Here is a 72,089-nt window from a genome sequence, read left to right as displayed (position 1 = left end):
TGTATGGTGTGTCGATTGAAGAAAGCAATTTATGGCTTGAAACAATCACCTCGGGCATAGTTTGATAAGTTCAGCTTTGTTGTGATTGGTTATGGTTTTTAGTGTTCTTCTTCTGATCACTCGGTGTTTATTCGTCAATCTTCTACTGGTACTATTGTTCTTGTTATTTATGTTGGTGATATTATTATTACTGGTGATGACTCTAGTGGCATTACAAATTTGAAGTCTTATTTAGCTCGACATTTTCATACAAAAGATTTAGGACTTCTTCGATATTTTCTTGGGATTGAAGTTGCTCGATCCCATAATGGTATTTATTTGTCACAGCGGAAATATGTGACAGATTTGCTTTCAGAGACTGGCATGCTTGCTTCCCGACCAGTTGGTAATCCTATGGATTCTGATAAAACGATAAAATTGAATATAACTCTACTTACGAATAAACGATGAAGTCTCAAAATGCAAGTAATGGTGGGATTATACTACGATGTGAATTCTAAGAACAAGATACTAACTATAATGATTCAACTACGAAATGCTACGGAATACTAAGGTTTGAATCTAGAATAAGAATTAGGGGGGAATTGAATCCACCTTGAATCCAACTTAATAAACTAGCATAGATTGTTGTAATCCAATTCTTACGTTCTTACGGTAAGAATTGGTCGTTCTAATCCCTAATTATACATGGCATCTCTACCAATTCATAAATAGCATGTGAGGAAGTCCAACCCATTCTCATGGTGAATCAACGACCATCTAGAGTGGAATAGACTCTTACAATGATTCTACACTACACAATCAAGTTTTCATCAAGGCTTCATCAAACCCCTCTAATGGAGGTTTAGCCTTGATTCATCAAACTATCATTTCCATATGAAATTGAATAAGACATAATATAAAGATTCTAACTTTATTAAATTCAACTAAATAATAATTGAAATCTAAATTAACAACTAAGAAATCATTAACAAACAAGAATTGAAATTAGATCTAAGCAATTTTAAATAACAAAATCGAAATTATCAAGAACTAACTATTTATTTATCTAATGAATGATAAACAATAATTCCAATAACTAATCTACAACAAGATATGAAAAAACTAATAAATTAACTAATAAAAATTCTCAAAACTAGATCTAAAATATTCTCTAATGGCTACTTTCTATCCTAAACTAATTAATACTTAAGAGCTAAGTCTTGTGTGTGGAAATGGAGGACACCAGATCCACATTTTCGTGCATGGGCTGAGGGTCAATGTTTTGGGCCGAAAAATCGAGCCCAAAGCCCAATTTCTTCAGTCCACACATGGCCCTTTTCAGCTGGCTTTGACTTCAACAGGCTTTTCGTCCACTTTTGCTTCTCTGATTAGGTCAAGATTTGGACCATTGGAAAGCTCTTTCCGAGTCGGTCGTTTTGACATAAGATATGCCCAATTCTGAGGCCTGAGTCCAAAGATACGGTCTTCGAAAGTTCTACTGACTTTTATGTACTGTTTCTGCCCGCATTGACTTTAACTTTTCAGCTTTTGACCGGGATTTACAAAGGCTTTTTCTCCTTGAATCTTGGCCTTTAATCACAGAATTTCTTAGCAACCAACCCTTGCTCCTTTATATCGCCAAAGTGGCACATTTTTGCACATAATTAACTTCAATGCCTTAAATACATAAAAGCACGTAATTAGCATTAACTCTTATTTATTACTCGCATAATTGGTCTAAAAGTATTATTGTTAAGGGGTTAAAACTACAGTTTTGGGCTCTTATCAAACCACCCCCAAACAGCATTTTGCTTGTCCTCAAGCAAATATGAGAAATTAGCACAAGTGACCAAAAATGGAGTTCTAACTAATCTCGTTTCATCAAGTGCGATTGCATTGACCATATGCAACAAGGCCTTAAACCACTAGGAATTCCCTAGTGGACGAGTTATAGCCTCGTGAGAGTTTTCCAGTGAAGGTACTCATAAACTTCATCTATACTACAATGACTCAGAAATAAAACTATTGTTTCCTTATTTATGTCTCAATTATCTATACATCTCACTAGCAACGAATACAGAATAATCAAGTCGAAACCTAAGCTAATATATACATAATAATCAATCATCTACGAATAAATATATATACAATGAGTAATACTATGAGTTGAACTAGCAGGTCCGTTTCTGAAAACTCATAATAGCGTCCTTAAGTAGGTCCTCACATAAATATCAAGACAAAAACCACTCTGATTTTTCCGCTTAAGTTTCGCTACTCCAGTGTGCAGTTGGCACACTTTACCATACAAACTCAATGACAAACAAGGAAGCCAGAGTCGATCAAACACATCTGCCACTTACTATCATACTAACCTATTCCTAATTAAGCTAGAGGTCTTTATTAGGTGTTGCGGGGATTAGGAGATGATTTAAGAAGGAAGGAAATGGATATTCAAAAAGGACAAGTCTGAGATAATAGATGCTTCATATTATGTAACTTGAGAAACCCTTGTTCTTTACTTTTGCTTCTACACTTTGTTTCCATCCTTAGCCATATTTTTTTCTTTTTCTTTGGCTTTTGACTCCTTGATTCTATTTTTGGAGTTCTAACTCTTTATTTTCTTTTATTTTTTTATTTGGATGGAAACTTACTTTTCTCATCTGAAACGACTAACAAATTCTTGATTTCAAAGGTTCTTCTCTTTTCTATTCTTCATCTCTATTCTCAGACTTATTCAAAGAATTGGGTAGGTTGATTTTTTTTTTATTATTTTGTTTTGTTTTGTAACAGGGTAAAGGATTTGCGGTTAATGAAAGGCTAAAGAAAGGCTCAGAGGGGCGACTAGTGGAAAATAATTCATAGGTTTGAATTTCTGGCTATATCGATCCAAAGAGGGCCTAAATTCTCGCTTAGGATTTGGTATAGTAATCAAGCAAGTGGACGTCTGATTTTTCTATCCGGATTTTACTTCTCCCTTGTGTCATTTCTCAAATGTTCACTCATATAAGGCTTTAGGCTATATTCTCACAGGATTTGTAGAATAAGTACTCTAGCCTAGATTTCAAAAACTTACTGCCAACAATCATAGATACTCATGTAACATATTTATAGATAGATGCAAGGATTATTACCTACATATTAGCCTAAGTTTCTAAAAACTATTCTAATGCAAAAACTACGTGAGATTTCTAGATTATCAAGGGCCTAGAGAAGGAAAACAATACTAATATTCCTAAGTGTATAGCATACTTTTTATTTATATTTTTAAAATTTTTGAATTTTTTTTTAACTAGAAAACAAGTGCATATTATACATATCTATATCCTAACAGATGCCTTATTTACACATATTTCTATTCCCCCCCCCCCCCCCTCCCAAACAAGAAGCGTGCTTTGTCCTCAAAGTATTTAAATAAATAGGGTAGAGAAATACCATGGAAACACGTAAAATTTTGGGACATCTGCAAAACAAGGTTAAAACATACTAATATAGAAAATAAAAACTAACGCAACTCGATATAAGTTCCACCCGTTATGGGGTTAACAAGAAACAAATTGTTTGGGACATAAGCAGACACTAACTGAAATAAAAACTAACCTTAACTCCCGTTTAATCATCATCCTCATTTCCCTCTCCAAAGAGAGGGGGCTCCTTCACATCCTGCCATGCCATGATAACTTGTCAAGCCCGCCGCCATGTGTCGTCAACTTGTGCTAACCTGTCTAGTGTTACTATGTCTAATGGGGTGTAAGGAGCAACCAAATGAGGTTGCACCTGCCATCCCGACCAAGTCATTACTCGAAATGAGCAAACCACCCAATTGGTGGTTCTCATGACTTCAACCCTTTTCCAATCCATGAACTGGGTACAGAATTTAGGTAGACAACTGAGCATGATGCGACAAACCAAAATAGGCATAAGAAAATACTTATGCCGCATGCTTTGGGCTCTCTTAAGACTAGCCACTAATACTCGGGGAATGTCATATCGGCGACGTCCCTCAGCTAAAGCAAGAAAAACGTCACCAGCGGTACTATTTGCAGAGGTAAACTGCCAATCCCCTAAAATATTAATCAGGATGAATAACATAGTGGTGCCTACATTTGGGGACAGACTACCAAGGGCTATGTTGTAACGCCCTTGGTCCATTATACGAAATACCCCTCCCCTATAATACTCATGGAAATATGTATAGTCATAGAGGTATGCATTATCGGTCATATATCCCCACATGTGAATAGGATCAGGTATTGGTATTCCCGAAACTAATGTTACCACATACTTATTGAATTCTAGTGGTGTGTCATCAACCGTGACGGAGAATTCTTGTTCTCCATCCTGGTTACAATAGAACTTAACATTATTGTAAAAAAATTCAGTAAGCTTAGGTGAATACGAGTTGTCTTCACTTACCAGAAGATGCCTCCATCAGAACTGCATGATCCTTTCGCAGAACCAATATCTATAAGTCTCGCTCCCCAACAAGTGTTCGAAAGACTGCTCCGGTATTACTATAGAAGAAGTCATCACAAAACTACTCTCTAGAATAGCTTCAACGATCCTGGAACAACCCACAAAAAATTGGAATTTTTCTTGCGCACGGGGTTCTGGGCACAAGGTGCGCTCAACCTATGCTCGGGTAGCGCTGGGTGCTTTTGGTGATTTTGAGTTCCAGGCACTTGAAGCGCGGGGCGCATCATTTTTGCAGGATGGGTGCGGGTTGCTTTCGGGATGAAAAACTGGAATTCCAGTTGTGGGCGCAGTCTTCTCGGGATGAAAACTGGAATTCGGTGTTGTGGGCGCAAGTCGCTTCATTTCTGATTGGATTGGTAAAGCTGGTCGAATTGCGCTCGATGAAATTATGGTGGCCGATTGCCTAGGGTGCGGGTAGCACTCTCTTCTTGAACAAAGGCCTAAGCTCAAAGTTTCTTGAGTTGCTAAAATGGAGAAGAAAAATGGGAAACGTGGGAGTGAAAGGTGAGAGATGAAAGTGAGGTGTAGTGTGGGTTGTGATTGTAGAATGAATGAAGTTTTTATAGGTTTTAAGTTGCTAAACCGAATCGGAAAGTTGCCAAAAAGCTTTAAGGCAATTGCCGAAAACAAAAAAATTCCAAAACCGAAAACGGAAACAACTCATATTCTTGATTCTAAAACAACCTTAATATCTTTTAGATTGAATTTAGGATAGAAACTGCCTAACTCATCGAGATTTCATCCTACCACAATATCTATTCATAACCATACCCATATCGGCAATATTCTCAACCCTCACTCCAAAACAAATTCTAAACTGGAGGATCATATCACAAATCATGCTAGAGTAAATAATACCACCCCCAAACAATTCGGGAAAGTGGGATTAACGATAAAAACACTGTACAATTTGAAAAGAACCATATTATATTAAAATTGAAATTCAAACAACATTTAACAACCAAATTCAAATTTAACTACGAAATTCATAAATTAACATCCGAACTAAATAAAAAGCAAATACAAAACAACATCAACTCATAATATTCTTAAACCACTCGCTGCTGGTAGTGGAAGGCACATGGGAAGGTGATGGCTCCTGAGCTCCTGATGGGCCAGAGCCATCCGTCCTGCGGCGACGATGCTCGTGCCTCACAGACTATTCCTCATAAGAAGAACCCGCCTAGGGTGGAAAGAGTGCAAGCATATCGTCTCGAAACTTGCGTTGAGCTTCCATCTCGGCCCTCATATGTTCCCAACGCTCATCCTCGCGCTGGGCACGAGTCTCGAAGTTATGATGCATGGTAGCCTGCTGAGTCCGGAGGTCTTCGCAAATAGTATTGAGAGAACGCATGCCATGATGAATCACAGTCATGCGTTCTACATCCGACCTACACCTCTCCAAGGCATCGGCATCAAAACATGTCATGTCCTCCTTATCTTCCGAGTCATCCTCTTCAACTACCCTCTCTTCAGGCAACCTCCAAACTTTTTGGATACACTCTATATAAATATGAGGATTTCGGTGCTCTTTCAGGCAAATCCTATCAGACGTCGGAGTCGCTCTCAAGGTCATCATGATCTTCGTTATCAAAACAGGGAGACGTGCAATACTCTTCCCAACTCCCCTAATCATGTTACTCAAAAACTCTAAAATACAGAATTCATACTTCTGCTCATGGAGTATCCATAGAACATGAAGGCATTTCAGACCGATGTCGCTGACTTTCTCCTTCCCTATGACATTCCTACCAATTCACTGAGCTACAGCTAGCTGGTTGGTTCTGAGAGACGACTGGCGAACACAATGCGAGCTCACATTGTAGTTCCCTTTCAAAACAGTCGTGTTCATCAAAGGCTCAACCCCAATAAATTGGGAATCCTATAATGTGGCATCGAGATGGCGTCTAGGCGGAATGCCTAAAATCTCAGCCAACAACCCAGTAGATACTTCTTTCCTCCTCCCAGCCACCTTAACAAAAATTTTATTCCCATCCAACTCCCTCGTCCTATAAAACTGTCAGACCAAATCTTCGTGGTAAAAATCATTTGTCGAGTACCACAAACCACTCCAATCTCTCCTAACCATCTCGTCACCGTAAAACGGCACGAAGTGGTCGGCAGTAAACGCGTGTTCCGGTAAAATCCGACGTCTTTGAGCCATTGATATTTTAGAACGATTTGGGGGTTTAAATGGAATGTGGGGATGGAGTTTGAGACTCCCTCACTAACAAAACAATGGTGGTGGTGTGGTGGTGGCGCGGCAGTTCCAAATTCTTTGAGTTTTGGGTGGTTTTCGGTGGTGGAAATTGTTGGGATTGGTGGAGGAATGTTTTGGAGAAGATTTGAAGTTGGAATTGTATTGTGGGTGTGGGTGTATTGAGGTTTCTTTTTATTTTTATTTTTTATGTTAGGGTTTGAAAGTTGTTAATGGTAGAAGTGGGAAGATGAAGAAGAAGAACGTGATGCGTTCTTGGGTTGTATTGTGGGCTTGGGCCCAAGCCCAATTCGATCCCAAAAAAATTTGATTTGTAGTGCAACTTCAAACTAAAATTGCCGCTTCGTTATCGGTCCTATTTTTGCGAATGAGATATGGAAATGATCAGGAGAGAATTTCCAATCCAATGAACCATAAAACACTCTATTTCGACTATGGATGACATATAAAAAGATGGAAAATACCTCGAAGTGCGTTCATGACGTAAATTATGCGAACGAATGAACTCTAATTTCATAGATAATATCAACCTGAATTGAAATACAATTAAACGGCCTAAATAACACAACTGGAAAGTTGAACAATCCAGGACGGAAATGAACACTCCACTCCCAAACAAATTTTAGACACAGAGTTTAGAAAATTTGTTTTAAAAGTGGGTCTTTTAAAGTCAGATTCCCGAGACTTCCTAAATTACTATGTTTATGATTTTAACAATTTTTATTTTTTTATGAAAAAGATTTAGTATAAGAAAAGCAAGAAAGTAATAAAAGCATAATTCACACCATAGAGGAACATGACTCAAAATCCGAGAAAACATGCAAGAGTGGAAAACGTGAATTATGTTTAACGTGGACTTAGGATTCGGTACTTACAGCCACACACTCCGTAGGGAGGGCCCGATTACCTGAGTGGTGCACTTACCAATATATGGAATTGTAAGGAAGTACACCAAACAACAAAATGAGTTGTTTATAGTCAGAAACTCGAGACTTTAACAAATAACTGGATATATATATATATATATATATATATATATATATTCTGCAATTTTCCATATATCAAAAACTTAAAGAGTTGTAGGTCTTCCCATAAATAAATAACATGGAATGCACCCCCCCCCCCCCAAAACAGAATCAAACACCAAGATTTTCTACGACGCAACTTAGTGAAATAGAAACAAAGTCTGATAGATCTAGAACGTAACCGCGCATGCACCTTCTTTTTCATCTTTGAACGAGAGGGTGTCCAAGTGAATGATCGTGAGAAAATGGATATTTGTGGAAGATATGGTGGATATGGATGAATTTTAGACGTAAGGAATGGAAGAAATGAAAATGTGGGTTTGGCACAAAACTCATTCATGGTGTAGGTGGGAACTGTCTCAATTCTGAAAATGAAGGTGTCAAGTGCCTTTCCCTTGGGAATTATTTCTGTATTAAGAAAATTTAGAAAATTATTAAGTACAGAAGAAACAAAAGGGTCAAACGCAAACTCTAGGTTCCTTTGAAAAGGTGGAAGGTGGGGAAAATTGGTGATGGAAGATGAATGAGTGTCAGCTAGAGCTCTCAGGTCTAGATCATTAGAAGCCCTGAGATATGCCAGACATTCCTCAATAGGTGCACTACACCAAAACAACAAATTTGTGACGGCTATTTGGTGTCACAATTATTTTTTGTGACGCCATTTTGGCGTCTCAATTTGTGTCACTTTTTTTTGTGACGGCATTGTGGCGTCACAAATATTTGTGATGCCATTTTGGTGTCAGTAATTTGTGACAGCACTATGGTGTCACTTTTTTTTTGTGACGGCATTTTGGCGTCACAAATATTTGTGACGGCTTGTTGGCATCAGTTATTTTTGACAGCCCTTTGCAATTAGTGACGCCTGACAGGCGTCACAAAATATCATTTAATTGAAAAAAAATAACTTTCGTTTTTGGTTGCCATTCTATTTTTCTTTTTTCTCCCCTTTAAATCACCTACATAAATACAACCACAAAAACCCCAAACATCAAAAGTTGACAAAGCATGTATCACAAAATGATTAACACAAAAAATATATCAAAAAATCTACCAACATACCATTTCAATTAATGTAATCACTTGACTACAACTCAAGATCACATATTAAGTATTCAAGTTCGTCTATGAGCAAAAAATAATACAAAAAAAATCATCATACATTTGTTTTATATTCTGCAAACTAGTGAACATATAGCGCCAATTGGCTCGGTCAAGGAATTGTGGCTAATATTCTTGTGCACAACAATAGAAAAAATGCTCGAAGGTTGACATATGCACCCAGATGCTGCCAACCAGTTCCTCTATCAATACTTGCACATTGCACAGGCCTCGTCAATTCAAAATTTTCTTGGAAAAAGAAAAGATGGTCAAGCACTAAACTCTAGGACTTGTATCTAACCTGAAAGAGTTCCTTGTAGGCTATTCATAATAACTTAGATACAAACTAAAACAACCATTGCTATGACATAATCTGCCACCTCCTCCTCATTATTGTACATGTATACCATAATGCATTGACTCAAGAAAAGAGACAGATGACAGCATTGTACATATAATTCCCAAGCTTTTGGTATTGTTGCGCCACATAAGCTTCACCGCATAGTGTTGAGAGTGAACTCATCTGCGTTGGAGGAGTTGATTGACAACACCAATAAAAAGAAAATAAGGTTAAAGTCTAGGGGTTGTTAAGGAGGTTGAACGTTTCTTGAAAGTTTTAAAAAACACAAAGATTTGGAATGTCACCTTTTCAAGAATGCGCTGAGTATGCTCCATCTCTTTCTTGGCATAGTCAGAACCTTTCTCCAAACTGCTCTTGGATGCTTTCTAGTAGATCTTGCCATACCTAGAAATAGGACCTAAGATAATATGATGAATTCATAATTTAGTATACAACAACCTAAGATAGTTAATAATTCAACCAATAAAAATGTTACTTAAACCAAGGAAATCTAATTCAACAAAGTATCTCAAGAGCGCATAAAAATGAATGAAATAATTACTACTACAAATCTACAAGACAAGGAAGAATGGGACTAATGAGTAGAGGAGATTTGCCTGAGATTTACAGCAAGAAAAGATATATTATAGCATCCAAAAGCTCCAAAACTCGTCCTATCCTAAAACTGGTCCTATCTTAATACTGACGGGGTTATCACATGGTTTTCACCCCCTAAATGAACTGAAATGGGTCTATCTTCTAGAAGAAGAAGATAGATAATGAGATGGGTCTAGGGGTTTCTTACCTTATCCGTTTTGTATTCCGGATTGGGTTCGAAAGATCAAGTTAATCCCAATAGTTAGGTTGTCCATCACTCAACATTCTATGCTAATGGGGGTCTTTAAACTAAAACCAACTTAAGGCCCCTCAAAGCCTATAAGATGTTTACTTCCTAATCTAAATATATGGGGTTCTACATTTGGAGTTTACGCAAAGTGGAGCACACACTCTCGAAAGAGAACAAAATAGATTAAAGGGGTCAAGAATATAATAGGCCTAGAGAAACACATAATTTGTTCAACAGTCATAATCAAATAAGTTTTTAGACATACCCCTATCCTATATCTTACAAACTCTATATAAATTAATCATATACTCAGCCAATTAATAAGTCCTTCAATTCTAATTAAAAGAACATACTTGTGCCACTAAACTTACACATTGTTCCTACGAATTGTGCGGTGTCATTAATAAAGGCAAATAGAAGTTACATAGACAAAAAAAAGTTGTACAAGAGTGCTTCAAGACTCCACATGCCCAACCAAGAGATTGTTTGTTACTTCATAGTTGCATGGACCAAACAACCTGCATGCTCAAGGAAATGGCAAATGAATAACTGAACATGGCCAAAGGGCCACTTAAAACAACAAGATTACCTTACAGAAAGATGAGTTAATCCACTATAAACAACAAAAGGAGCAAGACTCAACATCAAGATGCTACTCGTGCAAAGCTTAATGTTAAAACTACCTATCCATCTTCGTCCATTAGCCTATCTAGAAAAAGAGGTAGCTATGCCTAGGACTAATGATGTATGTATCACCAGTACCAATGAAAAAGCTATTGATTCCCAATTACCCAAGTGGTGGTGGGGGGTGGGGGTGGGGAGGGGGAGCATATGCATACCTTTTGACAAACAAGCTAAACTAAAAGTTATGCAATTGATAGTAAAAACCAACTGCAAGTACAATGATTCGAAAAATTACTCACCATTGTAGCCAAGAGGACGAAAAATTAATTACTTACCATTCAAAAAATTACTTACAATTGATAGTGGTAGTATATTGCTCCTTTATTAGCAAGTGGTGTGTTCTTTACATCTTCTGGTCTTTTGTGGTGTTCCATGTTCAATGAAGCAGCTCAAATGTCAAGTAATAATATCAAAGCACCCAGCTAGCAACCTACACCAAATATCCAACCATCCAACCATGTAAGAAAACAACACAGAGAGCAATATTTGCTTGGAAAGGATAATAAGCGGTCACATAATTTTCTATTTTTAGAACCACTAAAAGCATTATCGACACATTTTTTCAAATATAAAAAGTTATACAAGAATGCAGCTAGTGCTGCTACTTTGAAAAAAGGATTACAAGAACAGGTCAAAAGCACATACTCACCTTGAGGTATTTTTAAAAGCAATTATACTTGTTTTGAATACGTCATAGAAAGTTGAGACAATACAAAATGCTGTAGTGAAGTATTTATTCAAGTGCATTCTTTTATAGAATAAGAGTCTATTGTCATAACGAAAACTGGGGAAATCATGAACAAAGTTTCTTTTACACAGTAATGCTTGCAATACATAATTCTTTGTTGATAGTAAACAAGAGCCTAAGCGTAGTGTGTGGGTAGACTATCAAGACTGAGAAACACCCCCACACAATTGCAAATAAAACACAATGCCAATTGTCTAGCATATACCCAATAAACATCAGTGAGTCATATTCTACGGGATCCGTAGCCCACATAAACATTAGTGACATGTAAAGATTGTTTATTATTTTTTTTTCCCACAGTCAAATAGCTAAAACTACCTAGTGGGTGTGGCACACGGAATTGTGGCAAGAAACATTATCATTATTATATGACACTTGGGGCTGAGTAGAAATGGGATCACCAATTGATGAATTAAAGAAAGATTAGTAAGAAGAGTTCAGTAAAGGCTCCCCTCGCTGAACCCCATTTTGGATTTTCAATTCTAACTGAAGCTAGAAACCCAAAATTCCACAAGTAACAACAAACAACTCTTTGTCTACAAGGGAGTAAAGGAATACACAGAATAACATTTGGAATTGATGCAAAAGACATTATAAATGAATAAAAGACACTTAAAACATCTCCCATTAATATAGACTAATACCATTCTTCAAAAAACAAATGAATGAGCTTGGTAATATAATATCCTTATATTTCTTAATCAACACTTCATAATCAAAATTTGCATATGAAAACCCAATATCCAAAAGAGTATCAAACAGACGAGCTAAACACACATTAGTAGAGATTAATAAAAGAATTTCTTTTTGTCAGACCTTCAACGTTTCAGAACATACCCCCGTCAAACAGAGCTCACTTCGTTTTCTCATTATTTTTTGCAGGCATGTTATGCTAGGATGATAGTCAATTACAATTCATCGAAATGATGTTTTAAAGAAAAAAAAAATCAAATTTACCTGCTAAGCGAAGCTCCACATCGGGTGAAACCCGAACCTGAGAAGAAACGCCCAAATCAGTGAATGGCGAAACCCCAGATCAAATTATAAGAATCTTTAACTAGAAAAATAACCAGATTGAACGACCCTGATTTCAATTATCAAATAGATTAAGGGTTTTGAGAGAGAGAGAGCGAGAGCATACCAAATCTCCTTTTGTGGATGTGAGTGTGAATCCTTACAAATGGAGATACAGTGGTGCGCCGGTGTTGATGGAAGATGAAGAAGAAGTGTGATAGAGAAAGATGGTCATCTGCTGTTGATGGGAGATGAGATGAGGCCCGATAAAACTTGGAGTTTGTTTCTTTTTTTCTAAACGACCTGATGCCAATTAGCATCACTATGTTTTAAAATAAAGGCCAGAATTAAAATCGTGTAAATTTTATATTTTTATGACAGTTTCTGACGGCAAAATCTCGTCACAAAATTTCTGATGCCAATTTGCCGTCACAATTCTTAAAATGCCAGTGTCACAAATTTGATGTTTTGGTGTAGTGGTGGTGCAAAAGAATCACTGGGATAGAGGGTGAAAAATTCATCTTCCGTCATAGCGTCAAGGGATAAATGGATGTTGGCAGGGTGGGACTCACGAGGTGGCAGGGAAGAGTTGCAAAAGAGTTGAAGGAAATCTTTCTTAATTTCCTCTATGTCCAAGGAGTATTTGTCGAAGTTGGAACTTCCAAAGGAAAGGAATTTGTCCATCAGGAATTTGTCCATCTGGTCATTCGGAAACGTGGTTTTGAAATAATCATGAGCTAAGCTCTCGATCATGCTAGCCTCTCCATCGATATTCATATCAGGAAACTGTTTGATTGTTTTAAAAACATTGATCTCAACGGAAAGATGGCCAAAGGACAAGGACATCAACCCATCGCGGCAGTTTATAAGCGCGTTAGCAGTTGCCAAGAAAGGGCGCCCTAAAATGATCGAAACAGAATCGTTAGCGACTTCTGTATAGAGGATAACAAAATCCGCAGGATAGTAGAAATCCTGAACCTTAACTAGCATGTTTTCCACTACACCCTTAGGATACTTGATAGACCTATCAGCTAATTGCAACGTCATTGCTGTAGGTTGCATTTCCTGTAGACCTATTTGTTTATATAAATAATAAGGGAGTAAGTTAACACTCGCCCTGAGGTCTAACAAAACAGTGGTCATGTGAGTATCCCCTAAGGTGCATTGTACAGTAGGACGACCAGGGTCCTTGTACTTAAAGATTCCATTTTGTTCCGTTAAAGTTGGAAACTGTTCAGTTAAAAAGGCGTCTTTAGGAATCTTTGTCTTACGCCTAGTAGTGCACAACTCTTTAAGAAACTTAGCGTTGTCCTCTTCACCAGATTTTCCTGCAACTTGACAGGTTAGTTAGAATAAAACTTTAATATGCTCATTTGCTTTCATAAACACTTTTCCTTTTATCTGTTTATCCTTAATATCGCTTCTGGTCCTCTTCTCAAATTAAGACTGTTAGGGTTAGGGTTTGAACTTGAACGTTTTATCTGTACAACCACTATACTAACTAGATTTTTGAATTATATATTTTGATTTGTTTCAGTATAGCTAGGAGAAAAACTTGTGCTAATTTTAGGCGAACCATCTCGAAACGATCCTGACTTTGACGTCAAGAACGTATGCTTTTGAGACAAACATTATCACCTTAAAACCCGTCATTGTCACCACGAAATCTCAATACGTGTATAATAAATAATATAATATATAATTGTACTAAGTATAACGATAGTAGTATCGATGAAGGATATAATTCTAATAAAAAATTTATTGTTTCTAGTGATACCGATATGTCAAGTGAAGGTATCGAGTCTGAAGATAGAAATAGTTCTTCTTCATCAGCCTCGACATCACAAAGGACTGATACCGATGAACCAGCATGGCGCCCAACGTATCTTGTTGATGGCCTAGGATGCCACCCTTTTGAGACTGTGACCTCAGAATCGGAGCGTGAAATTATGGAAGATAACAGTATATAAAGTGGTGGTTTGAATCCTGACTTTCCAAAAAGACCCAACTTATAAGTAGTTATAGTTGCATACCAGATACTGTTACTCTTCGACACTATGCTGGATGTAGGAAATGGACCAGATGCCAAAGTGGTGATGCCCAGTCAATCATCATCACTATTGGGCAACTAGCTGCTGGTTTGCGACTTCCTTTGATTGACCTCGATCGAGAGGTACTGAACCATTTGACCATCTCTCCTGGCCAAGGCACGGGCAATTTTTGGAGATTGATGTACATTTGTAACTACTATAATGTGCATCTTGAACCCGATATGCGGAGATCCCAAAAATCCAGCTTGTCAATATTCTGACCCATTATACCTTTATCGAACGTACTGAAAAACCCAAAAATAGTCCAGCTGAGCCTAGTAGCTATTTCTATCCCAAGAAACGAAGTAACCGACAGGGCATCATAAGAGTGAATTGAGATAGTGACTTTAGATGGCCACTCTATCCTCTCATCATATCTTGTCAATAGGAGTCGTCCACATCTATCATTGTTCCTTCCTTGGTGCATCATGTGTTTAATCTTGGAGGTACGTTAACTATGACCCCATTTTTTAAAAAGTTTTCAACACTCCATCTCGGACCATTTATCTGATTGGCCTATACTTGTGCCATTGTTCCAGTACTAAAACCTGCCACTTCGAGAGGTCGTGGAGAGTCTACTAGAGTAATAGAGCTTCTGAAAGCCACTGACGAAGAAATAACTGCTAGAACTGGTGCTGATAAATATGGAAATCCACTCTCGAATGTCGTCTTACAAGATGTCGACAATTATGTTGCTCCTTTATATACCTTAAAGAGTAATGTGCTTAGAGGTCAAGATCCTTCACCTCTCCAAACTGTTGTACCTTCCCAAGCAACTCCACGTTAATTATGACATTGTTATTATGAAAAAGGATTTAGAAAACTTTTGATTCTTCTAAATTGCCTGATAACACTCCTCGATGTTATTTTGATTATATAATTAATGGCTTTATTATGACTTAAGATATTTTTCCCAAAATCAAACAAGAAGTTCTAGACTTCTATAATTATCCCCTTTTTCAAGATGTGTTTGATCACAACTGCTTATTGTACACAGATATGGCATCTCGCAACCCTCGTGGACAAGATAAATCAACAAGCAAGTTTCTAACCTCGAAAAAATCCACAGGAGGTAATTCCTCCCAGGCTCCCAAGGCTCCCACTTCTTCGAAAGAAAAACATGTCTATACTCGCCCTCATCAAAAGAAAAGAAAAGAACCTTCAACTATTAAAGTGTTACACACTGCGGAGGTGTCCAAGATTGTGAAAACTTCAAACTCTGCTGCACCTGCCTCTGTGCCTTTTAAATCTTTAGCTGCCCCAGCCACTCTTCATGCCACTGCTCCATCAACTGTGCATGCTTCTTCTTGTTCATCTGAAGTTTTTGTGCCAGATCTTGTCCTTCGCAATAAAAGAGAGTTCTAAAATCTTCTTCTTTATTTGTCGATCCTCCGATACCTGGACTCGGTGAGGCTCTTGTACTGAATACCATTCTTCCTCGAGATCGAACAACAATGGCTGAAATTGTGATCTCTTATTGATTTCAAATTTTGTGTAACTCGCTTGAAAAGGTACGTATATATCTTTTGCCTTGATTTTATAACTGTTTGACCATTATTTATAATGCATTTCTCTTCTGCAATCTTGCTTGCAGGCTAAAGTTGCTGTTGTTAGTCAGTTCGAGACCGACATGTCTACCTTCCGCCATTACAAAGAAGAAAATTAAAGATTGAAGAAGGACATTGAACATCTCCAATGTTAACACTCTTTTGACGATGAAAAAAGAAACCATGCTCTCACCATCACAAATCTAGGTGTTTCCAAAACAGCTCGACAAACTGCTAATGCTGAACTGAAGACTTTTGTTGATGAGAATACCGTATTGATTGATGGAATGAAACGCTCTTATGCAAAGATGGAGGCAAAACTTGAGAAAGAAAGCACTGATTTTGAGAAAGACAAAACTGAGCTCGTGGCCCAAATAACCCAGGCCGATACCGAACTGGCTGAAGCTGATGAAAATATGAATTATTGTGTCTCTACCATGAAGAGCTTCAAGCAATATCTTCCTCCAGATGTTATTGATCAATATCACCTTAATTCTGATGATGAGAATGTTATTCCCTCTGAATTGCTGTTAATACTGATAAGAAAGCTGTCGGGGCTGATACCGAGGCTATCAAGACTGACAAAGAAAGTAGCGATGATGACGTGGAGACAATTAATCCTGCCAATATCACGACTACCCCACCTTTCAACCCTGACTCCTTCATTCTTACACCCAGCTGTTTGGAGGGAGTAAATATGCACGCCGATATCGATACAATTCTTGAAGCCAGATGCAGTGATCTAAACCAGACCGAAGACTCATCCCAGCTCTAATCTTTTCTCTCTGATTTGTTCGAGATTGTAATATTGATACAATGACTTGTCTGTTTTGTCTTATTCTCTTAAACTTCCTTTGAATCTTGAAATATATCCCTTTTGCTCCTTTTGGTTTGCTTATATCTACAATATATATGTTAGTAGCCTCTGACACTTAAAAATATATCTGAAAAGAAAATTAGAATTTCGATACCACTCCGCTAAAAGGTAATATCGATTGATACTTAGTTTACTTTTGAAAAGAAATTTAAATTTTCGATACCACTCCAATTAAAAGCAATATCGATGGATACTTAGTTTACTTTTGAAAAGAAATTTACATTTTCGATACCACTCCAATTAAAAGCAGTATCGATGGATACTCAGTTTACTTTTGAAAAGAAAATTAGATTTTCGATACCACTCCAATTAAAAGCAATATCGATTGATACTTAGTAAGATTTTGAAAAGAAAATTAGATTTTTGATACTACTCTAATTAAAAGCAGCATTGATTGATATTTAGTAAGATTTTGAAAAGAAAATTAGATTTTCGATACCACTCCAATTAAAAGCAGGATTCGAACTCGTAACCTTACTTTTGAAGACAAATTTGGTAATGAAACTTGTAACATTTACTCAATATAAAAACTCTTATTCTCAATAATAAATAAATTCAACCAACTGGCTCAAAACCCAACATACCATTAAGTATATTGAATTATCATTTAATCCTTAAACCGTCCCGCGCACAGATAACCAAGAATTAATTTTTCATTAAATTTTCTCGTTTTCTTGTTAATCACCATTAACTTTCCTCATTTTCTTGCTAATTGATAGAATGAAAATTAGACTTTTACTCCTACTTAGCTAATTATACTAGGACCAAGTAAACTATAATTTGCATGTCTTTTTATATCAAAGTCCTACTCTCAATTATCATGTAATAAAACTAGAGTAAGAATTCATTCCACTCATAATTTCTTAGATAATAACTAATTCCACTAATGATGAACAATTAAATAGCATGAGAGTAATGATTTAAAATAGAACTAATATGGTGAGAACTAATGTTGAATATATTCTAAATTAAACTAGGGCAATTAAATATTAAGATGTGAATATAAATAGGAAATTAGAGAGATTTGAAATCTACTTTGATTAATCCCTAACATGCTAGTATAGAGTTTGTTGCAATCCTAATCTTTATGTTTTCACACAAGGTTCAACATAAAGGTTAGGTCTTTTTATCCCTAATTATTCATGGTATCTCTAGCCAACTAATAATTATCATGAGAGGAAGTTGAAACCCATTCTCATGGTGAATGAACTACCCTCTAGCTTAGGTTTGTTTTACTTATTGCTAAATAGAAAACCCTAGACTTGAAGCTATTAAATACAACTATTCTATACTAACACATTAAGTTTTCATCAAAGCTTCAATTAAACCCCTCTAATGGAGGTTTAGCTATGGTTCATTAAACTAGCATGGAATAAATAATGAGAAGAAGAAGACATAATTAAAAGAATATTTGTATTAAAAATAACTTGAATTGTATTAATGGTGGCTAGGCTAATAAAACATAAACTAGATTAAACTAAAGAGAAGAGGTAGGTGAGAGTTATGGTTTTGCCTTAGTCCTCTTTATATAGGAGAAGGCTAGGTTTACATTTCGTGCATAGGCTTTGGAGCTATGTTTTGGGCCACTAAATCAAGCTCAAAACCTAAGTACTTAAGTCCAAAAAGGGTTTCTCTAAACTGTCTATCTAATATATATATAAACTGTTACCATATATTAACAACCAAAATAGTTGTGGATCTTTTGATAAAGGTAAAAACGATAGGTTTACCCACTCTTAACTAATTAAACTCAAGAATAAGTAAACCTAAATTTATCAATTCTACTAGATCATAAAAGATTCTACTCTCGTTATCAATGTAATATTTGGAGTAGAGGATTCGTTCCACTCCTAGTTCGTTTAGATGTAAAGATTTCCTAGTTCATTAATTCTAATAAAATTGTGAGAGTAATGGATTTGAAATTTAACTAAGATGGCGAATTAACTAATCAAGATATAATAAATGAAATGACGGCAATTCAATACTAAGACGATAATATGAGAAGAAATCAGGGGAATTTGATTTCACCTTGATACGACTTAATAAACTAGAATAGAATAGTTGTAATCCGAATCGTAACGTTTTCACATAACAATTGGGTCTTTCTAATCCCTAATTGTTCATGGAAATCTCTACCAACTAACAATTAGCATGTGAAGCAATTAAATTCATTCTCATGGTGAACTAATTACTTTTTAGAGTGGAATAGATCATCACAACTACATCTATACTAACACAATCAAGTTTTTATCAAGGCTTCCTCAAACCCATAATGGAGGTTTTAGCCTTGATTCATTAAACTATCATTTATAAAATAAGAACAATAAGAATAAGACATTATTGAAAGAATAACAATCACTTTATTAATCTAATTGAAAGAGAGTCTAATGATTCAAAACTAAATTAAAACTGAATTAAAACTAATTTAGAACTAAGTTTATGAATAACTAACTATAAAAATTAAGACTAATTGAGTATTGAATTATAAAACTAAGTTAACTTAAGAGTTAAGCCTTAGTCCTCTTTATAGAAGAGGCTAGATCAACAATTTCGTGCATGGGCTTAGGAGCCATGTTTTGGGCCGGAAAATCGAGCCCAAAACATTATTACTTCAGTCCACAAAGGGGTTTTCAGTTGGAAATAACTTCAACAGTCTTTTTGTCCACTTTTGCTCCTCTGATTGGGTCAAGGCTTGGACCATTAGAAATTTCTTTCCGATCTGGTCGTTTAGACATATGGTAGGCTCAATTCTGAGGTCTGAGTCTAAAGATACGGCCTGCGGAAGTTCTGTTGACTTTTGTGTGTTATTTCTGCCCGTGTTGACTTTGACTTTTCAGCTTTGACCGGGCTTTAAAAAGGCTTTTTCTCCTTAAATCTTGGCCTTTAATCATAGAACTACTTAGCAACCAACTTTTGCTCCTTTATCTCGCAAAAGGGACACTTTTTTGCATATAATTGACTCCAATGCCTGAAATACACAAGAGCACGATAACAGTACTAACTCTTACTTATTAATCACATAATTGGTCTAAAAGTAATATTGTTAAAGGGTTAAAACTACAGTTTTGGGCTCTTATCAAACCACCCCCAAACAGCATTTTGCTTGTCCTCAAGCAAATATGAGAAATTAAAATAAGTGACCAAAAATGGAGTTCTAACTAATCTCGTTTCGCCGAGTGCGATTACATTGACCATATGCAACGAGGCCTTAAACCACTAGGAATTCCCTAGTGGACGAGTTATAGCCTCGTGAGAGTTTTTCAGTGAAGGTACTCACAAAATTCATCTATACTACAACGACTAAAAAATAAAACTATTGTTTCCATACCTATTCTCAGATATTTTATCCATCTCACTAGCAATGAATACAGAATAGTCAAGTTGAAACAAAAGCTAATATATGCATAATAATCAATCATCTACGAATAAACATATTTATAATGAACTATGCTATAAAATGCAATAACAGGTCCTTAAGTAGGTCCTCACATAAATGTCAAGACAAAAACACTTTTATTTTTCCGTTCAAGTTTTGCTACTCCAGTGTGCAGTGGGCACACTTTACCTTACAATCTCAATGACACACAAGGAAGCCGAAGTCGATCAAACGCTTCTGCCACTTACTATCACACTAACCTATTCCTAATTGAGCTAGAGGTATTTATTAGGTGTTGCGGGGATTAGGTGATGGTTTAAGAATGATCGAAATGGATATTCAAAAAGAATCAATCTGAGATAATAGAGTCCTCATATTATGTAACTAGAGAAAACCTTGTTCTTTTGCTTCTACACTTTGTTTCCATCCTTGGCTATTTTTTTTCTTTTGGCTTTTGACTCCTTTGATTCTGTTTTTTGAGTTATAACTCTTTATTTTTATTTTTATTTTTTCTTTTCTTTGGATGTAAACTTTCTTTTCTTATTTGAAGCAACTAACAAATTCTTGGTTTCAAAGGTCTTTCTCTTTATTCTTCATTTCATCTCTATTCTCAGACTCATTCAAAGATGGGTAGGCTAATTTTTATTTTTATTTTGTTTTGTAAAAGGGTAAAGGATTTGCGGTTTATGAAGGCTAAAGAAAGGCTCAGAAGGTCGACTAGCGGAAAATAATTTTACAGGTTTGAATTTCTGGCTATATCGATCCAAAGAGGGCCTAAATTCTCGCTTAGGATATGACATAGTGATCAAGCAAGTGGACGTGTGATTTCTCTATTCGAAATATACTTCTCCCTTGTGTCATTTCTCAAATCTTTCACTCATATAAGGCTTTATGTTATATTCTTATAGGGTTTGTAGAATAACTATACTAGCCTAGATTTCAGAAACTTACTGCTAATACAAACATAGATGTTCATGCAATATATTTATAGAAAGATGCAAAGATTATTGCCTACATATTAACCTAAGTTTCTAAAAACTATTCTAATGCAACAGCTATCGTGAAACTCCTAGATTATTAAGAGCATAGAGAAAGAAAACAATATCAATATTCCTAAGTGTATAGCATAACTTTTTATTTATATTTTTGAATTTTTGATTTTTTTTTACTAGAAAACAAGTGCATATTGTACATATCTATATCCTAACAGGTGCCTTAAATTACTCGTGTTTCTATGCCACCCCCAAACAAAAAAAAACATGCTTTGTCCTCAAATTATAGACATAAGAAGGGTAGGAAAATACCATAGAAACGCGTGAAAGTTTGGAACATCTGCAAAACAAGGTTAAAACATACTAATATAGATAAATAAAAATAGACGCAACTCTATATGAGTTCCACCCGTTATGGGGTTACAAAAAAAGTAAATTGCTTAGGACATAAGCAGACACAAACAAAAATAAAAACTTACTTCCTATCCAGCATTTAGGCGTCATCATCCTCGTCTACATAGAAGCGAGGTTCTTTTACGTCCTGCCACGCCATGATAACTTGCCAAGCCTCTCTCCATGTATCATCAACCCGTGCTAGCCTGTTAAGTGTTACTCGGTCTGATCGGGTGTAAGGAGCAACCCATTGAGGTTGTGCCCTCCATCCCGACCAAGTCATAACACGAAATGAACGAACAACACAATTGGTGGGTCTCATAATTTCAACCCCAACCCAATCCGTGTAGCGGGTACATAAATCAGGGAAAAAACAACACATGATACGACAAACCAAAATAGGCATAAGAAGGTACTTATGCCTCATACTATGGCCTCTAGCTAGACTAGCCACTAAAACCTTGGGATTGCCATATAGGAACGTTCCTCAACTAAAGCAAGGAAAACATCACCAGTGGTACTATGCGCAGAAGTAAACTGTCAATCCCCTAAAATATTCATCATAATAAAGAACATGGTAAGGCATACGTTCAGGGACAGGCTACCAAGGGCTATGTTATACTGCCATCGGTCCATTACACGAAAAACCCCTCCCCCATAAGTGTCGTGAAAATACTCATAGTTATAAAGGTATGCATTATTAGCCAGATATCCCCATGAGTTTGTAGGAACAGGCATAGGCATTCCCACAACAAAAGCAACTAAGAACTTGCTAAAATCCATTGTCGTATCATTAACTACGACAGAGAACATTTGTTCTCTATCTGGTTGACAAAAGAACTTTGAATTATTATAGAAATATTCAGTAAGTTGAGGTGAATACAAGTCATCAGGACTTACCAGTAGATGCTGCCATTTTGACTGCACAATTCTATCACGGAACCATCCTTCATAGGTGTCACTTCGGAACAAATCTTCAAAAGACTGCTCTGGTATGATATGAGGGGATGTCATCACAACAAATACACTCTAGAAGTCCTGAAATCAAGCTTGGGAGAATCAACCAAATTGAAAAAAAATCAGAAGTGGCTGTGGAGGTGCAAGACGTGGGGCGCGCTCAAGGTTGGCCGTGGAAGGGCGCAGGGCGCGTTCTTGTCTTACCCAACTTCTAGGCACTTGAGGGTGGGGCGTGCTCAGAATTTACCTGTAAAGGGCGCTAGTCGCGCTCTTGCCTAACTCGACTTCCAAGCACTTCAGGGCAGGGCGCGGTTAAGAGTAGGCAAACTTGGGGGCGTGGCGCACTCCGTATGCTATGAGTGCTCTGAAGTGAAAAAAAAAAAAAAATAGAAAAAATTGAGAGGTTCAAGGTGAGAGATGCAAAGTGAGAGGTGTGGTTTGTAAGTGTAGAGTGAATCAATAATTTATATAGGTTTAGTTTCTAAAATGACTTCTACAAGTTTCCCAAATTGTTAAGGCAATTGACAGAAACAGACCAGGTGCATGTTCCAAATATAAACCAATAGCTTTTTGGTTTAAAATTAAAATAGCAGCTTCCTAATTCTATTCGTTGAAATTCCATCACTACAACACTATACAATCTTATCCACACCAAATTTGGCAACATTCCCACACAACTCATATTTTCACAGTTTGCAAAATTAACTTCTAAAACGGTGGATAAGGATAAAAACAATGCTAAAAAATAATAATACCACCCCCAAATAATTCGGGAAGGTGGGATTCATGGAAAAATCATCGCATGCTTGGACAAAATCCAAATTAAATTTAAATTTCAACTAACAATCAAATATTCGAAACAATTACATAATCCAAATCTAACTAATAACTAAACAACTCGAAATAAAATTCTACTGAAAACAGGGAAATTTCCTAAACACATCACAACTAGACTACGAGCCACGAGACGAGGATGGTTCCGAGTCATCAGTCCTAGGTTGACGACGCTCATGCCTCTCAGACTCGTCAGAAGTAGAACTCTGATAGGGTCTCCACGGTAGTCCTGAGCTCCTCATAATTTTGATGGATGCTAACTTGCCTAGTCCGGATGTCTTCACAAATGGTGTTAATAGAACGCTGGCCACGATGAATCAATGTCATGCATTCTATATCAGAGGTAGCCTTTTCCAAGGCGTCGGCTTCGAAACATGTCGTATCATCCTCATCATCATCATCATCATCCTCCACAACCCTATCTTCATGCAACCTGCACGTCTTCTGGATGCATTATATATAAGCAATTGCATTTGTATGCAACTTCAACATAATACGTTCAGATTTCGGAATAGCCCCAAAACGTAACATGATCTTAGTAATCAAAATAGGGAAGGGTGCAATACTTTTTCCAATGCCTCTAATCATATTTAGCAAAAAGTCGAAGATGCAAAAATCATACCTCTTCTGCTGCAATACCCAGAGAACGTGCAGACAGTTCAAACTGATGTCACTGAACTTCTCTTTCCCAATGACATTCTTACCAACCCACTGAGCTATAGCCAGCTGGTTGGTTCTCAGAGACGACTGTCGGACACAATGCGATTTCGCATTGTACTGTCCTTCCAACACAGTCTCTCTTATCAACGCCTCTATCCCCCCATACTGGGATTCCTGCACTGTGGTTACGAGATTGTGTCTTACCTGAACGTCTAGAATCCTAGACAACACATCTATACACACTTCTTTCCTCATACTATTCACCTTCACAAAAAAAATTCGACCATCCAACTCTCTCTTCTTATAGAATTGCAGCACCAAATCGGTGTGATAAAAGTCATTCGTTGAATACCACAACTTCGTCCACCTCCTACTAATCATCTCGTCACTGTAAAAGGCGTAAAATGGTCCGCAGTAAAAGCTTGTTCCGGAAGAATTCTTCGGGTTTGAGCCATTGAAGTATGGAAGTCGAATTTGGATTTGAATGCAATGTGGGGAACGCGTTTGAATCAAACTTACTCAAATATTTGGGGTGGGGCGCGGTGGTTATTGGATTTTATTAGTTTTTCAGTGGTTTAATGGAGGTATGGAGATGTGTAGAAGATGAATGTGATGAATATTAACAAATTTGGAGTGGGGGAAACTTAAGGCGTCGGTGGTTTTTGGATTCCTTTTTTTTTTATTATTATTATTTATTTATTTTAGGTTTGGTTTCGCTGGTGATGGAGGTGAGATGAAGAACAAAACTCGCGATCTAATTTTGGGGTAGGAGACGTGATAAGCACCCAAAACTGTATTATAAAACCCCATAGAGACGTAACATTTCGGTCAATTTTGTGCTTAATAATTATGGAATAATCACATCTTCGTGCTTTTTGCAGGTTGGAGCAACTAATGTAAAAATGATAAGAAAGCTAGCATTTAAACACGGAATAGGGAGTATACATAAGCTTTTCGATCAAGCCCACATGAAGCCCAACAAAATTCGGACTAAAGCCCAAAGACTCAAACAATACAAAATCCAGTAAAAAACGGGATTACATACACAAAAGCGTCAAACTTCCGAAGCTCATATCTCTTGAATCTACACTCCGAATGCGACAAGTGAGCTACCCAAACGATCAGTGCGACAAACTCTACGCATAGGCGGGAAGTTGTAAAAATGCCAAAAGATCGGACCGCCACTGGACACTGCATATGGACCCACTAGGCGGGCCCACAAGATTTGATGAGTCATCATGAAAGTCAAGACAAAGGTGTAAATAATTGGTGCAAATTTGACACCTTGCATGAAATTAATGAAGTGGTTGGATTTAGGTGATGATTATCTAAAAAAATGAGAGGTGTCAAATAGGAGTTAGTTTTGGATAAGAGAAAAGTAAATGAGGGGGGAGTGTTTCACGTGGGAAAAAAGAAAAAGGCTCTCTTATGTAAAGGGGGGATGATTTTGGAAGAGCTAGCATTTACTTCCTTGACTTTTATTTCTTTTACATGCCTTGTCTTTACTTTTTATTTTTTTTAGCTTTTGTTGTTTTTAGAAAAAAGCTTGTAACTCTTTAATGGTGGACAACACTTCTAATTCTAAATAAAAACTTCTATTTTCCTTAAGTTATTAGTTGGTTTTTTATTCATTTCTTCTTTCTATCTCTTTTTACTTATCTATATTGTAACATTCATTCATTTCAACCCATGATCATGAGCTAGACTCTCCCTTTGTGGAGGGTTAATGATGCTCATGTGAGGAATAACCCTTTTAATTTAATTATAGTAGTTGTTTAGAAACATAAGCTAGACTTTACATCCTACCCCAAAATGGTAGTTGGTGTGGAGTTTAGTTAGGAACTAAGGTGATGACTTAGAGATAAGTCATTGTTTTAGTTTCTCATGTTAGCAACATAATCTTAGAGATGAGTTATGTTGTTAGGGATCAAAATATAATCTGATTTAAAATTTGTCTAGGAATTTTAAGGAAGATTAATATGCAATAACTAGAGTCAACCAAGAAGGGTGTTTCAAAACATGAGTGTATTTACTCCCTCCACACTTTTATAAATCGATTTTCATTTTATTGTAGTTTGCGTGTTAAGTAAACTTAAAAATCTAGAAGGAAACCAAGTAGTTTAGTATAGCCAACCATGTTTGTCATAAAGTAAAATAAGAAACTTACTCACTATGTTTCCTAACTTAGGGCATTAGAAATTTGTATGCTGTCCTTGAACTTAGATTGGTTCGAAACCCTTATTTAAACTATATGCACGAATACGTGAGTAAGGATTTGAAATCTACACTGAAACGAGTTATTCGAGTTATTCGTATCTTTAGACCGTAGAAGTGTAAAGATCAAGATGCACGTGCTGCGTACATGCGTGCGAGATTTTTGGGCCCAAGCCCAAACTAATTCAAAAAATGCCGATTCTGTCCATATGCGCGCAAACTTAAAACTGAAATTCTAAATTCGTTAACGGTCTGATTTTTGCGAATGAGCTATGAAAATGATCAGCAGAGAATTTCCAATCCAATGATCCATAAAACACTCTATTCTAACTGTGGTTGATATATAAAAAGATAGAACATGCCTCAAAGTGCGTGTATGACATAAGTTATGTGAACAAATGAAATCTAAAGTTATAGATAGCGTCAACCCAAATCAAAATACGATTAAACGGCATAAGCAACAAGAGTAGGAGCAATCAAGAATGGAAAGACCAACACCTCATCCCCAAACAAATTTTTGACAACATAGTTTAAAAAAATTTGTTTAAAAACGTGGGTCTTTTAAAGTCAGATTCCCAAGACTTGCTAGATTACTATTTTTATGGTTTTAATATATATATATATTTTTTACTTTTTATGAATACAGATTAATCTAAGGGAAAATAATAAAGCAGTAAAGACATAATTCACACCATAGAGAAACATGACTCAAAAATCGAGAAAATATGCAAGAGTGGAAAACGTAAATTATGTTAAACATGGACTTAGGATCCGATACTTACAGCCACACACTCCAATAGGAGGGCCCGATTACCTTAATGGTGCACTTACCAATATATGGAAGAGTGGAATGGAGTATACCAAAGAATAAAATGAACCGTTTATAGTCAGATACTCGAGACTTTAACAAATAACTAGATATATATACATACCCTGCAGTTTGCCATATATCAATAACCGAAATAGTTGTGGATCTTGCCATAAATAATTATCATATAAAACACATCCAAACACCATTAAGCACCATGATTTCCCATGACGTGGCATAACGGAATGAGAGAGAATACTAATGAATCTAAAATCTAGCCTAGCATGCAAAGTCTTCTTGTTTTTCCAACAAAAGGCAGGGCAAGTGACTGATTGTGAGAAAATGGATGGTTGTGGAAGATATGATGGATATGGATGAATTGTAGAAGTAAGAAATGGACGAATTGAGAGAGTGGGTTTATCATAAAATTTATTGGTAGAGTGGGTTGGTATAATCACACAACTAAAAATGAAAGTATCAGGTGGCTCTGTAGGTAGTAATTTCGTACTAGGAGAACTTAGCAAATCATGAAGCACAGGAGAAATAAGAGGGTCAAGTGCAAACTCAAGGTTCCTTTGAAAATGTGGAAGGCAGGGAACCTTGATGGAAGGTGAATGCGTGACTAAGTAATGTAAGGTGGGTAAATGGTGCTCAGCTAGAGCTCTCAGGTCTATATCATCAGAAGTTTTTAGATATGCAAGACATTCTTCAATAGGTGGGTTAGAAAAATCACTCGGATAGTGGGTGAAAAATTATTTTTCTGTCATGGCGTCAATGTTGGAACTTCCGAAAGAAAGAAATTGGTGCATCTGATTATCAGGAAACGTGTTGTCGAAATAATCATGAGCTAAGCTCTTGATCATGCTAACCTCTCCATCGACAGTCATATTTGGGAACTGTTGCATTGTTTTAAAAACATTTACCTCAACAGAAAGATGGCCAAAGACATGGACATCGAACCATCGCGACAATTTATAAGCACGTTGGCAGTTGCCAAGAAAGGACGCCCTAAGATGATAAGAATAGAGTCGTTAGCGACTTCTGTATCAAGGATAACATAATCAGCCAGATAGTAGAAATCTTAAACCTTAACAAGCACATTTTCAACAACACCCTTAGGATACTTAATAGACCGATCAGTTAATTGCAATGTCATTTTAGTAGGTTGCATCTCCTGTAGACCTATTTGTTTATATAAATAATAAGGGAGTAAGTTAACACTTGCCCCCAGGTCTAATAGCACGGTCGTCGTATGGGTATCCCCTAAGGTGCATTGTATAGTAAAACGACAAGGGTCCTTGTATACTTAACGATTCCATTATGTTCGGATAAGGTTGGAAACTGTTCAGTTAAAAAGGCGTCTTTAGGAATATTTGTCTTACGCCTAGTAGTGCACAACTCTTTTAGAAACTTAGCATGTTGTGGTAACTTTTTAATTGCTTCAAGAAAAGGTAAGTTTATCGTTAGATTTTTAAAAACTTCTCTAATCTCGTCAAAATTTATATCTTTATTTAACATGGCTAGCCTCTAGGGAAACGGTGGTTTCTCTCTATATTGAGCATATGGATCAATCGGATGTTTAACCTTGGCCTTTTGTTTCTTAGGTTGTGGTTTAACTGGTACCTCTACAAGGGTAGGATATTCAGTTTCTAGTTCTGTATCTAGTAAGTTTTCATTTGTTATGACTACTGGTGGTGTAACAACAGGCATATTTATGGTGTTATCAACCACTTTGCCAGAACGAAGAGTGGTGATAGCATTTAACTCACCTACGTTTCCATTTTCATTACTAGTATTACCGTTTACCTCAAAGGCTGTGTTTGGTGTTTTAGGATTAGGTATAGCTTGACCTGGAAACACATCTTTTGGTTGTACGTTCTCTTGTGTTAACTGCTGTAAGAAAAGTTGGATGGACTGTAAAATCTGTTGTTGGGTTTGCATAAAGGCGTCGAAACGATCCGGTTGTGGAGGAGTGGTTGTTACAGGTTGTGTGACAGGAACTATGTCACGTTGATTATTAATGAGTGGGTTGTGATAGTTATTATTTATCGAAACGATACCTCTATTAGCATTATAATTATTATAATTATAATTATTATAATTACCTTATCCTTGCCCTTGTCGTGGTGGAACTTGGTTGTAATTGTTTGATATCCTTACATTTTGATTATTATACCCTGGAGGTGTAACTTGTTGATTATTTCTCCAACTGAAGTTGGGATTTTGTCTCCAAGGGACGTTAGGTTTGCTTTTAATGGAACAAACATTGTCCGGCTGTGCGGATGGATTTTCATAGACTAGAGGAGAATAAGAGTCGGGATGCGTAGGACTCAAACAGAAATTACAGGGAATAAAGTTTACATTCATGATAGGGATAGGCATTTGTTGAACAGAAATAGCTTCTACCTTTTTAGTGAGGGATTCAATTAAAGTTTTAAGCTCAAGATCGGATTTAACCTCAAACACACTAGTAGCCTTAACTGTTGAAGAAGAACTAGCGGAGCGGGGGATATCGTCGCTACCCCCCCCCCCCCCTAGTTATTATTACGCTTTGTTTGATCTTCTAAAAACCTATAAGCCTCTGAGGCTCCTTTACTGAGGAAACTACCCCCATTCATTATATCAAGGACCTCTTTGTGATGGTGTAAAAGCCCCTTGAAAAAGGTGATATATGTCTTTTGCTACGTTAGAGATTTGAATCTCTTCTTTGGCGAAAGTGCGAATTCAAAGATATTTTTCTTTACTCACGATCTTCATGTTCATATAAAATTGGAGTAGGGATTCGAACCAACCTAAATTTCTAGGACCACTTACAACTTGGTTTTTACTCTTTTAGGGAACAAGTGAGTAAGTTTAGCTATGATTATATTAATACTACATATTTGGTTTCTTTACTACACAAAAATTAAAAAACATTAAGTTACGTAATCATGCAACTAAGACACAATAAAATTTTACTAAAACAAAAGTGGAGAGTTAACTCTCCTCATGTGAAGATAACTTTTGTTATTTGATTTTTGTAAGTGTATTTTTATCTTCCTAAAACTCATAGACAAGTCCTACTAAAAGAAAACTCCATCCCTAACATGTATGACTCATCTCTAAGCTCATACATGCTAGTATGTGGAACCAAAGCAATGACTTATCTCTAAGCTCATCACTTGATCCCTAACTAGACTCTACACCAACTATCATTTTGGGATAGGATGTAGGTCTAGTTGTTCTTCCTAAACAACTTACTAAACCAAAATAGCAAGAATTTTCCCTCACATGAGTATTATTAACTCCCCACAAAGGGAAGGTTTAGCTCATGATTCTTGGGCTAAAACTAAAACAAGTGTGGAATGTAAAAAGAGAGAGAGCAAAACGAAGAAACTATCTATTTATAAACTCACTTGCATGAAGAAGTGAGAATTTTTCAAGAGGAACACAAGGTTTCCTCCATTAAAACTATTACAAGCTATTTTTTTCAAAACTAAAAACTAAATAAAAACTAAAGCTAAGGAACTAAAATAATACATGGTAAAGGAAAAGAAGTCAAGGGAATAAATGGATTGTCCCCTTGTTTTGTTTTCTTCTCCATTTGAAAGAAATCTCATTTCCTCCCACGTGAAACACCAAACCACATTTACTTCATTTTTATCCACCACATTAAAACAAAGTGACACCTTGCCTTTTTTCACTATTAACACCTAATCTAATTAATTACATGCAAGGTGTTAACTTTGCACCAATAATTTGGCATTTTTGTCTTGACATGCTCCATGATTTATGACTCATCAAATCTTGCAGGCCCGCATAGTGGGTCCACATGCAGTCTAGTGGTGGTCCGGTCTTTTGGCAATTTTACAACTTCCCGCCTATGCGTAGAGTTCATCGCCCTGATTGTCTGAGCAGCTCACTTGTCGCATTCGGAGTCCTGGTTCAAGACGTAGGAGCTTCGAAAGTTTGATGCTTCTGTGCGGATTTGTTGGGCTTTACATGGCTGATTTGGAAGAATTCATATATACGTCGTTCCCCGTGCTTTAACGCAGGTTTAACCAATATTTTCATGTTTACTGTGAATACCTGCAAAAGTACAAAAATATATTTATTTCATGATTATTAAACACATAATTAACCAAATTTATATATCTCAATGGGGTTTCATATTACAGTTTTGGGTGCTTATCAATACCCCCCCTATTTGTAAGATCCAACGGTCATGTTTCTTCATCTGAAAAAAAAACTTCATCTCGTAGCCGTTGGATCTTGCAACTAGGGGGGCAACACTAATTGCAACTAGTAATGGGGGGGGGGGGGGAGGGTAAGTCTAACTAACCCTTTTTGTTCTGTTATTTTCTAAAATCTTAATCCATAAAAACTATAAAACTATAAAACCTATAAAAATTAGATAAATTAGAAAGTCTAGGGAATTTGATTTTAAAAGACCCACATTTTCACCACAACAAATTTTTTCATCCTGATAAGAGAAGAAAAGTAGATATGAAAATAGTGTTTCTACAGTACTAAACTCATTCTAATCAATATATAATAATACTCTCAATATCATAGAATAAAGGGAGTAGTCATGTTCGATCCATTCTTGTTTGCACGTATTTAAAACGAATCTAGACTAAACAAACTATTCACTAATGAGAGTAATCTTAGGCTTTGAAAACAGTAAATTATAATACTAAAATAGTGATTTAAAGTGATGAGAGAAGGATATAGATAGGGGTAATCCACCACACGATTCGATTGACTATTAGTTTAGTCATCGAATTGAATTCCTTGATCCCTAGTGAATACCAACTCATCTCTGATTATGGCTTCACTAACTTGAGAGTTTAGCTCCACCACAAATCTCTTTGATGGTGGCTCTAAACTCTAGTTCAACTCTTATGATTTTTATCTCTAAACAATCATAAAAATCAAACTTTTTTTTTGGTGAATCATAAGAATCAAACTTGAAACGATATTTACAAAATAACAACCATTCTAATTACCAATCATCCTCACGTGGCTTTATAAACCCCTTCTAATGGAGGTTTTAGCCTTGTGTCATTGGATGTTCTATATTAAAACAATAACATAAAGACATTAAATTAAAGAGAAGAATTAAATTTAACAAAAGTTTGTATTGAATGGTTTTAATGGAGGCTACACTACAAAACTTAACCCTAAACTGTACTAACCTACTCTACACTAAAGAAAGGGGAGCTAGAAGAGGAGTGTTAAGTTTAGCCTTCACCCTCTTTATATATGAAAGGGTTAGGGTTATATTTTCGTGCATGTGTCAAAAAGGGGGACTTGGGGCCTCTAATGTGAGCCCAAAGTTCATTAGGTTAAGTCTAAAGGGGCCACTACTATTGGAAATTACTTCAGTGTCTTTTTCGTCTATTTTACATCTTTGATTAGGGCAAGACTAGATCCATTGGAAAACCTATTTTGAGCCAGCCGTTTTGACATAAAGTAGGCCCAATTCCGAGGTCCGAGTTCAAATATATGCCCTTTTGAAGTTCTGTTGTCTTTTTATCAATTTTCTACCTTAATTGACTTTGACTTCCCAGCTTTTACTGGGCTTGAAAATGTTTTTTCTTCTTGATTCTTGGGCTTTAAACATATAACTCTCTCAACAATCATCTTGACTCATTTTCCATGCAAAATAACATCTTTAAATGGCACATAATCAGTTTCAAGACCTGAAATACATAAAAACACGTAAACAATACTAATTTTTATTTATTATAAATATAATTCGCCTAAATTTAATACTATTAAGGGTTCAAAACTACAGTTTTTGGTGCTTATCACATCCTATTCCAAAAAATTTGTTTGGGGGTAGGTAATCACCCCACCTTGTTCACTAAACTTTCTATCTTTGTTAATGATGCCCATTAAGTCGTATAGATTCATGCTGACACAATCTAGTCATCCAGATTTTCTTCACCCACAAAACTTATGCCAATTATAAATTTCAAGACGTTCTTCCATCATCTCATGTGTCACCCATGGTTAGATTTGAGTGTTTCCTAAATCTTTAGATAGCATTCTTCATGTTGATCGTTTTCATAACTCATTCGCAAAAATCGGAACACTAACGAATTTAAAATTAAAGTTTTAAGTTTTACGAGAGAGCAGGACATGATAGGTATTCCAGGAAAGATTTGGGCTTGGGCCAAAATTATCATTTCACCAAAACCCATGATATTCCCACCCCACCAACCATTCCTTTTCACCTTGCGACCCGCCACTCTTTTTCTTCTCTACCTCACCAAACAAAATTAGATCTAAATCGCATAGAGCACGACCCGCGCCCTTCCAAGGCATAACCAGAACGCGAACCGCCCCTTCAACTCCACAGAACTCGTTCAATTTTCTGGCACACTTTCCCCTCATCCTCCCCTACTTATTCCCCTACTTGTATTCTCATTTCAACCTCAAGATGACTCGACCAGCAAAAATCATACTGGAATTCACATTCAACGCAGAGCAATTCCAGCCATTCTTCGGTACAGAGATGTGTGCTAAAGGGTGGGATAGAATGTGGTACCGATAAGTACTAATATGAGAATTTGCTTTTGAAATTTTATAGGTTTAAGTTTAAAACTCCGATAGGGAGGTTGTTTGTGAATTTGAACGGAGTTCAAATGTATATTATGCATGAGCTGATAGCATCCATCACTGGGATTACAGCAAAACAGGTCACCTTGACCTTACAAGGATCCCAGTTTGAAAGAGTCCATTAGTTAATGATGGAGACGTTGCTCGAAGGCCGCTACAACACACGTTCCCACTGTGCGTGCCAACAGTCCTTAATGATTAACCAGCTGGCTGTGACGTAATGGCTAGGCAAGAACGTCTGTGATTCTACTAAGCCTAGTGACATCAACTTGTCTTTTTTACACGTCTTTTGGATTCTGCAGAATAGGAGGTATGGTTTTTGCCTCATTGATTTTCTGTGTGAGGAACTTATGGCCATAGGTACAAGTATTGCACCCCTACCTATTTTAGTTACTAAGATCATGTTATCTTGGGGTTGTGTGTCGGAGTCAAATAGGACTCATGTTAAGCCTCACTTGAATGCCAAGGCGTATAGTGAGTGTGTCCAACGGAACTGGACATTGCCTGAAGAGAGGGCTAATGCTATAGATTGGGGGGAAGAATATGTATATCCTGCTTGTTTTGCTGAGGATGCTATGGATCATACTCCTTCGGACTTTGCACGTTTTTCATTACTCCATAGCGGGATGCGTATGCTTTATGATAACCAAAGAACCCTACATAACCTCTATGAATCAATTCATAAGCGTCGAGGTTCCATTCAATGTCATCATAAATCCTTAGATCAGAACATCCAGCTCCTAAATGCCAACCAAGTTGATATGGACCAGGAACAACAACAACACTGGGCTACACATGCATAGTTTCAGGGCCGAGGTCTTGAAACGTTTGCCCCAGCCTAGAGGTTCATCTTCTTCTGCTAACTCTAGGCATGAGCATCGTCGTCGTCATCCTAATGATGATTATGGACCTTCTACATCTCAGGGATAGATCCCTTCTTGTTTTTGTTGTGATGCAAATTGATTTCCATTATTTTGTTTTGTAATAACTAGTTATTTTTTGTACTTGTTTTAGTAACCTAGTTCAATTTCTGTTCATTGCATTTTTAGTTAATTAGTTAGTATTTGTTGATGTAATTACTCAGCTATGCACGTATCGTTACATTGTATGCATGATCAATCACATACTCCTTACCATATAGTTTTTCTTTTGTGTATTAGCATGTTTAGGTGTTTTATTTAACTATTTCATGAACCCCCCCCTCTCAAATTGTTTGGGGGTGGTAAATTATCACAACACCCATGCACGTATGAAATTGCATGACTAAATCGCATATATAGAAGTCTTAGGCTAAAATATAAGACTCTTTGGGCCTTGATTTATAAATATGGGATCCATAATGTAATTAGGTACCTGAAATTTCATGGAATTCCAATATTTCGCGACATTTCATAAACTAATCCTATATATAAGTCCCAATGTCCCATTATATATCACCCATGGGCTTTGTTTGATCCAATTAAGATCCACAAAGTTTTAGGCACCTTAATTTCCTAAAATTTCAATATTTCATGGAATTTCAGACCTAAACCCCATTTAGAAATTAAAAAATCAGAAACAGAATTCTTGAGTTTAGAAACTATACCTAAAAATGGTTTTTGTATATCTTTTTATTTGGGAAACATCTACCCCTTAGACTTAGCAACCCCACACTATAAATACAATGCCTCGGCATGTAGTTTTATTACTAAAAACCCTAAACCGAGTTCTGCAACTCAGAGCGCGACCACCCCTTCCACAAGACCAACTCGAGTGCGACCCGCCCTTAGCTTTAAATTCCAATTTATACTTAAGCGCGACCCGCGCCCTTGTTAGGCCATTTGTGAGCTCGCACACCCCTTCACTTCAGACTCTAAGAACCGCATTTCAAGGTTAGTTGTTGATTTATCTGTAAAACAGCGGTCTGGTTTGTCATTTCGTTCACATTTCAATAAAACTGCAAAACGTTATTTATAAATAAAACTAATCTGATCACGTGAATTTGTGAAAGTGAATTTAGGTGAGAAAATGGTGAAAATAAAAGAAAATAGACTTTGGATTTCGGAGATAGAAAATCCGTTTGAGCGAATCATATCTTCGTTAAAAGAGTTAGTATTGATTTTTTATCCCTAATAACGACTCTTCATCTCTGAACGAGTAAATTAGCACGTGGAATCGATTCAAAACCTCATCTCTGAGTGAATTTACTCGATTCCTAATCGTTATAATTATCGAAACACCTTCCCTAACGGAGATAATCCTCACTCGGGCAGAATTTTTACTCTGAGATCACATAACTAAGGTGTTATTCTAATTAACATAAAATAAAACTGAATTAAAAACATTTTAATTAAAAACTGGAAATTAAATTCTTCATTACACTAGAAAAACTGTAAAACTACTCTAAATCCTATGATTGAATGATAACCATTCAATGAGAAAAACTAAAACTAGACCCTTATATTTATAGTTGAATGAACAGTCGTGATTGAATCTCATTAATCTTATCCATCGACTGAGATTTGATCAGTATTCAACTTTTTTACTTTAAGGAATAGTAATCACTATTTGACACTATTTGGAACTATTCATCTTTTGACTTTACAAAAAGTTAAATAATAAAAAATCTAAAATATCTACGTTGTCTTCGATGAATAGTGACGTGTTTGGCTTTATCTCTGATTTCAAACCATATGTCCATTTTGTAGAAGCAATATACCGTTGCGTAGAGTTTTCTGCACTGATTATTTTGACATGTCATATGCTTCAATCAGAATTAGGAGACAGAAGATGTCGCCGTTTGAACTTTCTCCTGATTCTCGGACTGTTTTAGGTCAGTTTGACTAAGTCTTGACCCGAAAATGACTCCTTGGCTGGCTCCGAAGCTTAAGTTTGTTTTTTTGACTTGTTTCATGGCTCTTTCCATAATGGGGCCCATTCCTGTGGTGGGACCCATAGCTTTTACCAGTGAGACCCGAAAGTTGACTTTTACAAAAAATCCGCATTAGATAGAAGCAGGTTGTTGCTCGATTTTCCTCAAGGTGTTACTTGTAGAATTTGGAGTTAAGAATAAAAAGATATGAGCTCCAGAATTTGGTTGACTTTTTGGTACTATTGACTTGTTCTGGCCCGTTGAGTCCATTAGCTTTATTTTGGCATCTGTGAGCTTTAAACGGCTAAGACAGAAGATTCCAATACCAAGCTTTATTCGACCATATTATGTGCTAAAACGCAGGTTTTGTGTGTATTTTATCGTTGACTATCGTAACTTGTGAAAACATAAAAATACAATTAATTTACATTTATTTAACACATAATTGAGCCAAATGTAATGTCTCTATGGGATTTAAAACACAATTTTTGGTACTTATCAACCACCCCCAAACAACACTTTACTTGTCCTCAAGCAAAGAAGAGACACTAAAACATATAAGTGGCAAAAAATGTGTAGTCCTAAGCTAATTCTCGTTTCGCAGAGTGCAATTGCATTAATCGTATACAACAAGACCTTAAACCACTAGGAATTTCCTAGTGGACAAGTTTTAGCATCGTGAGAGTTTTTCAGAGAAGATACCCACAAGCTTTACCTATATTACAACGACTCAGTAACAAAGGCTTAGCTTGTTCCCTAAATTAGATATCAGATATCTATACATCTCACTAATAGGGAACGAGGATTAATTCCTTTAAAACCTACGTTAATAAATGTACAATAATCAAAACATCTACATATGAATATGTATGCAGTAAACTTTATGATGAAATGTACAAATATGGCCATTTTTGGATCCTTTGGAGAGCGTCCCTAAGTAGACTCTCACAGATATGTGTCAAAACACAAATTCTCTCATAATTTTTACCACTCAGGTTTTGCTTACTCCAATATGCAGTGGACACATGTTTCCTCACATTCTCAATGACATCCAAGGATGTCGAGGTCAATCAGTTGATCAATCATGTCTACCATTTACTATCACACTAACCTATCCTAATTGAGTTAGATGACTTTTATTTAGTTATTATGGGGCTTAGGAAGTGGTTTAGAAAGAATGGAAAGGATAACAGAATAATGAGTTAGAGAAAATAGGGTCTTTAAATAATTACTGGAGAAAACCTAGTGTTATTATGTTTCAAAATTGTTCCATACTTCGCCCTTTTTGGCTTTTCTCCTCCATTTGATTTTATTTTTGGAGTTTATAACTTTGATTTTTTTTTTCTTTCATGGAATTTATTTTTTCTTGGTTTTGACACAGCTAATTGGATTCATCAATCGGCACCAACTGCTAGAACAAATTTTCATATTTGTATAGATCTTTCTCTTCTTTTTTTTGGTCTTCATCATATTTCTAGATTTGGTGGGTCCGTATTTGTTATCCAGCCCGGTCGGGTGAAAGATCCACAATTTGGAGTTTGGCATAAACTCTGATATCGTCGATGATCCAATGGCAATACGCGGACACACTGACTGAAGTCTAAAAGTCAACTATCAATCTTTCTTTCTTCGACCAAAAACTGGACCTCTTCTCCTTATTTAAGCTCGGTCAACATTTCAAATCAAATTCGTCAGCGAGGTGTGTAACGGTTGGAGCCAAATTCCAACCGTGTGGCGCGAAGTCTTTCATATTATTATTTTATTATTATTATTATTATTATTATTATTATTATATTTTATACAAGACTATTCGTGTCTCTCTCTCTCCAACCAGCCTTTCCAAGAAAAACAGAAAATCTTGGCGTTACATACAACAACAACAACTTGCTACATACTTGTCCTGATTACACCAAAGATCAAATTGGGTGGTACGTTTCCTTTTTTGTTTCTTTCCATTCAATTGTGTATCCGTTTGTTCTTTAAATCGCGTTTATTGGAAAATATATTTATAGGCAACACAAAATTTAATCAAGAATTGAGTGTGTATTGCCATTTTATCTATGGGTATTTTAGTATATGAGATAATCAAGGAGCTTTAGGTCATTTTACTGTTCTAAAAGAAGAGGAGCTTCTAGGGCAAAGCGTTCCTAGAATTCTAGATTTGATAGCGGAATTTACACAGCTTTCTAGAAAATTTGTACTCTTTAAGCTAAAATCCGACTCCAAAGTGCCGTTGCTCAGTGGATACAATGTGCTTCTTGGTAGTATCATAGCCTAGTATCGTGAGGAAGTGGTTTAAGTTGGGTTTTCTATATCGTAACTTCTTTGGTCTTTAACCTTTTCTTTTTATGCCTATTTGTGCTACATCGTCCTATTAATTGGCATAAATTGGGCTATTAATCGATCCCGTTTAGACCCGGGTTTTTTTAGCTAATCGTATCGGTCAAGTAGCTTATAGCACCTATTAATCACCTATTAAATTGCACAGTTCGGAAATTTGTTAGAATTATCCCATGATAACGATTGTAATAGCGAAGATCCCGAGACAATAAATGCGGGAATATGATTCGAAAGCGAAATGTGCGGTGGATTTGTCAATCAACTTTTTTTGTTCTTTGGTGCTGACAACAGTTTTGTTTTGAGAAAACTGGAGCTGATATATTTAATTTTCAGAATTAAAAATAACCCCAAAAATAACAGTGAAACTGTAACTATGTTAATGGAGAAGAAGTTTGGAGAGAAAGAGGATATGACCTTATTAAGTTTTGGCCTTGTATCACTTATATCTATATCTATATATATAGCCACTCCCAAAACGTACAAAACCATATCTCATCGTTGAATTAAGGGTTGATGTTTTGTAGATATGATCTCTCCACCATGAATAACATGCTTACCAAATTTCGACTAATTCAAATATGTGTAACCTAATCAAATGTTATTATAAAATCGGAAAATTCTGAACCGTTAGATAAACATTCAAAATTGAACACTAATTTTCACAAGGTTAGACATATCCAAATAGGATGAAATTTTGTGGGTATGCTATCCATTGTGAGAAGATCATATCCACAAAAAATCGGGTCTTGATTCAATTTGTAAGTCGATGGAGTGGCTTGGGAGTGGCGCTAATGGGAGTGGCTCTATCCCTCCCCATATATATATATATGAAAATCAGTGCTTACAATAATAGAAACTGCCTAAAATGTTCGGGTCAGGGGCACACTGTGACATAACGTGAAGGAGGGAATGGAGGCTTTCACGTTGGGATTGATCAGTGTTTGGCAGGTTGATGAGATAACCATTACCGAGTATGTAACATATTTCTCAAAGATATGACCAAGACATAGGGATACATTTTACACAGCTATTCTGAGAAATATTGGTGTACTGGAAAGTCATGGAGGAGAATGAAAAAAATGTATTTTGATGTAAAGCAATTTTCGACCAACACAAATTGGGAGGTTTGTATGCCCTGCAAGGTGAAGTTTTTTCCCTATAGTGCTATCCATGACTGGACAGGTTAAGGCATAGGGAGATGGTGATTACAAATAGATGTGTGTTGTCCTCTGAGGAAGAGACGATTTCCTGTTTGTTTGCTTGATATATTTTGTAAAACTGGTATGGCAATCATTCATGGTGGATGAGGTGTGGAACATCTGACCAGCCCCAGGCTTTGGTGCTACAAAGCTTTTGACTTTTTGCCACCTCAAGCTTTCGAAGACAGATATGACTATGATCGGTTTAGTTCTACATGCAGTTTGTTGGCTGATTTGGTGTGTACACAGTGATGGCATATTTCATAATGCTGCTGGTATAAAGTAAGTTTTTAAATGTATGACTTCAGTATTTGGTAATTCTTTAAGCACTATAACATATATTAATAGGTAGGTAGGTGTGTCTTTCCTCCTTTCCGTGTATGCGTGTGGAGGAGTTATACATCAAACATATTTATTCCCACTTCCCAAGACATTGATTTGATAAGAGCTTTTCATACCTCTTCAAAAAAGTTTTTGTTACAAATACAATTTTACATTTATAATTGGCTCAAGAGGTGTCTTTTACTTTAGGACATCCAACTCAAAACCAATGGGTGATGAGTGTGGAGAGGCCGAGGAACATTTGAACTATATTGCAAGGCTTTAAATGTCCCATACTCCCATGTGAGACTAAACTAAACCTCTCAACACACCCCCCTCACGTGTGGCATTACTTGAGCCTAACACTTGGATCACATACTTGGGTTACGTGGAGTAAACGGGCTCGTTCTGATATCGCTCTTATACTGTAGGACATCCAACTCAAAACCAATTGGTGATGAGTGGAGATTCTCAGGAATATTTAAACTATATTGCAAGGCTTTAAACATCCCATGTGGGACTAAACTATTCATCTCAACAAGGCGTCTAACAAACCTCAGTCAGTAGATTTGACATTGTATGAAATATGGTTACTTTTTTGCATGGATTAAACTAGACTGTTAGACTCAGACACTAATGCATCATGGAAATCCTAATTATTTCTGATTGTACCCTTAACTTTTTATTAGGCATAAACTGTTTACTAATTATCTGTTATTTGATATCAACAAAGGACAAAAAGACTCGCCAATTGGAAAATAAAATAAATTGAAAATTATTGACTATAAAGTGCTTTTGGGTTTCCAGATTAGCAGGACAAGTTACAAAATTTCCATTGCCTCTTGAAGAAGCCGGCAACTGCTGCTAAGTTACATCATGAGAAATGGAACTTATAGTTTTGGTGGGTGTTCTAGCTCTACATCTCTTACCAATCAGCAAGATATAGAGGATGACCGGATGATTGCTGTTGTACTGTCAGAGGAGTATGATAAATTGGATGGTTCAATTGGTGGGCGCCTTTCTAACTTGGCACCTCTTCCTGTAAGTTGCTTGTCTGTTAGTAATTTTGTGGGGCACATTTTTACGTTATAATTTATAGAAGCACCTTGATTTCATTGTAGTTATCTAAGTTACGAGTTAATTTTGAATTATCCTAATTTTATTTCTTCTCTCACCAATATCTTAATGCAGAAAGAACCACCATTTTTACTTGTCACTTTGTCCTATATTTTAGATAACTATTTTCAGAACACAACCACCACCTGTTCTACTTAAACTATCAATATATATTTTTACTTGTAATAAAAACGCTTCCGTGAACAGTGGTTTAACCACAGGCTCAAATTTAATCACAATAAACACATGTCAGCCTTATATTGGGTAGTTAATAGTTGGTTGTTGTACACGCTATATTTCCATTTAACAGTGAAATTGCAAGACCTGCCATCTCAAGTTTCTGAAATTTCTAGCATGTAATGAGGGTATTTTCATCACTTCAGCCTTCTTTTTTCTATGGTACACATGTCAGTCTCCCATCCCGGTTCACTAGTAAGAGCCAACAATTGGCATTTTTCCACTCCTTCTCAACAACCGCACATTTCTTCTCCTTCATCCCTCCCATCCGACCAAATCTCTTTGTAGTACCATAATTTCTAAATGGATCTCCAAATCTGGAAAGTTCCATAATTCCCGAATCGTAGGCTCCTTGAGGTTTCCATTAATGACAGAGAACCCAAACCGGACTTGCAGCAGAGTAAAACTTGGTGGAGATAACTTGGTTGAAGAGAATGGAGATTTTTGGCTCTGTTTAGTGTATAAGGACATAGAATCTAATCTCACGGTAGGTATATGACTTTGGGTTCAGAAAAGAGATGTTTTTATGCGTCCATAATATTGATCAATTTGGTGTTTTGTTTTGTGCTTCATTCCTAATTTTGATCAATTTGGTGTTTCTATTTATTTTTGTGCTTTGTCATGATTTTCTGCTTATTTGAAAATTTCTGACAAACAAGCTTTTGGCTTATTGACTATGAAAGTATTTGTTGACAATACTTGAACATTTTCTTCAAGCCACTTTCAGCCAATTTTTGGGCTCTTAATGCAATAGAATCTTGGTAGTTTTTTGTTTAAATTTTGGGTGGTGATATTGAGAACCACCTTAATCTATTCTACAATATAAAGAGACGTAGGCAAGTGAGCTGAATGCGCCGTGGAAAATACCGTTCGCACAAAACGACAAAAAAGCTTTTTTTAGTTTTTTTTTGTTAAAGTCAAACCCTTCGCCCCACTCTTTCACTTTTTGGTTTTGTTTAAAAAAAAAACTTTTTTTTTTAAAGATTATCTATTGTGGGCCCCACATATTTGAAAAAGTTGGTCAGGACAAACTAATTTTGGCATAGACACGTGGCGTGGCACGTGCTCAAAACTAGTTATAATTAAAACCACTTCAAGTTGTTCAATTTTCCGTGACAGAATTGTCCTTCCAATTGTTTAAAAAATGCACTTAAGAATAACGCACAGTAGGTTTTTCTTCTCATTTGGGGACCTATTGAATAAGAATTGTAAATCTTGTTTTCTAGCAAACAACCCAAAAGGTTTTCAAAAATCCAAAATGTCATTCCCATAATTCTTCAATTTGCTTAAAGCTAGAGAATTTAATTACATTCTTAATTCCCTTGGTATGTTTCATTGTTTTTTGGTAACTTACAAAAATTGTCACAGACTTCTGCAAAAGATCCTAAAACCGATTTAATAATATAATATAATAGAGCTATTAGATTACCCACCTTCTCTTTTGTTAACAAAATGAATTGTGAGTGAATAACTCCGAGAGAAAAAGACGTGGTAGAACCATGTCAACTAGTATATGGAAGAGACAAGCTTGAAGAATAAAATTTGGTTGTAGTGTCTAGTGGGTTCAATAATTAAGTGGGTGCAAAGTTTGTATTGGTGTGTACAAATGGTGGGTGTCAATAACACCACCCCAAATTTTCCTCTATAGCTTCACTTATAATTATGATAATTACTAGTATGCTACGGCCCTACTGTGAAAATCATGACCTTGCTACGATTTCTTTTTGAAAATTGCCTTCTATTATGATTCACCCCAAATTGAAAATTGCTACAAAAAAAACCATCCTAATTTTGTAAAACTTATATATCTGTTTTGAAAACAAGTAAATGAAAGGATTTTGATTTAGAAAAAGCGCATCGTGCGTGCCCCAAAACTTATATATATATATCGGGCCGGTTACGTCAACATACAAAAATGACATACCGATTTGACATGCGCAATCCTACCTGCCTACACAACGAACTAAGAGCTGATTTTTTGGGGATGAGATCACCTCCAAAAAAAATTAGCTCCTTAGAACATGTCTAACCCTACCAAAAGCGTTCAAGTTCAAAATTTATCTGGCGGTCCAGAATTTTAGCACTCTTTTGACAAGACTAGACACATCCAATTGAGTTGATTTTTGGTAGAGATCCATGGTAGGGAGGTAATATCTACAAAAAATCAGCCTTAGTGCAATGTGCAAGTCTGCTTTTGGATTGCGTATGTCAAATCCGTATGTCATTCTTGTCTGTCGACGTAGCCAGCCCTTATATATATATATATATATATATATATTACAACACTTTTTATACAACAGTTTATACAATGGCCTCCATCTCACTCTACAAATTTACTTATGACTTGATTTTTTGTGAATGTTTTTTTCTTACTATGGAGAACATCCTTGCAAAAAATGGGCTCATTTAGAAATTTTTAAAGATGCCAAAAGTGGGTTGCAAAATTTTAAATCCTGAAACAATTTCAAATCAAGTTTTGAAAGAGTTAGAGATTTTGGATTGATATGAAATTTTGTGGATATGATCTCCATAGTGGTAAGATCATACTGTAATGACCGCCGCATCTTACCACGTCGATATTGTCCCCACTTAGTCACTGAGGTCATCTAACAGTGTGGAATTTTCGGACTCCGGACAACAGCTTCCTAGGAAGTCACCCATCCTTGGACTACTCCTGCCCGAGCACGTTTAACTAACAAACGTTCCAAAAAAGGCCTCAACGTTAGGATTTGGAGAATCAATTACTCATAGCCAGGATCTTTGGACAGCTGCTTAAGCGAAGTGGGATCACACCATGGTGTAACTGTTATCCATATTCCGCTAGGCGCCTTTCCATCATACCCCTCTTCGGGCCACGCTCAGGGGTATTACACATACCCACAAAGTATTAGCCCTTAGTTCAATTTATAAATGAGTGTTGTATAAACTGTTGTATAAAAAGTGTTGTATATGGATCCCTCCCCTATAAATATGTGTGTGTGTGTGTACATATGGTGGATCAATTACCCGTCCATCGATCCATAGTTGTAGGAATGTGCATTCTACCATTTAGGTTGACCTATCTCTATATTGATTGGATGATTTGTATCTCTCTAGTTCGTAGCTCTATGCAACTCTCCTTTTTTTTGTTTATCTTAGACTTTGCACAAAACTATAAATCATTGGTATGTATATGTTTATTAATTCTTCATTACACACGTGTAGATTTTCCTTTGTATGAAATTGTGATATTTCTCATGCAAGGTGCCTCATGAACAGTCACTAATTTTGCTACAAATACTACTAAATCCAAATTTTCATTATCTTTTGTTCTGGTGGCCTCATACGCTCTTTTAATCTATTAATATATCTAATTTTTTAAAATCACAGCATGTGCCTCGGATAAACACTTTCATTCCCAACTTCAGTGATGCCAGTTTGGATCACCAACGGTTACTCCAGAGGTATGCCTTCAATTTCTGCTTTGGTATTGAGAATTTTCTCAATGGTCATCTTCTCTTGTAAAAATTAAGAATTTCGAAATTGTGGAGAAAACCAATTTTGATTAGTTTCCATGCTTTGGTCTTTGGGAAATTGTTGAAGATTTGTTACATGGACACGCCATATTTTGAAAAAAAATCCGTGTCGGATACGTATCCACGTGTCCGTGTCGGACACATATTGCATGTAATTTACCTCGAATTTTGATATTTTGCCGTGTCCGACAATTCGTATTCGTGTCCGATACGGCGTGTCAATGTAACCTAGAGATTTGATAAATTTATGTCGCTATGGCTTATGCAATCTTCCTCTGTCCCAGCTTGGGACTGGCGAAGGAGTAGTTAATAATGCCAACACAGGCAGATATATTCCACTCCAGTTAAGAAACTTATACATAGTAAGAAAATCAACACAATATATTCATGCTGGTCACAATCTGAGGAATGGATGTTATCATTAGTATGACACATGTATTAACTGTATATAGTATCGCTGAAGTGCTTTTTTTTTTCATTTTATGAACCACTTTTATTTATTATTATTAGTAATTCTATTATTATCATTAAATGTTATTATTATCGCTATTAATTATCATTATCATTACCCATGCAACTAGTTGTTAAAAAAATACAACCTGACATGTGTTGCCACGTTCTACCCTATGTCACATGGACACGCTATATTCTGAAAAAACATGTGTCGGATACGTATCCACGTGTCCGTGTGGGACACATTTTGTATGTGATTTACCTCAATTTTTTATATTTCGCCTTGTCAGACACTTCGTATCCGTGTTGGACACGGACACACCTATCCATGTCAATGTAACTTAGGGTGGAAGACTCACTTTTGCTTTGGTCCACCTGGACCAACAGCTATGTCACCAGCCACAAAGTGTATTGACCATGGACCCATAACCAGCTTTAGAGAAACCATTCCGCAGGCTATTATTGCTGCCCTGTATGGTTTAAATATTTACATGAGTTAAAATTCCCCTAGGCAATGCTAAAGTTCACCACTGTTGTGCCAATGGCTCATCGTGCAATTCTATGAAACACGTGATATTGTGTCCTCACATATTAAAGTTTAGTTGCATTGCAGATATTTACTTCGGAGAGTTTTAGTAGCTTCACTTGAAATTATTTTTTCTCAACAATATGAGGTCAAAAATCCTGTAATTATTTGTACAATGAATGATGGTGCATTTCAAAATTCCTAGGGCGCAATGTTTTATTCCATTTCAAGCTTTTAAAAGCTTACTGATTAGGGTTTTATGATTCTGGGAACTAGCTTCATATAGTTTTTGCATGATGTAATTTCTTAATTATATAATATTATCGTTAAAACAAAAACAAAAACAAAAAAAGAAATGAAACTTTGGAGATTTAACTAAGGTTTGACGTTATCGTTTAAAGTTCCGGTCATTATCTGTACTATCCACAAAGCCTAATGGGAAGTGACTTTACTGTGAAGTTTCTTAATATGATTTGTTTGGCATGACCAGAAGACCTTTTCCATTCACAATGATGTATGTTTATTATGTTATAATCTAGGTTACATGGACACGCCATATTTTGAAAAAAATCCATGTCGGATACGTATCCACGTGTCCGTGTCGGACACATATTGCATGTAATTAACCTCGAATTTTGATATTTTGCCGTGTCCGACAATTTGTATCCGTGTCCGATACGGCGTGTCAGTGTAACCTAGGTTATAATAATGATAGTAAATCAGCTTGGATGGAATACTGGAGTGCCTCGTAAGTCATAACAGAAAAGAACTATAACAGCCACAGTTAAGAATTCATAAATCAGATTGTGTGGAATTTCAGTAATGTCTCACCTATGTTTCCAGTTATGACGAAGGTTTTATATCTATATACAAAAGTTAAAACATTTCCCTCAAATAAATATCAGATTATAAGAAACAAATGATGATCTCAAAATTAATGAGTATTTCTAGCTACATTTTTGGCCCTGTTTGAAATGATGATAAACTCTTCATTAGTTAGATAAAGTATTAATTTCTTTTGATTGATCTGAAGTTTATATTGAGGATATTATAAAGAACCATTACTTGGTCAAATTCTCATAATCGTTGTGCTCCTATTCCCTCTTTTCCCAGTCTAGTCATATGGGGAGCTAAAGTCCCCACCAAGATTTCTTTCTTTGCTTGGACAGTCTCCTTAGAGCGTATTCTTACCATTGATAATCTTCGGAAGCGTAAAAAAATTATTGTTAACTATTGTCAATTGTGTAGGAAAGATGGTGAATCTGTAAATTGTGTCCTTTTTCTTAGAACATTTGGTCTTCTTTCCATTTAGAGTCTTGTTTTTATTGGGTGAGTCCTGGGCGAGTGGTGGATTTGTTGAAGGGTTGGGGTCATGGTCTTTTTACCTCATCAGGCAATCGTTTTTTGCGCTTATTACCGTTTGCTATTCTGTGGGGTATTTGGATTGAGCGAAATCATCGACACTTTGAAGGCATTTCCGCATCTAAGCAGGAGCTTATCATATCTATTAAGACTATTATTTCAGTGGTCTAAGATTTTTAAAGAGTTTAGGAGTATCTCTTTTGAGTATTTTGTGGTGAGATGGGATAGGCTTTTGTATTTAGAAGTAGAATAATTTGTAGTTCTCGGGTTAGCCTCCTGTGGCTATGTTTTTAGTTTTATTTTGTTTCTTTGTAATAGTAGGCTTTCTCGGCCTACTTTCTTTTCATATTTAATGAGATTTCATCTATACCGAGCAAAAAAAAAAAAAAAAATGCTCGTTTGTTAGATCTCAGGTTTAAGGGAAGAGATCTTTCAGAATAAGTTGAGAAATGTTAATATGGATCATCGAAAAATTAACCGACTCCTGTAGGGCATATATCAACTGCGAAGTGTATTTAGTCCTATTTGTTTTGGCTATTTCCTCTTCCACAGTTTCTATGCAGCATTCACCTGATCTAGATGAACTAGCATTCTGTTTGTTAAATCGTAATATGTATATTATGTAGATGTTGAGATTTATAATCCCCCATCTGGTATCTCAAGCCATGCATAGTAGTATAAAGATCTTGGGGCCTCTCTACTCATCACCAATTGGTTTTGAGTTGGATGCCCCCATTTTATAATAGACATGCTCAACAGAAAGAACACACAAACACATGCGAAGTCTATGCACTGGTCTACATGTTTTTTTTTTATCTATGTTGCCCTCTTCTTTCTTTTGTCCTTTTAGAAATACAAAGTACTAATATTGAATTTCTTCATCATTTTCTTTGGCAGGTTAAATGTCTATGGCTTATATGAAGTGAAGGTATCTGGGGATGGGAATTGTCAGGTGTGTAAGCTTCCTCAACATTTTATTAGTACGTTAACGGGACACAAATTTTGTAATTTTTCTTTCAAGTCTTTGAAGTGTATCCATTCTTACTCTCTCTCTCTCTCTCTCTTCCTGCACGCCCCCGACCTGCCCCTTTTTTGTGTTTCAGTTTCGTGCTCTTTCAGACCAAATGTACAAGTCTCCGGAGCATCATAAGCATGTACGGAAGGAGATAGTCAAGCAGGTAAATTATGTCGATGCTTTTTAGAATCCATTATTCTCTATTAGTGTTGTGGTTTACTTTATCTGCATAGAATTCTGTAGGATTCATATGTGGGTTCCATATTACCAGCTTCTGCTCTCATATGATGAGCAGTTAGGACTTAAGATGCTTAGGCGTGGAGGATACTGACACCATCACGAGTATGGGCAGTGATGCGATACATCTATTGCTAAGTCACGAGGACATGGCAGTATGTAAAAAACAAGTGTCAACACAGATCCAAAGGGCAGATCAAGCAAGAAAATATTAATTATCACCAATAAAATCTGGTGAAAAATAAAAGAAATGCATTAATAGTCTCTATTGCAACAAGTTGAGCCTATTTAATCAGGGAAGATGTCCTTGATCATTAAAAGCAGTTTTGTTTTGGGAAAAAAGATAGATAGAGATTCCTGATTTCCAGAAAACCCAATGAATCAGTTGGTGAAGTCTAGATAGAAATAGAGAAGAAGATATTGGAAACGATTGTCCTGGATTTATGAGATAGAGAGAAATAAGAATCGTACCCAGCAGAGAAAGAAATGATGCTTTAAGGATAAGTCCAATGGTTTGGTGTGCCATCGCACCAAACCACAATAGAATAGTGTATTGAGTTAGCGGGTTCACGTTTTAGACCCAATGGTTTATCTCCCACCCGCAAGTGCTATAGGCATACAGATAAAAAAAAACTAAATTTTACAACTTTCCTAGCTGCCACTTCCAAATGCGTATGCTAAAACTCACGCTATATATAGGTAAATTAATAGCGATAGCGTTGACGGGTTGGTGTTTTGACGCACCATTGGATCACAGTTTTCGTCATATTTGGTGGGATAGCGCACCATTGGACTTAGCCTAAGAACGTGATCAGCTAGTCCAGCATTGGTCAAGACACTGCTAGTCCCTCTTTAATGGCAATAAAGTGCATTTTATCAACTGCCCTATGACCAGCAATCCAGCATAGACATTTTTGGTCCCAAGTCTCGTAAAATTATAATTCTGAAGTCTTTATATGTTTTTTTTATAATATATTAGACTGTGTCAATTGTGTCCCAGTGTCGGGATGCATTAGGGTGCTGTGTGCACTCTGTATCCATGTAGGACGTCGACACACATTTCTGCGTCAATGTAACTTAGATCTGTTTTCTCAGAAAGTCTATATCGGAGTACTTTTTTGTTGATTATAAACTTTTTCTCTCCAATTGTTTATTATAACATTCTCTTCTTCTTTTGTACTAATATATTTTAAAAGTCCAGTGGAGCATAGAGAAGAGTACCGGTGGTAGTTTATATAGTTCTAATATATATATTTTTTAATTTGCATTTTTTATTTGATTTCTCTTGCTGCTTTCGAAGGTGATGCATGAGCATTGATGACAACATGTTGATGTCATCTTAATATCAAGATGCTGCCTCCTATTTTATAGTTAGTTATTAGTGTAAGAATTAGTAACTAGTTTCTATTTCATTAATCTTAATTGGTTTTAGTAATACGTTTTTAGTATGGTTTCTATTTTGGTTTTCAATTAGAATTAGGAACAAGGTTTATTAGATAAAGGCATCTAGGCCTTTATTGTTAGATGGTTATTATTGGATATTAATTCTTTGAGAATTGATCTTCTTTTTTGAAGGTATAATCCTAGTTTTAGGTGTTTATTTTATTAAAATTACTTGATGTTTATTGATTGTTGAAATTTCTGCTAACAAGATACATCAAATTTGGAGTTGTTTGATTTTTGGGAGAGTTTTGCAGAATTCACTGTTCACGGAGGCACTGTTCATCGAAACACTGTTCACTGGTTGTTCACATTACTATTCGCCAAACAGTATTCAAGCAAAAACGTTTTCTCCAATTGTTATGGAGAATTCTAGAAGAGGTAGAATAGAGATATAGTGCCAAACCATCAAATTTCTTTTAAATCGAAGTGAGTGTCATGCCGATTCAAACCTTGGAGGTCTCGAAATCCAGATCGCCTCAGCAGGAGTTGCACTCTCCCAAGAGTGGTTTCCAGTAACCATATATTGCTCTTGGTGCCCAACACCACCATGATTCATGGTATGGTGATCAGCCCATTCTTTCCTATGGAAACCGCCAATACATGAAAATCCAAACATGTCGAGAATCATATTCCAAGGCTGAGGAATACTATAGTGATTTTTCTGATGAAGATGAATATTATGATCAGTCCGACGAAGAGGAGTTTTGCCAAGAAGGATCTTATGACCAATGTGAGTAAGGATGATTGAGATTGGGAGGATAGTTGGACCAACTCTGATGATCTGTCAAACCATAGTAATTTTGTTGATCATAATCCAGATATGGATTCTATATATCCAGAATTCGATTATGATGACTACCAATGGGAGTATGGGGAGCGTGTTAAACACTTTGCACATCATCTGCGGCAAGGATATGCCAATCAGCAGATCTGTCAAGCTCGTGTACATCCCCATCATCCTCGACCACTGCCATATTATCAAGATGATAGTCCACATTCACCTGGACAGCAATATTCTCCATCCCAGTACCATTATCTCTCTCCTGTTGCTCGTGACCTGCAACAACAAGGACGTCCAAAAAACCAGATCCATGATATATTTATCCTCTTATGGTAGTTTGTATGATGTGTTATATGACACTTCTTGATATTATGCATAAAAGAAATAGGATGTCATGGTTTTCTAAACATTTTGAAACTTAATACCGATTACATGTCCTATATTGGGCATCCCACCAAATTTAACTTTAATTGACCAGGTCAGAATACTAAAGCTGTAACAATGTCCATATATATATATGCTAAAGAAGGGAGTTCGATGAAAATGGCCACTATTAAAATAAACCTTCTCTTTTGTTGTCACAGCTTAAAGACTACCGTTCTCTGTATGAAAGCTATGTACCCATGAATTACAAACGCTATTACAAGAAAATGGCCAAGTAAGATTGTCTCTTTAGGGTTATCAGTTAGTATATGATACTGCATGTACTTGATTCTTAATTCTGATGTTGAACTGTATTAAGTACAAGGATACGGATGGACTGTGTTTCCAGGACTAATTTTTTGTGTAACGCAGGTCTGGTGAATGGGGAGACCATGTTACCTTACAAGCAGCGGCTGACAAGGTTTGTTTCTTAGTTATGCAAAGGATATTTATGTGGGGGAACTTAGGATGACATACTCAACTGACATCCCTAACTCAAACTGCCAAAAAGTGGACTTGCACATTGAACTAAGGGCTGATTTTTGTGTGGAGATGATCTTGCCACCGTGGAGATCATTCTCACAAAACGTCTCCCAATGTAAGTATATTTAGCCAACATAAACTGTTGAAGGACCATGTACTTCCAGCAAATCATTCTTGGGTTCAATTCCTACCTTCACCAGGGAAGAAGGAATTTAAGGGGATTAAGGAATAAAGCTCTAATTATTAGAAAGAAAGAAAAACATATTGTGTCTTGGAGTCTTAGATTGTTTTCTGCATTCGTCACTGGTAGCTATCCAAGTTGATATCTTCAGTTGTTAACACTGCTTCATATGAGACTGAGGGTGATCTTCACATTTATTTACATTGCCTCCTGACAAAGCCGATATAAGCCAAAAGAAGATTTCTGTTTATCAACTTTGTCTTTATGATTTTTTTTTTTATTCAATTCTACAAAAATCTTCGTGTTCAACTGCTTATTGTCGAGATTTTTTTAGAATTGATTTATGCCTTAAATTAATTACTTGACATCTTAAATGCAAATTCTGTGTGGTTGTCTCTCAATAAGAGCTGTAAGTTTTCGGATTTTAAGGGTAGCTAGGAAAAGTGGAACTGAATGCTGCCTGTCTATCTGCAGTTTGGAGCAAAGGTCTGCCTTTTAACCTCATTTAGAGATACCTGCTTTGTTGAAATTAATCCACAGGGACAAACTCCTCAACGTGGTAAGAGAACCATTTGTATACAACATGTGTTTAAAGTTTAGAAAGTTACATTATTAACAGTATCATTTACATTGATTTCTTGGTCACTTTAGTAGAGGAAAATGATTTTCTTCTTGAGTTTTTGATTCAGCGTTATTGCCTAGAATTAATGTTGTATCTTAGCGAGATGAAGCCCAGCGTCTGTATGAAAATTGTTATTGGTCACACGATGGTCACATTGGCATATTCCTGGACATAATCCTGATAGAAAGCGATGAGCTCATGAGCTTATATATTTACGTGTATACTTTATTTTTCATGAATGTGGCGCCTGTCTGCATGTAAAATCAATGAAATTGAAACCTTAGCCTGTTAAGTAAACAATTTCTAGGCTATTGTTCATGGATGTCTCAGTTTTATGAACTTAAAAAGTTCATTATATTTGGTATAGTTAGATCGGGGAGTAAAAGGAGAGATTTTCCTTTTGATAATATTCCCAGGTTAATCTGTGATCTTCTCAGTTGTACCCCTGGGAGGAGAGTGCCCGGAACTTGGGAGGGTCTGATCTCTCTTTTTTAAGTAGTATTCTGATTGTGCATACTAGGAACTGAGTTGCTGTTTCTGCACATAGCTCATCTCCTTGCGCGTTTTATATTTTCTCCATGCAGAATTATGGCTGAGTTTTTGGTCTGAGGTACATTACAATTCGTTATATGAAATGCAAGGTTGGTTTTCTAATGATTTCTGATGACCTTTAGGTTTCATCTTGGAATCCAAAAAATATTTAAGATGGGTGTTCCTGCATCTCCTTTTAATGCAGATGTCCAGATTCAGAGACCTAGGAGGAGACACTGGTTGTTTTAGGGTGAAGTTGAAAGTTAATAGTGCTGTGACCGTGGGAAGAATGCTTCAGCTCCTCTTGTGCATAGTTTCATATCGTATACTTATTTATTCATTCAATTTGAAAATATTTCTTAATTTGATTTGACATCTTTTGTTATTATTCAGGTTTTTTTTATAAAACCAAAATGTTGTCTTTATATTCTTCCTACTTTCATTCATTGCCATCAAGATGCAAAATAAGGTCGGGAGGAACTTCATCTGCTACAACAGATCCCCTTTTCCATGGCCATTTAGCTAGTTTATGAGCTAGAATATTACACTTTCAGAATTAAATTTGAATGTAACGGAATAAGAATTATCCAAAAAAGTAAAAATAGGTCTCCTGACACAAAAAGAGTGTCCTACTTGCTGGTGAATGCTGCTACTATCTTTGACGTCACCTTCCCCTATTATAGAAACTCAGTTCTTCGAACTATCATATTCCATCGCCAATCCCCTCTTAGTGCATCAGCCTTTTTTTTTCTAACAAAACCTTCCAGTGCTTGTACATTTGAAACCCTGCCCACCACAGCTTTGTGTGCTATCCTGTGATTTTGCCTAGCTGTATCCAAATCAAGTTTAACCTACCCAGGTCGTGTCTCTAGTACTATCACTCTCATTCCCTTCTGCATATGAAGGTGTATCATACCCTTCTTCATGAGCTTCGTGCCAATCTAGAATAATGTCGGAAGCAAGTTTTAGGACCTAGGTGATGTTAAGTTGTATACGATTAAACTTGAGGTTGTTTCTAGGATTGCCAAATTGCATCAAGTATGGCAATGCATATGGTTTCTTTTGAGGGTTCAGGGAAAGCGTTGATGGACATTGAAACGTTGGAGCTCTTGAGAATTAATAGAGAGGTTCAGACTTGAGATGTACCAAATTCCTCTAATCCAACTGCCCTGAAAGAATAAGTGGTTTATGTCATTGAAAATGTGTCGAAGTAAAATTGTTGATGTGTCCAGGAAAACAAAATGCAATAGATTAGGGAATAGTGATATTTAGATATACCTTGTATGTATAGTCCTACAATTCAGCAGAAGAAGCCTAGTAGCAATCCCTAAAACTCGGGTTTGAGCAAGTGTCGCTCATGGGAATTAGCAGGTTAGTATTAGCTTGTTCAGGCTGTCAAAGCTTTAGGCTATGTTTGGTTCAAGGAAAATTGAGAAAAAAAAAGTGTTTTCAAGTAAATTGAAAACTTTTGAATGTTTGGTTCACAATGGAAAATGAAAAACTAGAAAACAGATTCTTCAAATGTTTTTTTTTTTTTTTTTGTCGAAAAGCTAAATTCATTATTTATTAATAAGTCTATATTTACAAAAGCCCCAAGCATCAAAAGCTAGGACTGAAGCAGCAAAAATAGGTGAACGATGCAGCCAAACTGAAGAGAAAGGAGGTAAAAAACTTAAGTCATCTAAAGACCATGAAGTGTTTTCTGCATCTGGGTGTTCCCTCCTCGTATCTGACGATGCCAAACTAGTAGCATGAGAAGCAAAACAGTCAGCGCTTGAATTCCCCTCCCTGTAGCACCAATGAATTCTGAACTCCTCAAATTTTTGTAACAAGGAGAAGATTTCCCTGTTTATTTTCGCCAACATCCAATTTGTATCAACCGTTGTAGCAGTTATGTATTTGTACAACAATTGTGAATCAGTTTCTAATTCAATCTTACGGATGCGAAGTCTTATAACCAATTGGATACCATATAACATAGCCAAAAACTCAGCCAAACTGTTGGAGGTGTGGAGTATTGGGATCGCATCATCCATAATAAACTGCCCATTAGCCATTCGTAAAACACACCCAGCACCTCCGAATCCCGGATTCGCAAGGGCCGCTCCATCTATGTTGAGTTTTGCCCATCCTTCAATAGGTGGATGCCACTTAATATATATAGTGATGAGCTCCTTTTATTCTTTTTCATCTAGGATGTCTTTAAGAATTTGCAGCTGTCCATAAATCTTTCTGATGTAAACAATAGGATCTGGACTGTTGCGGTTGAAATGTGAATCATTTCTTGCAAGCCAAATAAACCACAAACCCAATCCCAGTAGGCAAACTTAAGTATCCCCTTCAGGCTGCTTCCTTACTGTATTGAACATCTGGAAAATTCTTTGTTTAAAATCCTGAACAGAAGAGTAGAGGACGTCGTCGATCATTGACATGCAATTTGCACCACACCATACAGCCCTTACAAAGCTGCATTCGAAGAAAACATGAAATGGAGTCTCTGCAGTAGTCTCACATAGAGTACACCGCGCATAAACTTGAAAATGAAGGAATGCCAAATGATCCACTGTGGGGATGACACCCTGCAAACATTGCCACAAGAAAAATCTGATTCGAAAAGGTAACTTGAGTCTCCATACAAATTTGAACAAAAACCTTTGTTCACACACCAAACTACTCCCGGAATTCACCAAATGCAGACATCCATTATATGCTGACTTCACAGAAAAACATCCCGAGCTGGTCCACTTCCATTCGAGTTTATCACAGTCAGTCGTGTGAAACAACGGAATGGAAGCGATCTTATGTACAAAATCAGTCGGCCAAAATTGACGAAGCAATTCCAAATTCCATGTGTTATTAGAATGGTTTATAAAATCAGCTACTAACCCCAAATCACATGCCTGTGGTTTTGAAGGCATCGACAGACGTTCATTGTCATTTAAAATCCAAGCATCCTCCCATGCATTAATTGATGAACCAGTCGCAATGTTCCAAACACCACCAGCTTTAATCACCTTTCGCACCGCACAAAGTTGCTTCCACATGATAGAGTCATTACTTCAAATTTTTGCATTTAGAAAGCTTGTTGAATGGAAGTACTTGCCCTTCATCTGTATCGCCCACATTGAATTTTGCGGCAGCAAATCCCAAGCTTTTTTGGCAAACAGGGCATAATTTTGAAGTTGTAGGTCTTTGATGCCAAGTCCTCCATTACCCTTGGCAGTACATGCTAGCCTCCAAGAAAAATAATGCATCTTGCGTTCAGAAGGAGAGTGCCCCCAGAGAAAAGATCTTCTTATTACATCCATAGTGTCAACAATTTTTGCCGGTAGTAAAGTGTAAGACATAGTGTGAGTCGGTATTGAAGATAAAACGGAATTTACCAAGGTTAGACGGCCTGCTTTAGATAGAATCTTCGACTTCCAGCCAGCAAGCTTATTTTGAAAACGCTGGAGTAACGGAGCAAATTTATGAATGTGCCCTCTGCCAGTAAGATTTGGTATTCCCAAATAGGTCGGCATACAGCTGGTGGATGGCATTTTGAAGGATTTGCGGAGAAAATAAACCAGCCTCCTGTGGAGCTTTGGATGATGAAGAATCTGAGACTTGTCTCTGTAAATTGTTTGACCAAATACTCTGCAGTGTTCTGTTAACAAGTTGTTCAAGTGATATTGCTCCGGCATACCACATTTCCCAAATACAAAGAGATCATCAGCATACATAAGGTGGGAAACAGCAGCACAATGTCTTGCAAGACGGCAGCTATGAATTAAACCTTGTCTTTGTAACTTCAGAAAATTCAGAGATAGAATCTCAATGCATAGAATGAAGAGATACGGAGATAAAGGGTCTCCTTGCCTGAGACCCCTTGTTGGTTTGAAGAAACCATGAGCAGCTCCATTTAAAATAATAGAATATGAAACTTTCTCCACACAAAACATAATGCGGTTAATCCAATCAATAGAAAATCCAAATTTGGTAAGAACAAATCTAAGGAAAGACCATTCAAGTTTATCAAAAGCTTTTTGCATGTCAATCTTTAAAGCAAAGAACTTGGATTTCCTATTTCCACGACCTCTAATTTTATGATAAAACTCATTTGCTAGAAGAGCATTGTCATGGATACTTCTCTGTGGAAGAAAAGCGGTTTGATAAGGGCTGATTATTTTCCTCAGAATAGGTCGTAACCTATTCATAATAATTTTTGAGATTATTTTATGCACAACATTAGTTAGGCAGATTGGGCGATAATGTTCAGGGGATGTAGGATGTGAAATTTTTGGGATTAATGCAAGGAAAGAGTGATTAAGCTGTAGTGAAAAAGATCCTTGGGTAAAAAATCTGTTTACCGCATCACACACCTGTGGTCCGACAAGATGCCAGAAGTGATGGAAGAATATTGCTTGGAAACCGTCTGGCCCTGGAGCTTTGAAAGGGTGCATTTGTTTTAAGGCGAACAAAATCTCCTTATTATCAATTGGCTTCACGAGACAAAGAAGATCCTCAGTGGACAAAGCTGGTGTCTCTACATTTAGAATTTCCGAATCAAGAGAAGGTTCAGAAGTTGTCATTAAATTTGCAAAGAAATCCGTCAATCTATCTCCAATCTGTCGCCTTTCTGTGAGTATAGCACCTGTAGGGTTGCTAATCTGGTGAATGAAAGATCTTTGACAACGACATTTGACTAGAGCATGAAAATACTTGGTATTCAGGTCACCGAACTTGTACTAGTCAGAGCAAGATTTCTGACACCAGTGAGTAGCCTGTTGGACAAGAAGATCATTATATCTTTGAATTTGAGTGTGCTCAGCCGCAAACAAATCATCCCCAGGGTCGGTTTGAGTAAGAATGAATTTGCTCAAGTCTGTGCTGCGCATCTTGCATTTTGGTGTCCAAAAGCCCGAAAATGTTCTTATTCCACCATTTGAGGTTCTTCTGACATTGCTTTAGCTTATTACACAAGGTGAAAGAGGGAGAGCCCGCAGCGTCAACTTCGAAGGCCAACTGAACTTGTTCAGTACAGCTCCTATGTTGTAACCACATGGCTTCAAAACGAAAAGGTCTTGGAAGGTGATTTGGTTCATTGCAAACTTTGATGAACAAGAACTTATGATCAGAAGTCATAGACATTTGATGATAAACATTTGTGTTCACAAAATGAAGAATCCAAGCAGCATTAACCAGAGTTCTATCGAGTCGTTCCCATATTCTTCGTCGTCCAACTTGTTTATTTGTCCATGTGAAAATGTTCCCAATGAAACCCAAGTCGATCAATTCACAAGATGCAATTATATCCAGAAAAGGTATGGCTTGTGCATAATTGAAAGGTCGACTACCCCTCTTTTCAGTCTGGGTTGTTAGATCATTAAAATCCCCCATCACTATCCATTTTTCATCATTTTGCGGCTTCAACAGAGGTAAAACAGCCCATTGCATCTTACGAATTGCCAGTTTTGGATTTCCATAAACACAAGACAAAATAAAACTCTCATCCTTCCCATTCATAGATAAGTCGACATTACAATGGATAAACCAGCTGTCAGATCCCAACACTTCAACCTCCACAAAACTTTCCCACAACAACCACATACCACCTGACAAACCCATACTTGGCACTACAAAGGAACTATAGTCACCCAATCTACGTATCATACTAGTAGCTTTATATAGGTTACTACATTTAGTTTCCATTACAAAAATAAACAAAGGCATAATAATAGAAATCTTCTTTTTAAGCTCCTCCAAAGTCGAGGAACGGCCACATCCTTGACAGTTCCAGCTGATGCAATTCATGGCTTGGGGTGAAGCTGCTTGCGGGCAGCTACCTTCACTGTCTGGCTTCTCTTACGCCTGCCAGATAGGCACAAGGTATTACTATTTGAAGACATGGAGTTTTCACGATCCTCCATAATTATATTAAGTGGAGTTTTTCGCCGCTGCTCTCTTTCCCTGTTATAGCTGTCCACCCCTTCAGTCTGGACTTGGGTATAGTTTCCATCAGTATCAGAAGCTTTTCCTTGACTAATTTCTTGCCTTTTGAACTGGTTCATCTGTTCCGCTTCCCCGCCATCAAACTGCGTAGTAAGATCAACCAAAGGAACCACATTAGGATTAGACGTTTCTATCTGTGATGCTCCTGCATAGAAAGGCTGTTGTGGAAGTGTATTAAACTGAATGACAGGGAGTTGATGGTTAAAACCAAGTTGATAAGGAAAAATGGCTTCAGAGTTGACAGGGTTGTCATTGATCATCCAGTCTTCATTAAAATGCTGACCTGTGCCCATATTAGAATCAGGGGTGTTTAATTCCATTATCATTGGTCCTTTACCTTTACCTGATGGTCCTAGATTGTAACCATCATCATTTGGTCCTTTCATTGAAGTATACAACCCTCCTTCATTAAAAGAGTTCCTGGTGAGAAAAGGGTAATGTCCTTGAGGTGGTTCAGTTGGTGATATTACTTGAGATTCTTGGAGAGGGCGCTCAACAATTGGTTTAGGAAAAATGCGATTCTTGGCGTTGTAGACTTCAAACCAGTTGAGGTGAATTGAGGTTCAGCACAAAAATCAGCATTGTTGTAATTGCATGAGGCTTGAATATGTCCAATGAAACCACACCGAAAGCAAAATATTGGTAGATACTCATAAGCAAATTGGATCCATTCTGCTCCATTAATCAATTCCGGAAGCTTAAAACCAGGTGGAATAGGGTCTTTAACATCAAGCAACACCTTGACTCTTGTTAGTTCAGCAATTTCTTTATGCTTTGGATATAGTTCTAAGTGCATCAGTTGGGTTGGTCCGAAACAACCAGATTCAAGTAAGTTTTTCTCAACTATTTCCTTGTCCTAAAAAATCTCAGGAAAGTTTAGTAATTGAACCCATATGAGGATTTTATTGAAATCAAGTTCCTTGTTTTCCTTCACATCTATCCAAGGTTCAATCTGCAAGATATGCTGTGACACAATCCAAGGTTGCCTTTTGAGGATCAGTTCCAGTTGGTGTTGGTTCTCTAGCCAGACCTGAAAGATTTCATTTCTATAAAACTCCATCTTAACTATCTTGAAAGGCGCCCAAAGTTTTTCCAGACCAGCATGCAGATTTCCAGCTACTATTTTTCCATCCAAGACACGAATAAAAATGCTTAGTTTATTATGATCCAACAGTTTTGATTTCATACGGTCTGAGTAAACAATAGTAGGAGCTGATTTATAAGGCAAACGAACTTTTTGGGCAAAATCAGAAGAAAGGTTTTCCATGTTGTTTGAGTGATCTTGGGTAAAGGTGTTTTGATCTTTGGAACTGGCCATGGTTATTTTGATAGATAGGGCAAAGGTGGTGTTGAGATGATGAAGAAACAGTGAAGGATTGTTTATATAGACCTTCCATTGTCTCATCAGCTTCCAATCCCAGCTCGCGTGGTAGTATCTCATCATGCAAAAAACACAGAAAAAACCAGTCTGCAAAGAGAAAACACCAGTATCTTAGAGTTCCAACACAAACTTGCATCAAGAAAACTCTTCTTCTGCCGCTCTGCTATGCTCGTGCTTTACTAAGCTAATCATGATTAGCGTCAGTCCTATTAGTTTAAACTCAAAACCAATGAAAAAACAAACACTTGTTTGAAACCAAATCTACTTAGCGCATCTTTAAAACAAGTCCCCAAACATTGAAATAAAACAGTAGCTGGCTCTCTGGGTTGGATCTGGGCTTAGTTGTTTGGGTATGGGTATGGGCTTAGGGAGAGATGGGTGGTGAGAAGTGTTGAGAGGTGTTGGGTGGTGTTGGGTTCAGAGGTGTTGAGAGGTATGAGAGAGAGAGCTTTCCAAAGTCATTATTCAATTTTGCACCTAATACTTGGGTTGTTTGGAAGAGGAAAGAATTGCTCTATGGAAAATTCAAATGTATTTAAAAAGAGGAAAACAACTTCCATTTTGATGGAGGCTTGCAAATGATAGAGAGGGAGAGAGATATTAGAGATTGTAGGTTTCAAAAGGTTTTGATTCCCTACTTCGCTGCAAGTTTTACAAGTCTTGATCCAGTACTCCTAAACTACACTTAACTACAACAAACTTTTCCATTTCCAACCAAATACACAAAATCCAAATTCTTGGAATATCATTACATGGAAAACCAAATCAAAAAATATGTTTTCTTTTAGAATCAGATTTCAGTAAACCAAATACAGCCTTAGTGTGTATACATTTTTGGTGGATCAGAGCATCTGAATTCTATTGGAGTCATTTGAGTCTTTTGGAAGAGGCTCTGTCTCTTAAACGGTCCTTAAATTTCTTTAAGGTTGTGTATTGTCCTATGCTGCTGATTCAACATGCACATGTCATGGCTGAATCTGCAAAGGAATGTCGTTTGATAAAAAAGAAAAAAGAAAAAAAAAACTCCAAAAACAACAATTACAACAACAACAAAACAACTAACCAAATCTTGGTGAAAATCAACCACCCGCATGCACGCTACTTGTGCAAATAAAGAAAAACATGATTTGTGCAAATCTTCATCAGTTTTCTAGATTTAACCCCCAAGATCACACCACATCCAGTCAACTCATCTTTTTTGGTCAATGCATGTAAAAAACTTCATTCTTGCTTTGGCCTTTTAATAGTTTTCTAGCTTTAACCACCACTTTAACTTAGGCCAATTAGGTTTACCCCAGTTCTTTCATTTAAAGGTTTACCCCCAGAACTTAGGCCAATTAGCTTTACCCCCCTACTTCTTTCATTTAGACACAACACCCAAGTCAGACCGTAATGTTTTTGGTCAAGATAAATGAAAAAACTCTAATGCCCTTTTCTAGGTATAATTACATAAATACTCTGTGACTTTTGCAAATGCAAAATTGGAATTCAAATCATCTATGACACATGTCATGATCTTGTGAACTTTATTCGACAACCATACACCACTCTAAGGGTGTGGATGTCATTTGATAAGAATTGGTATATAACAAAATATATAAAATATATAATTTTTTTATTGTATAAAATATTATATAAAATCATAAACTAATAATATAAAATTGTAATAACAAAATAATAATAATAAATGATAAATATATATATTTATACTAGTTTTTATAGTGGTAAAATGAATTATTCAAATCAAATAAAATTTTAATTAATTTTAATTTTCGGATCGGATATTATCTGATATCCGATTCGGATATTCGAAATCTGATTCGGATAAATTTTTTAATATTCATCGGATTTGGAAACGGGTTCGGATATCGGTATAAATTTTCAGATTCGGATACAACCATATCCGAATCCAAACCTATCCGTTTGCACCACTAGATGGTAGTGATGGTGTATAGCCGTCGGATATAGTTCACAAGATCGTGACATGTGTCCTAGATGATTTGAATTCCAATTTTGTATTTGCCAAAGTCACAGGATATTTATCTAATTATACCTAGAAAAGGGCATTAAAGTCTTTTAATTTGTCTTGACCTAAAACATTACGGTCAAACTCAGTTGATTTGGATGTGTTGTGGTCTTAGGGGGTTAAACCTATCACAGCCCGAATTTCTAAACAATTACAAAGTGAATATTTGAAATATAAATATCTCAAATATCACTATGTTCAATTGTCTAAAAACCCAGGCTATGACGGGGTGGATACAACACATGCCAAAACCGAAAACCCACATCATAAAGAATCAACTTAACAACAAATCTCCAAAATTCCTCAACCATCCCTTTATTAAAATACTATATTTCGTCCCAATAAAACATCAAACAAAACTCTAAGAATAAAAGTCTTCAACATCGTATTCTCAGGTCATGATGGATATAAAACTACGTTATTACATGTTTTCAAAAAGATCAGACCTAATAAAATTTAATTCCCGAACTGCTCCAGAAACAAATCCAAACCAAACGTCGTGGTTCCACTGCCTTCCACCTATGTTCCCAAGAACACACCCACGTTGCCAAAACAAAGCAAACATGGGTAAGCAAAATGGAATTTGCTGGTATGAGTAGACTAACCACATAAAAACAATATCATACTATAATTATCCAAACAATCACTTTATATTTTCCCATAACTTAATTCTTTTCAGCTTGGAAGACAGGTAGTTCCGTCATTTTAATCGGCATAGTTTCTTCATAAGCAAGACTTCCATTTTATTAACTCATTATCATAACTCGTGTTAATAACTAGGTAACTGAATTAAAATTTACCGATATCCACTTCTGGATAAGGGTAGGACCGCGTCCCTGCACAAAATATTATTAAGTCCTACCCTCCTGCAAAAGAAAGTTAGTAATTTTATATAATATATGTACATATCCTATAGGTATGCAAATGCAAGTACAAGCACACCCATACAATCAATGAATACAACTAACCCGCAAGGCGAATACCTTAGTTCCTCTCTAGGGCAGTCCAAACAATCTTGTCATTCATGACACATTCAATGAATACCCGGGTCATTCATGGCACATTCAATGAATACCCATTTATAATGCTAACGGGTCATTTATGACACATTCAATAAATGCCCACCTATCACATGACATCTTCAGTCATAAAATCTCATTTCCAAAACTTGAGGCGTGGAGAGATTCTAAAAGGGTGTGGTAAATTATTGAGAACACTAGTGAACTTTATTGTATATATTATTTCAGATAAAGGAGGAGTATCTTGTTTCTTGAATTATTGTTTACGCGTTATTAGTATATCGATGTCTAAGTGTCATAGCGTTGTATATCATAAAAGACTGAAATATCACATAGTAGTTAATACACGTACACAAGTATATAAAGAAAGGTCTTAGCCTAAAGCCAAGCACGCTTATAGCACTAAACCTATCCTAATAGACCAAAACATCATCCGAGTTAAAAGTCAACTCTGGTCAACTAGTCAAAGTCAACTCTGGTCAACTAGTCAAAGGGTTATTTTCCAAAACGGTGTTCGTCCAATAGGTCCTGACGCAAACCAGTATGCAAAACACTTCAACCCATGGTCCTAATCCTACTAAACAAAACAAAGCCTAAAAACCAAAGCCCAAGCCTTTATAACCTGACCCAACAATCTAAAATAACTTAAACCCACAAGTCTGTTTCGGCCCACAAGTCCACAAAACACTTAAGCCCACAACAAAAATTAGAAATTGGCCCAACAAACAAACTAAAGTTTAGGCCCAAGCCCAACCAAATTAGAATTAGAATTTGGTGAGACTGGGAGCACCGGATACAAATCTCGGTCATCCCCTCCACCACCAGCTCACATTTTTCGACCACCTCTCCTCCCTTCCTCATCATATCGGTTTTGCTCCTGAGGAAAAACCATACAACATTAACAATGCAAAAGGTAAAACTAAAACCCTTAACTCCATCCACTCTAAACTAGATCTGGGAATTTTGGACCTCCATTAAAGCTTGTTCAAAGCTTCAACCACACACTCTCCAGCACCCAAACAACCATCAACAATCAACCTCAACCCAACAACATAACCTCAAAACAAAATCAAACAACCAATCATTTAAGCAACACAAAATCCGGACGGTTTGGTTCTTGCTTGAACGCCATTAATGGCTGTTCAAGCTTCACAGCACTCCCACTCTCAAACAATCACCTCTACTTCACCACGCACAGCCCACCCAACTCCACATCTCACCCACACAACCCAACAGCTTAACCAACGAATCTAAAACCCGACATCACCCATAATCTAATAATCACCATCAATCTAAAATGCGACAACGCATATTAAATACTTAGATATACAAAGTAAGTTACATAAATTCTTAATGGCTTGATCTATCGATTTTTCTCAAAGAATCCGGACCAGTTTTTCTTTCGGAGACCAGACTGGTTCTTCCGTAGAAATCCAATATGTAACTTAGCACGACGACATACCGTATTGAACAGAGTATCGAGCAAACAGTATGAACATTAAATACATATATATCTTTTTCCTCGTATCATAAAATCTATAGTAAACAAGAAATAAAAAACGTAAAATATCTACTCACCCGTGATTAGCTCCAACTGTTAGCTAACTATTTGTAGATTTCCAGAAAAACTTCTCTCCTCCCTTTCCTCTATGTGAAAACCTCTTTCTGTAAAACTCTCTGTTTTTTACGAACCCTATTTTTTTTCTTTTCTGTTTTTAAAAAAAAAAACCCCCCCAAATAGGGAAGAAAGTTTATCCCATAAACCCACGTCTCCTATTTCCACTAACACTTATCCTATTTTATTTTATCTATTATCCATTATTATTATTATTATTATTATTATTATTAGAAAAAAATAAAAGAATAAAACACGGGGTGTTATAAAACCTCTAAATGAAAGAACTAGGAGGGTAAAGCTAATTGGCCTAAGTTCTGGGGGGTAAACCTCTAGATGAAAAAACTGGGGGGATAAAATTAATTGGCAAGTTTTGGGGGGTAAAACTAGAAAACTATTAAAAGGGTAAAAGGCAATGAAGTCTTTTTACATACATTGATAAAAAAAATAACAGTTTACTTAAATGTGGTGTGATCTTGGAGGTGTGATCTTGGAGGGGGATAAGCCTCTAGATGAAAAAACTAAAGAGATTGCATCAGCAATGAAGAGGCCAAGAGGTGTAACAGCTCATTATAACAATGCCAATCTATGTGTCTATCTCATTTATTTATCACCAATAACCAATTGGCCACATGTGTAAAGGTATTAAATGGAGATAAGGGACACAGTTGGATTTAAGTCCTTCCAAAATAAGTCAGATACGTACGTTCATACATTTCTGGGCCTTGCTAACAAAAAATTGGACTGGCCAACTTCATAATCATCAATATTCAATCGACAACAAGAAAAGCGTCGTCATCTTAACCACAGTTTTTACGTGGGCTAACTATAGGTTGTTGAAACTGTTTGCAATCTGAAAATATGGTTCCGTGTTCACGATTACAGGCTTACAGCTACGTGTGTGTGGTGAGTTATATGGGCAAAACCATTTTGAATATTTGTGGAGTTCCCGTTAACAACAAAATTCTGATGAAGAAAGAAGTTGTTGTTCTGTTTTTCCTACAGCTTGTTTGGAAGTTGGAACTACAAAAATTAAGAAACAGGCCACTTTAAAACATTCTATTGTTGAAAAATTTATAAGCAGCAATCTCGAGAGAGAGCTTAACACGTATACATAGTAGTGATGGTGCAGAATGGTTGAGACTTGAGACTTTTAATCTTTATTTTGTGAACAGAAAGACATGGGAAGCGAACCGGGATTTCAAATCAACTTGCATTTAGATTTTGGGTTGCCTATCGGCTATCAATTAACTTTATCGTAACAGCTATTGAGGACGATTTTCCAATTTAGTTTATCTTAAAATACAAGCCCAAATCAATTGTGTTGCCTTTGTAATTAAGGACACGTGTCAAACAATTGTTTGTCGAGTCATAGCCTTCTAGATGGTGAGATTTCACTTCACAAAACGGACTAAAATTGCTGATGTGTTTTGTTTTGTTTTCATTTCGTTCGTTCTACCTTTAGCTATGAAGGCTACTGATAAATCCACTTAGCAGCATTGATAAGACTACATTTCTATAATTTTGCAATAAATCTATTGAGTAGTGTTTTTTTTTGGTGATCAACGAGATTTATTTATATTGAGTAGTTTTCTGTTTGGGGCGGCTGATAGCTCAGCTTCGAGCTATGTACGAGTAATGTGTGTATTGAGTGAGCGGAGACATTTGAACATGGGAAAGTTTGTTGATGGTTCCTTATCCATCTCTACCAGCAAAAGTTATATACAGGTTCCAGCTCCCAATATCCAACCTTCCAATTAGAAACATGTGCGGAGGTTGCCAATGCTGCAGACCACCATAATGCTACAGGGTCCCTCTGCTATTCTCTTCATGCAAAGCTCATCCCGAGAATATATAAGTTTTGATGCTTTATGCAGCACGAATGAATCTGCTTTTATATCAATTTTTAAGCTCATAAATATAGTAAATGGAGGAACAAGAATGAATCTGCTTTTATATCAATTTTTAAGCTCCCTTCTGTATTAGTAGTAAAGGGAGGAACAGGATTATGGGACACGGTATTTACACCCCAACTAATGGTATTGGCACCCATTTGACAAATTATTCCAAAGTATTGGCACTCTTTCATTAATCATATATGTACACCCTATAAGGCTACAACCCTCCATTCTCATTGCAACAAACTCTCACAATTTTTACATACTCGCGGCAGTTTGCTACCGTGGTTTTGGAGAAATCACGGTATCCATTTGTTGTGGTTTTTGGGATATCATAGTATTTGTATGTCATGGGAGTTCAAACTTTGAGGTAGAAAATAAATAAATAAAACCCTTCGCAGCAAAGCTCTGTCGTGGGATGTGGAGATTATGGCAACTTGATGCCGTAAAATGTGGGAACTCAAACTCGCTACCAAAGGGTTGTAAAAGGACTATCGGCGGGGTGTAAAAGGACATATAGAGAATAACCATTATTTTTCTCTCCTTTTACCAAATGGGTGCTAATCCTACAAAATAGAGTGTAAATACCGCGCCCCGTGATTATATATATACACATAGCCAACACAAGGAATTTTATAATCGTATTAGCCATATATAATATCCAAGTCAAGATTCTTTCTAACCAATCAGTCATTAATTAAGTCGTATAATGCTCTTTCCTATACAATCATTTCATGGATGGAGGATGCTAATAGTTCTAGACTTCTTTGTACAAAATGTGTGATTAAGATATTGTAAAGTAGTCCCCTTGATTAAAAATATTAGGGATATGCCCCTAGTTTTAAGATATGGCCAACTGCAATGAGATTTTCCTTTGGGGGGCGCTGGCGGTTGACTTTATCCCTCACATGAGAAGAGAGAAAAGGAGTTCATTCTGCGTGGAAATGTTTGAGCGCAACTTGCACTCAGATTGGCCTTGACCAAGGCGTGACCCGCGCCCATGCCGTGGAAGACTTCCAAACCTTCAACAAGCGACTGCTCGACTTGGTCTTGCTCGAGGCACCCACCACCGCCCTTGAAGTCTATTTTCAGAAGAAATTTGGGACCGCGAGTTTGCAATAAGAGTTAGAGTTTTTGGCAAAACCTAACACCCAGAGAAAATACACGAGAGGCAGCACAAAAGTCAGAGAAAACCTAATCTTGAAAGCTATCAAGATTGAAAGATAACTTTTACAGAGAGACAACCCTGTAAAGAGATAAGAGTGATATAGTAAGGTGAGAGACTGAAAGGAGAGATTGTAATCTTCCTTCCCACTTTATAAAGAACAAGCTCTTGTGGAAGTAGACACCATTGGCCGAACCACGGTATATCTTTGTGTTGTGGTATGCGTTTAATTCTGTTTTATATTATTATTTGTTGTTAATAGTTGTTTGGCAAGTTGGGCATGTTAGTATAGGTTGTAGTTGATATTTAGAATTTGTGTAGAATTGAATTGAGTTCAAATACAAATTATCTATATAGTGGGGGAATTGATTGGTATTGGTATAAACCCCAACAAGTGGTATCAGAGCCAGGTTAGACTAGCCTATGGTGTTATCCAAATCTTGGTCGGAAGGTGTTTGACAAAATTCCTAAGAGAAGATTTGAGTTTAAATAACTTGTAGAAATGGACCATTCCGTGAACACTCGCATGACGAGTCTGAATAGGAAGAACTACACCATTTGGGAAGCCAAGATGGAAGACTTGCTTTATTGCAAGGACTTGGCACAACCCATTGAGAATGAAAGAGAAAGACCGAAAACGGTTGCTGCGACTGAGTGGAGCAAGTTTGACAGAAAAGCAATTGGGTACACTCGACAGTGGATTGATGATAGTGTCTTTCACCATGTATCCCAAGAGACAACAACTTTTGGCTTGTGGAAGAAACTCGAAAACCTTTATGAGAGGAAGTCGGGTGGAAACAAAGTGCTGGTCGTTAAGAAGTTTGTCGACACGAAGTACCAAGAAGGTTCTTCAATGTCTGAGCATCTTAACGAATTACAGAATACCATCAATCGGATGCATTTGATGAAGATTGATTTGGGAGACGAAGTTGAGGCTTTGTTTCTATTAGGCTCTCTACCCGAAAGTTGGGAGACATTAACAGTCTCTCTACACGGAGCAGCCAAGGATGGAATAGTTACCATGGAGATGGCTCCCGCGTCTTTGTTGAATGAGGAGACTAGAAGGAGTTCAAAAGGCAGCTCCTCTCGCTCAGAGATCCTTGTCATAGAGAAACGGGGGAGAGATAGATACAAAAAACCATCTCGTTCTAGAGGTGATGACAGAAGTAAATCTAGGGGTGAAGTTAGAACTCCTAAGGCAGAGAGGCAATGTTACTATTGTGCCACCAAGGGCCACTTCAGATATGAGTGCAGAATACTGAAGAGGGATGAGAAGAATAACTGTGTAAATGAAGACATGGTGTAAAGGAATGGAAACACAGACAGAGATACTACCGCACTAGTCGACGACCTAGTGGGAAATGTGTCAGATTGTGGTGTGTGCTGTCTTAGTACCTCATGTCAAGATATAGAGTGGGTGATAGATACAGGAGCATCCTATTACGTCACACCACACATGAGATTCTTCACTACCTACAACTATGGTGAATATGGTGAAGTGAGGATGGGTAACAGTGGCATCTCGAAGATTATAGGCATTGGAGATGTTCATGTAGAAACCAATGTCGGCTACACCTTGACACTCAAGGATGTAAGACATGTCCCTGACATACGGTTAAGCATAATTTCAGCTGGGAAATTAGATGACAATGGCTTTGTAAACTCGTTTGGTAACAGGGTATGGAAACTGAGTAGAGGTTCCATTGTAGCAGCCAGAAGGAAGAAAACTTGCTCTCTTTACAAAACACAGGCTAGTTTGTGTAAAGCAGAAGTGAATGCGGCAGAAGAACAAGCTTCCTCCGAACTGTGGCACAAGAGACTGTGTCATATGAGCATAAATGGGATAGAAGTTATTGCTAAGCAAAAGGCATTGCCAGACATCAAATGTACACATTTAAATACATGTACTCACTGTTTGGTAGGAAAGCAACACAGGGTGTCTTTCCAAAGATTCCCGTCTCACAGAAAGGACAATGTCCTTGAACTAGTGCACATTGATTTATGTGGTCCTATGAGAGTAAAGTCCCACCAAGGAGTTTTGTACTTCTTAACATTCATTGATGATACGTCAAGAAAGATATGTGCCTATAGTCTGAAGACCAAGGATGAAGTACTTGGCGTGTTAGAGAAATTTCACAGCATGGTGGAAAGAGAGACTGGAAGTTGTTGAAGTGTATTCGCTCAGATAATGGGGGTGAGTACATTGGGCCATTTGAAGAGTATTGCCAGAGTCATGGGATTCGTCATGAGCAGACCGTTCCCAAGACACCGCAACAAAATGGAATAGCAGAGAGAATGAACCGTACTATTGTAGAGAGGATGAGATGTATGGTGTCTCACTCTAAGCTACCTAGAACCTACTGGGTAGAAGCAATGCGTACACCCGTACATGTGATCAACCTATCACCGTCAAAGCCTTTGAATAGTGATTATCCAGAGAGAGTATGGTCAGGCAGAGATGTTGATTATGGATACTTGAGGGTATTTGGGTGCAGGGCATTTGTGCATATTCCGAATGATAAGAGATCCAAGCTTGATGACAAAGCCAACCAGTGCATTTTTTTGGGTTATGGAGATGAAAAGTTTGGTTACAAACTCTATGATCCGATTAACAAGAAGGTAATTCGAAGTCGAGATGTTGTGTTCCTGGAAGACCAGACCATAACAGACTTTGAGGAGGGTGAAAAGCTATAGGCTTTCACCAATGATCTTGTTGATTCAGAATCAGAAGTTCCTACTGTGGAACGTGCAGAAAGCATTGAGAATGCAGAGAACCATGAGTTTGAAGCTCATGATGAGAATCCTATTGCTCATGATGGAATAGAACCTATTGGTATAGAATATGCAGATGAGATGCATGAACCACCACCAGAGCAAGCAGAAGTGCATCCTGCTGAGGCACCAGTAGATAGGGCAAAGAGGTCAAACAGAGAGAGACTAGCTTCAACCAGGTATCCACCTCATACGTACATGCTACTATCGGATGGTGGAAAACCTATGTACTATCAAGAGGCACTTGAAGGTACAAACAAAGAAAAGTAGTTAAAGGTTATGCATGACGAGATAGATTATTTGCATAAGAATCACACTTATGAGTTAGTTGAGAAACCGCAAGGACGAAAAATTCTCAAAAATAAGTGGATATACAAAGTTAAGCATGAAGAGAACAATCCTCACCCAAGGCACAAAGCTCGCTTTGTTGTGAAGGAATTTGGTCAAAGGAAAGGGATTAACTTTGATGAGATTTTCTCTCCTGTAGTAAAGATGACTTCTATTCGGGTGGTATTGGGTATGACCGCAAGTATGAACCTAAAGGTTGAGCAGCTAGATGTTAAGACAAATTTTCTTCATGGAGACCTTGAAGAAGATGTCTACATGGACCAGCCAGAAGGGTTTGAGGTCAAAGGCAAAGAGCACCTAGTATGCAAGCTGATAAAGAGCTTGTATGGTTGAAGTAGGCACTGAGGCAGTGGTATATAAAGTTTGATTCCTTTATGGCGAAGCAAGGATACAAGAAGTCTGCTTTCGATTATTTTGTGTTTGTTCAAAGATTTTCATATGGGGATTTCATATTG

The 72,089-nt window shown here is 36.8% G+C and overlaps 2 protein-coding genes and 1 long non-coding RNA gene across 12 annotated transcripts; 1 reads left to right on the top strand and 2 right to left on the bottom strand.

Moving 5' to 3' along the window:
* Positions 1-8,752: 8,752 nt before the first annotated feature.
* Positions 8,753-12,736, bottom strand: LOC147515984 (uncharacterized). 3 transcript variants are annotated; one of them, XR_015213561.1, is made up of 6 exons: positions 12,557-12,736; positions 12,373-12,409; positions 10,962-11,097; positions 10,355-10,501; positions 9,442-9,554; positions 8,753-9,319 (listed from the first exon to the last, which is right to left on the bottom strand). It is a non-coding gene; the product is annotated as an uncharacterized LOC147515984 (long non-coding RNA). The 3 variants fall into 3 exon arrangements; XR_015213562.1 differs by having other exon boundaries at positions 10,408-10,501; XR_015213560.1 differs by having other exon boundaries at positions 9,442-10,501.
* Positions 12,737-38,324: 25,588 nt separating this feature from the next.
* LOC147515983 (Cysteine proteinases superfamily protein) lies at positions 38,325-53,844 on the top strand. Of its 8 annotated transcripts, XM_086588708.1 has the most exons (11): positions 38,325-38,562; positions 40,395-40,455; positions 41,302-41,535; positions 45,217-45,290; positions 48,601-48,655; positions 48,807-48,881; positions 51,764-51,837; positions 51,975-52,023; positions 52,741-52,825; positions 53,473-53,529; positions 53,625-53,844. In XM_086588708.1, exons 3-11 carry the CDS (start codon positions 41,371-41,373, stop codon positions 53,666-53,668), a joined length of 678 nt encoding a protein of 225 aa, XP_086444834.1. In that variant the 5' UTR covers positions 38,325-38,562; positions 40,395-40,455; positions 41,302-41,370; the 3' UTR covers positions 53,669-53,844. The 8 variants fall into 8 exon arrangements, 6 of the variants coding, with proteins under 6 accessions (XP_086444834.1, XP_086444833.1, XP_086444831.1 ...); XM_086588707.1 differs by lacking the exon at positions 40,395-40,455; XM_086588705.1 differs by lacking the exon at positions 53,473-53,529 and having other exon boundaries at positions 38,423-38,562; positions 53,563-53,844.
* Positions 53,845-58,240: 4,396 nt separating this feature from the next.
* Positions 58,241-59,026, bottom strand: LOC147515982 (uncharacterized). Its single transcript, XM_086593122.1, has one exon. It carries the CDS (start codon positions 59,024-59,026, stop codon positions 58,241-58,243), a length of 786 nt encoding a protein of 261 aa, XP_086449248.1.
* Positions 59,027-72,089: the final 13,063 nt, after the last annotated feature.

The sequence above is a fragment of the Coptis chinensis genome, chromosome 2, assembly GCF_015680905.1.
Source record: "Coptis chinensis isolate HL-2020 chromosome 2, ASM1568090v1, whole genome shotgun sequence".
Classification (NCBI taxonomy): domain Eukaryota; kingdom Viridiplantae; phylum Streptophyta; class Magnoliopsida; order Ranunculales; family Ranunculaceae; genus Coptis; species Coptis chinensis.
Note: the sequence above shows the minus strand (reverse complement) of the source record. Positions and strands in the feature narration are given on the sequence as shown.

What these genes read in the sequence shown, in the direction of transcription:
- LOC147515983 (XM_086588705.1), top strand. Translation starts at nt 41,371, where the DNA reads ATGAGAAATGGAACTTATAGTTTTGGTGGGTGTTCTAGCTCTACATCT. An exon ending in TATTACAAGAAAATGGCCAA is followed by an intron (nt 51,838 to 51,974) that starts GTAAGATTGTCT and finishes TGTGTAACGCAG; the next exon opens with GTCTGGTGAATGGGGAGACC. An exon ending in GGGACAAACTCCTCAACGTG is followed by an intron (nt 52,826 to 53,562) that starts GTAAGAGAACCA and finishes GATGACCTTTAG; the next exon opens with GTTTCATCTTGGAATCCAAA.
- LOC147515982 (XM_086593122.1), bottom strand. Translation starts at nt 59,026, where the DNA reads ATGGGTTTGTCAGGTGGTATGTGGTTGTTGTGGGAAAGTTTTGTGGAG.